The sequence below is a fragment of the Antechinus flavipes genome, chromosome 1 (genome assembly GCF_016432865.1).
Source record: "Antechinus flavipes isolate AdamAnt ecotype Samford, QLD, Australia chromosome 1, AdamAnt_v2, whole genome shotgun sequence".
NCBI classification, from domain to species: domain Eukaryota; kingdom Metazoa; phylum Chordata; class Mammalia; order Dasyuromorphia; family Dasyuridae; genus Antechinus; species Antechinus flavipes.
Genome location: NC_067398.1, coordinates 653408107 through 653477609, shown reverse-complemented (window position 1 = coordinate 653477609; position 69503 = coordinate 653408107). Strand labels below are relative to the sequence as shown.

Below are 69503 nucleotides of genomic sequence, written 5' to 3'. Positions count from 1 at the left end.
CAGGGAAGAAAGCTGCTTCACGCATCCGTCCCCACCAAGGCCCCTGGCTCACCTTTCCAGGGATTTTCCTGGCATTTTCAAAAAAGGGAAACCTCAAAGTCAGCTCAGGGAAAACCCAGCTATCTCGGCTTAGGGGAATGGAGAGTGGTGGAAGTGTAGTGTCAGTTGTGGAATGGGTAAGGGTAAGAATTCCCCCACTTGCAAGCCTTTCCCATCCTTTTACTACAGAGCTTTCAATACAGGTTTCAATACAGGCTGGTCCAGGGAGGCCAGTGGACATTGCAGTTCTCAGCAATTTTTCCTACCTCAGCTGGAGCAATAACGTGTCTCCCAAGCCAGAGAGTCGTTTCAGAACCCCAGATCTCTCATCAACATCAAGTTGTGTGTTTTTAGATTTGTGACTATGTGAAGTGTGTGATTCTGTGCATGTGTGTGACTGCTATATATCTGTCTGAGATTCTACTTTTGTGTTTAAATCTAGAGGCTGGATGGGATAGATGCTGGAGAGAGGAGGTGGAGAAATTAAATTTCAATTGAGAGTTGAATTAAATGGTCTCTAAGGTCCTTTCCAACCTTGACATTTAGTGTTTTGAAAACTGTCCTATATCTGAATCTGTAGCTATCTACATGTGTTCCAGTAGGCCTCTGTGGATTTTCCTGTCTACTTATTTGTGTATGTGTAATTGCATTATGTCTGTACATCTGTGCCTGCCTGTGCAACTCTACTTGTGTGTGTGGCTTTTGTGTCTGTGTCTGTGCGTGTGTCTAGGAGTTCTGGGACAATCTGTCTCCCCGCCCCACTGGTTTGGCCCAGCTCCGGTGCCTGCCTGGTTCCTGGCCCGGAGGTCACAACTCATCTCCTCCCAGGAACCTCCCCCGCTGTTTCTCATCCTTCTGGAGCGGCCTGCGAGGTCTTTGCCAAGGGCTAAGCCCACTCACCCCTTCAGCCCCCTCACTCCAGCCTGGCTGTAGGAACAGCTGCACCGGTTTCTGCCCCAGAGTGGGGTACAATGGCCCCAAGGGCATCTCAGACTTTTATCCCTGCCAGGCATAGGCAGTTCATTCGGTCTCTTTTCTGGGCTGGCTGGATTCCCAGAATGGGGAAAGGGGGAGAAGCTGCCTTTTGCTGCTGCTATTCCAAAGGCTTTCCGGAGGAAGTGGCCATAAACCCCCTCAGGAGTCTGAGGGGAAGGGGGGGAGGGAGAGGACCCTGGGGCGCCCGACTCTGGGAAGGGCTCCCCCACTGACTTGGTCTCCTTCCTTCTCCAGCAGGGCTAGGACCCAGACCCGGGGCTCGAGCCTGTGAGCGGTTTCTTTCCCGGTGCCCAGTATGGTGAAGTAGCCAATCATTGGTGAAGCGCCTCAAGAGGCTAAGAACCACGAGGAGGAGGAGGTGGGGAATCGGGCCGCCATGGAGCCGCCTCCGGCGCTCCAGGCTGCCTTGGTTAGTGAGGTGATCGCACTGCACTACAACTACACGGGGAAACTGAACTGGGCCCGCTACGATCCGGGCGGAGGCTTGCGCGTAGACGCCGCAGTCTTCCTGGCAATATGTGGCCTCATCATCCTGGAGAACCTGGCAGTTCTGCTAGTCCTGTGGAGCCACAAGAAGTTCCATGCGCCCATGTACCTGCTTTTAGGCAGCCTGACCCTCTCCGACTTGCTGGCCGGTGCCGCCTACACGGTCAACCTCCTATTGTCTGGGGCCCGCACCTTGCACCTGTCGCCCGCTCTCTGGTTCGCCCGCGAGGGCGGGGTCTTCGTGACGCTGGCTGCCTCGGTGCTCAGTTTGCTAGCCATAGCGCTGGAGCGACACTTAACCATGGCGAGCCGCCGGCCCGCGCCCATACACCGGCGGGGCCGCACGCTGCTGCTGGCGGGAGCCGCGTGGCTGGCGTCCCTGCTGATCGGGCTCCTTCCCGGCCTCGGCTGGAACTGCCTAGGCCGGCTGGCGCAGTGTTCCACGGTGCTTCCCCTCTATGCCAAGCCCTACGTGCTTTTCTGCGTAATTGTCTTCCTAGTCATTCTGGTGGCTATCTTCGCGCTCTATGCTCGCATCTATTGTCAGGTACGCGCCAACACGAAGAAGCTGCGCCTTCGGGCTACGTCTGCAGGGTCCCGGCGCCTGCCCAAGTCGCTGGCGCTGTTGCGCACAGTGACCGTGGTACTGCTGGCGTTCGTCGTGTGTTGGGGACCCCTCTTCTTGCTGCTGCTGCTGGATGTAGCGTGTCCGGCGAGAGCCTGCCCCATACTCCTGCAGGCGGACTATTTCCTGGGGTTAGCTATGGCCAACTCGCTGCTCAATCCCATCATCTACACGCTTACTAACCGGGACCTGCGCCGTGCGCTCCTGCGCCTCTTCTGCTGTTACCGTTCCTGCTGCTGCTGCTACTGCTGCAGGCCCCTGCGCCCAGGGCCAGGTGGTGGCGAGCCTGTAGCCAAAGCGCGCTGGCGGCTATCCTCCATCCTGGAGTGCAGCACCAGCAAGTCGGAGCGCTCCTCCAACAGACACGAAGGGTTGGACACTAGCGTCTCCACAGGCAACGCCACGCCCACGCCCGTTTAAGACTAGCGTCAGAAGATCATAGACTATTTCCCGACCCCTCTTCAGGACCCAGTCCTCTCCTCCTGCACTATTTTCAGATGACTGGCTTGTTTTGTTTTATTTTGAAAATTAAATAAAGTAATTTGTAATAGAATGTCTAAATATCGGGGAGCTGACACTGAGAGAACCTGGGCTGGAGTCCCCATTGGGAAAATTCTGAGTCGTTAATGTCAGCCAGGTCTCGTCTTTCTTCACTGTACCGGACACCGAATTGGCTGCCTACATAAGCGAGAGGGGGGAGGAGTCCTTGCCAAAAAGATCGGATCTCTGCTGGGGTCAGGATTTGTGGGAAAATCTTTGTGCAGCCCCATCCACCTATCGTTGACCTGTGCATAGCCTAACTCATGTGCAAGTGTTGCTCTTATTTTTCCCATAAAATATGATCTAAGGGCTCTACAGAGATCAGTCCCTTATCCTTCTGATATGCAGCCTTCTTGGCTTGTTTGGGGCGCTGTGAAAGGATGGGGGGGGGGGGGGCGGGGGTGGGTCGAGAGATGATTGCTGAGCTCCGAGCTTGCTATCTCAGATCCTAAAACTGATCTATACCTCGCTGCCCTAGAAGACTATGTCGACGGGCCGCCACCTCCCGGTAGTCCTTGGAATTGCAGGAGAGTTAGGGAGCTTTGTTACGGAGGCTGGAAACCCAGAGATCGGGGAGGATTCTTGTGGCAACTTGGCTTGAATTCCAAGTCTTAGTTATTCCAAATCCTGTCCCATATATGCCTCTGGCCTTGAGTTATCTGAAACTCCTTCTAATCCCATATATCCTCACTTAATACATTGGGACCCTGGTTTCTTCCTCTAACGCCTCTCAAGCTTGGGTTCTGCGCTGCCAGCTTTCAAGGCGACTGTTGGTCAAATTTTTGCATCCCGTTCCCAGTGGATTCCTAGGTCTTCAATACACTTCCTATTATCGAAGCAGAGAGAGACTTCGAAGAGGGAGAGTAGAGACAGGCGCCCAGCTCCGGGAGACTCTGACCCCTAGTCTGGGACATCCCTGCCCCGCCCGTCTGGGCAGAAGCCTGAGGCACCCGCAGGGCTGGGAGAGGAGTCGCCCTCTCTTTCCTTTTCCTCTTTCTCCCTCCCTTCCTAGGTGTGTTTCGGGGATGGGGGCGGGGTGGAAATGCCATTATTCTCGGGTCGAGTGCGGTGCCTCGGGGATAACAACCAGCACGTGCTCTGGGCTTCCCGATTTCTTTATGCCAGACCTAGGAAAGGCAAAGGCCAGACTTCAGGTGACTGTACAAGAGGGGGCTCAAGTCAAGTGCCGAGTCTAGCTGCGGCAGCCTCAAAGCAGGGGCGGGATAGGCATCAAAAGCAACGGGCTTGCCAGGCACAAGGCCTGGTTCTGGGACAGCACTGGTGAGTCACGGTCAAGCCAGGCCACTGGTGTCAGTCTTAAGAGGCAAAGTCGGACGTTCCAGAGAGCTTGTGGTGAGTCCTGGGATCAGGGGCCCACGAAGCCCCAGTCGGGGTCGCATCATGTCCAGGGCTCCGGGAGAGGCTAGCCACCGAGGGCCGTCAGAACCCCCTCCCACAACTCGAGGGGCCGGGAAATGTGGCCCAGGTTAGCCCGACTTCAAGCCTCCCTATTCCCCCGGGCTCAGCCTTCAACGCCTGGCGCACGCAGTGGCTTCGCACTTTGGTTATGTAGGGGCGCCCCTCGGAAGCGGGAGGGGAAAGAGGTGGAAGCAGGGCCCCTCCCCTCCTAGCTCGGCTTCCGTACTCTTTCTCTGGGAGGTAGGGCAAGTGTGTCCCCTTTCCCCCGCCTCCTGGAGCAGGCTTGGGGACCCCGTTGGCCGAAACCTGGGCTGCTGACCAAGGGACTCTTATTCTGACAAGGCCGGGGCGCGCGGTCTGCTTAGTCATGGTGACTTTATCCTCCCCCTCGCCCCGCCCCCGCCATCTCCCTTCCACCGCTCTCCACCCCTCCCCCCCGCCCGCCTCCCCCCCGCGCGCCGCGATGGAGGCGCCCGTGCCCGGGAGGCGGAGGCGGAGGAGGAGGAGCAGGAGCGCGGCCATGGCTGGGTGAGTAACGCGGCCACTGTCGCCGCCGCCGGCGCTTGGGCCCATGGGGCCGCGGGAGGCCGCGGCCGGCGAGAGAGCTGCCTCGAGCCGGGATTGGGGAGCAGCTGCGGCGTTTCGGGGAGCCCGAGGTCCCGCTGCCAGCTCGGGTTCGGGTTCTGGCTCCGGGCTCTGGCCGGGCCGGGGGGAAGGCCGGTGTGGAAGGTTCGGGGTGGCGGATTTGCTCTCCTCTCTGCAGCCGGGGCTCGCTTGGCTGTGCGGTCCGAGGCGGCTCCAGAAAAAGGGAAGCGCCCGCCGCTGGCAAGCCGGCCCGGCGCCCCCTGACCCGTCTCTGCTTTGTTTCCCTCCGCGATCCGGCCTTCTCCGCCCGCGCTGGTCTTTCCCTTTCAAAGGGCGGTTCTAGAGCCCGGCTTGGCGCAAAAGGAGCCCGGATCCCACCCCGGGCGGCCCCAGGACTCGCAGAGCCGGTCGCTGGCAGGCCGGGCCGGGCCGGGGCCGGGGCAGGAAGTAGACGCGCAGCCATTGTGTGGCTCCAACCCTGGGCTCGCGCCGGATCCTGCCCCGGCCCCGATAGCCTGGCACTATTGACATTTGTGTCACTTCCCAGGCTTTGTCTCCTCTGAGCCTCCCGGCGGCCCCCGAGAAGGGGAGGCTCGGGAAGGGAGGGAGCGAGAGCCCCGACGTCACGTAGATAGGAAGCTGTCCCACCCGGCTAGAATCCGGGGCTTCCTGCCTCAGAACCCAGCTCTTCCTCCCTCCAGCTAGGGCCGGCCCAGGGATGCCCTAAAGCAGGGGGGCCAAGGGAGCCTCCATGCCCTAAGGCTAGGGGCTGCCAGGCAGGGGGGGGGTGTCACATACAAATTAAGTATTTGGGGGGGACCGGGCAGTAATGTAGGTATCCATTATTTAAACAGACCGGTAACTCAAATATTAAGTCTAGTTTGTAGTCCTAGTCTGGGACCATCTGCCTTTTGCACTCGGACCACTGACCCTGAAGTTACACAGCAGGAGTTTGAATTTCAACTGTTACCACCTGTGCAAAGTCACTTCCCAGCTCCTCAGCTTCCTCATCTTTAAAATGAGCAGTTTGGACCGGGTGACCTGTAATGGCTGTGGTCCCTTCAGGGCTCACACCCAGACCAGCAAGGTCTCAACCTGGGGTCTGGCTGGGGAATATAATTACCATCATTAGTGTTTATATCGCCCTTGTTAAGTTTTGCAAAGTTTTTTACGGAGGTTATCTCATTTGAAGGCGGCTCCACCCAGGCTAGGATTGCTACTTAAGAGTGCTAGCTGAAGTTGGCAGGGCTCATTTTTAGGCTGGCAGTCTTTAGGCTGCGTGGTGGGTGGCCATCCCTTGGGATAGTGTTCTTAGCAAAGGAGAAGGCAGCCCATGGAGGAGTGGGTTCTCTCCACCAGCACTGGGATCTAGGGCCTGATCACCATCCCCTCACCCTCACTCCCAGGTGCGTGATTCCAGGCGGTGGCAGTGGTTTTCTAAAGGCTGATGCAGCCAGTGTCTGGGCATAGCAGGGGGGTTCCCTGTGCCCATTCTCTCCCCCTCCTGTCCAACCGCCCTGGGGGGGCTGGCGATGCGGTGATGTACGCCACGGAGTGCAAGGCGGAGGTGACACCCTCCCAGCATGGCAACCGGACCTTCAGCTACACCTTGGAGGACCACACCAAGCAGGCCTTTGGCATCATGAACGAGCTTCGACTCAGCCAGCAGCTCTGTGATGTGACTCTGCAGGTCAAATATGAGGATGCGCCTGCTGCCCAATTTATGGCTCACAAGGTGGTACTGGCCTCCTCCAGCCCAGTCTTCAAGGCCATGTTCACCAATGGGCTGCGGGAGCAGGGCATGGAAGTGGTCTCTATTGAGGGCATCCACCCCAAGGTGATGGAACGACTCATAGAGTTTGCCTACACTGCCTCCATCTCCATGGGGGAGAAATGTGTACTGCACGTGATGAATGGGGCTGTCATGTACCAGATTGACAGCGTAGTACGAGCTTGCAGTGACTTTTTGGTGCAGCAGCTGGACCCCAGCAATGCCATTGGCATTGCCAACTTTGCTGAACAAATTGGCTGTGTTGAACTCCATCAGCGTGCCCGGGAGTACATCTATATGCACTTTGGGGAGGTAAGTGTGTATGGGTTTAGTGGCCTGGGAGCTGGATAGTTGTGGGGGCGAATGATTCACTTTCTGGACAAAACTTGAGCTCCGTGCCTAAGCACACAGCACACCTCTGGCTGAGACGGAGAGGGTCAGAATGAGAAAGCGTAGTTTCTGGGAGTCTGGCTGCACCTTGTACTCGTTCCTTTGTTTAATGGTACTGTCTGGGCCTTAGGGAGGAGCCGGGGGCATTCTCTCTCCCTGTGACCCCACTGAAAGAAGGAAGTACACAGCTCCTGATAGAAATCCCAGGAGGATGGGAGGGCATCACTTTGGACTGTGGTGGAGAACCTCCTTGCCCCCACAACCTCTCCTCCCCTCTACCAGGTAGCAAAGCAGGAGGAATTCTTTAACCTGTCCCACTGCCAGCTGGTCACTCTCATCAGTCGGGACGAGCTCAACGTGCGCTGTGAGTCCGAGGTCTTCCACGCCTGCATCAATTGGGTCAAATATGACTGTGAGCACCGCCGATTCTACATTCAGGCCCTTCTTCGTGCTGTCCGTTGCCATTCCCTTACTCCTCACTTCCTGCAAATGCAGCTGCAGAAATGTGAGCTCCTCCAGTCAGATTCACGTTGTAAGGACTACCTGGTGAAGATCTTTCAGGACCTCACCCTGCACAAGCCCACCCAGGTGATGCCCTGCCGGGCACCCAAGGTGGGCCAGCTCATCTACACAGCAGGAGGCTACTTCCGTCAGTCCCTCAGCTACCTGGAGGCCTACAACCCTTGTGATGGCACATGGCTCCGCCTTGCTGACCTGCAGGTGCCTCGCAGTGGCCTTGCAGGCTGCGTGGTGGGTGGCCTGCTGTACGCCGTCGGGGGGAGGAACAACTCCCCAGACGGCAACACAGACTCCAATGCCCTTGACTGCTACAATCCCATGACTAATCAGTGGTCCCCCTGTGCGCCCATGAGTGTGCCCCGAAATCGGATTGGCGTTGGCGTCATTGATGGCCTCATCTACGCTGTGGGGGGCTCCCATGGCTGCATTCACCACAATAGCGTGGAGAGGTGAGTGTTGAACAATGAATAAATTCAGAGTATCTGCCACTGAGATAGAGATGAGAGATATGTGGGCCCCACAAGGCTAGTTGGCACTTAGGGACAGCAGAGAGATCTGAGAGGGCATCAGTCATCAGTATTCAAACTGGGGAATTCATTATTATTTCATAATAAGTGCTCATGAAAATAAGCCCATTCCCTGCTCATTTCTCCTAGCAGGGAAAATTTGGGTCCTGAGGGGGTTGGTTTACCTTATAACAGAGGTGGGGAACAACAGGCCATAAAGTCCAGGAAATCATTTGCTAAGGCAAACTGCAGGTGATGAGCTGAAAGCTAGGTACAACAATTTGTACCTAGACTGCTTGCAGTGTGATAATTTTGTATAGCCCTCAAATGATGTTATAAATATTCAAATAGCCCTTGGCAGGAGAAAAAAAAAAAAGGTTCCCTCCCTCTGCTTTATAACTTTGTCCATTTTGCTTTAGACCACCAGTGCTAGAATGGCCAAAGCAAGAAGAGGGCATTGCCAGCCTTCTGGTCCTTCAATAGGGTCTTTAAGGTTAAATAAGTGGCTCAATGGATAGAGCACCAGCCCTGGGATTAGAAGGACCTGACTTCAAATCCAGCCTTACTTGACACTATCTGTGCAACCCTGGACAAGTCACTTAACCACAATTGCTTGGCAAAAAAGCCCAACCCCCAAATAGAGACTTTAACCAGGCCTAGTCCTTCATTCCCTCCCTTCCTCATCTGCAAGGATAGATTTCACTGATAACCCATCCTGGGTGCTGGCTTCCCTTGCAGGTACGAGCCAGAACGTGATGAATGGCACTTAGTCGCACCAATGCTGACACAAAGAATCGGGGTGGGAGTGGCTGTCCTGAATCGCCTACTCTATGCAGTTGGTGGCTTTGATGGGACAAACCGCCTCAATTCTGCTGAGTGCTACTACCCGGAAAGGAACGAGTGGAGGATGATTGCACCTATGAACACCATCCGAAGTGGGGCAGGTGGGTAAGGATTGTGTCAGAGGAGAAACCGGAAGCCTCGACTGATGGCTCTGCTCTTCTCAGAGACCTGACCAGAATCAAAGGGTTGGGTCATTCAGTAAATGTTTATTTGTGCATCTTACCATGTACCTGGCAGGGTCATGGTCCCCCAGGGGCAAGATTTACTTCTGCAGATGTGCTGGGATGTGAGGACTGTTCAGGCCACTTCTCTGCCTCTTTCACAGGAGGGACAGTCACGTCCTTAGAAGGGTTCTTGTTTCAACCTTAACCTTCAGACAGGTAGATTAGTTCTGTCTAACCCTGTAAGGTAAGGAGAGGGCCCTGACCAGAAGTCCTGCTTGTGGATTCTGAGATTCCCTTCTGGGAGTCATTCCCTATCTGTTTATGCAGGGGTCTGTGCTCTGCACAACTGCATCTATGCTACAGGAGGATATGATGGCACCGATCAGTTGAATAGTATGGAAAGATATGATGTGGAAACAGAGACCTGGACTTTTGTGGCCCCCATGAAACATCGCCGGAGCGCGCTTGGAGTCACTGTACACCAGGGAAAGATCTATGTTCTTGGTAAAGTGACTGTTTGTTTGGATTCTTAATCCTGAAGGGAGGGAAACCTCATATCTGAAGTACTTAGTTCCATAAGAGTCAGTAGGGAATAGGCACAGCCTTTTTCCTGGGAAGACCCCCCTCCCCATGTACCCTTTTCAATTGTAGCCCAGCAGGACTGGGCAGGAGAGAGAAGGGAAGAAAGTAAGATGAGCTGTAGTGATCTAGTATGCCAGTTCCTCTGTCCTTCTTCCCTAGTTTGATGCAGATATGTACTATATTGTCCCCCTTGCAGGTGGATATGATGGACACACATTTCTGGACAGCGTGGAATGCTATGACCCAGCTACTGACACATGGAGTGAGGTGACACATATGACATCTGGCCGCAGTGGGGTGGGGGTGGCTGTGACCATGGAGCCTTGTCGAAAGCAGATTGACCAACAGAACTGCACCTGTTAAAAGATTTTTATCTCTTTGGCAATATTGTCAGGTTGAATTTTTTGTATGAAAATGAAAAACAAAGCAAAAAAATCATTTCCAAGACCAGAGGCTGGAATAACAATTCAGTGTTAAAACATCAAAGCAGAAGAAGCCATCACAGGAACCTTTGATTTTGCCATTTTGGCCCTGAGAACATTAGAAAATTGTGTTGCCAGGGACCCACTGGCTTAGGAGGAATTTGGCAAAGGGAGGATTCTCAGGAGTGGGGCACTGGCATCCAGTGCACCTCTAGGAGAGGGCCTGCCTGCCGGAGGGAGGCCAGCATCAGCTCCCACTTTTCCTTGGAGGTGGGAGTAGGACCCAGGCCACAGCCACTGAATCCAGCTCTCTTTGTTCCTGAAGCTCCTGTGCTGAGCAAGAAGAGTTTGGTACCAGGATGTTGGCAAAAACAACACTGGGGGGTGGGAGTGGGGAAGGGGGGCTGTATATAGAAATCCTGGGCTAGATTATCTCGGGGCTCTTTACAGTTATGGTAAATTCCCTTGTAACTTTCAAACTGAAATAAAGATCAGACTAACTAGTGTTTTCAAGGAAGTTCCCCTGCTCTCCATATCTGAGAAAAATAGGTGGGACCTAGATGTACCTCCAAGTTAGAAACATGCCTGTTAGAAGAAAAATCTGGGGTTCTTAAGTCATTCCTGTTTCACTCACACACATTCTCTGTCTCTCTCCCCCTCCTTCCCCATTTCTAATTACTTTGAAACTTAGCTACTTAAGATATTTAAGAAACTCCTATTTAAGATGCCATTGCTCTACGCTCATTTCAGTATCAGGGAGCAAAGAGATTCTGGTTCAACACAGAGGGAAATGATTTTAATCAAAGGTCCAAGGGTCTGACCTGTTTTCCTATAGCTTCTATTTAGGGCAGTTATCCAGGTGGTCTTGCTTTTTGTGGCCAGGATGAAGCATCTCACTGGGCCTACATTTGGGAGTAGGGTTCCTATCCCTGCCTATTAACACTTCAAAGTTTTACCGAACACCTACTCTGTCCATCCTTATACTAGGCACTCTGGAGGACACAAGAGAAGAATATGTAGTAGAGGATTCTTTGGCTGGTAAGGGAGCCAGATTGAATCCTGTTTACGGAGCTAATTCAGAGCTAACACAGTTGGTGGATTCAGTGTAGCTGAAGTTCCCTCTACCCCTGTGTTTCTTAGGAATCAGAATGCCAGAAAAGGCATTAGACAACAGTGTGTCTCCTAAAGGGATGGCACTTTCACTTCTGGGTGGAGACTCTAAAAGAGCCAGCCAGCAGCCTAGGGGATGCCTTGGCAAGGAGCAGTGCTTGCTTTAGTCAAGGAGAACAGCAGCATGGGACATGCTCCAGAAAGGGATGTCTCCCCACATGTGTAGGTGAGGCAGTGCCTATCCACAAAAGATCAAAGGGCATGGACTCCAAAACAGCCACTGGGAAGTATTTGGCCGTGGATAACACCAAAGGGGTGGAGTTAGTTACTCAGGAGTCAGGATGATATAGCACCTTCAAAACCATTTCCTCCAGGTGCCCCAGCCTAGTCCAGTACAATGGCTGCTGCTTTCCAAGAAGGCAACAGGAAGCCCTCCTCCCACTGGACTTCATTTAAACTTTACTTGAATGGAGATCCTTGGTCTAAGACCGGGGTCCTCAAACTTTTTAAATAGGGGGCCAGTTCACTGTCCCTCAGACTGTTGGAGGACCGGACTACACTAAAAACAAAAACTTGGTTTTTAAATAAAGAAACTTCATCGTCCTGGGTGAGGGAGATAATTGTCCTCAGCTGCCACATCTGGCCTGCGAGCCGTAGTTTGAGGACCCCTGTAAGACCTACCTAGCACAGTCGTAAAGCACAAGCTGTGTTATATGTAACTGTTGTGTGGCCCTTGGTTTTTAGGTATAGACCAAGCAAAAGAAACATAGTAAAAGTAAATAAATTGTGCCTGTAAGGTCTTCAAATCATCACCAACAGCTCTCATTAAACATTTATTATGTGCCTGGCACAGCTGAGCTAAGAGCAGAGATGGACAAAACCATAGTCCTTTGCTCAGACAGAGATCACATTCTGACAGGGAGACAACAGGTAAATATAAATGGATGCAAGGTACAGAGGAGACAGAAGTCATCTCAGAGGCAAAGCCCTAGCAAGTCTCTTGTACAGAGTGCAGTTTGAACCTAGGGAAACCAAAGCACAGAGGGGAAGAACATTCAAGCAAAAGGGCAAGCTGTGTCCGGGTAGGAAAAAGCAATTGTGCCAGTGGGCGTGACTTCAATGTGGAAAATGGTGTGAGAGGACTCGAAAGATGGGGTCAGTTGTGACCAACACAGCCAATGACTTTATATTGGATCCCAGAGAGAAGTACCACCCACTGAATGGCTGTGGGTGTGAGAGAGAAGAGACACAGCCCAGAGAGAGGAGAAGGGGGTGCCGTGAGAAATGTGAAGGTAGAAAGGACAAGATTTGGCAGTGGAATGATAATATGGGTGAGAAAGAGTCAAGAATGGCATCTAGCATGTAAGCCTGGATGACCAGGAAGAAGGTGAATAAGAAGCAATCAGGAAGTGGGAGAGCCAGAATATTGAGGCAGATAGGAATGAGGAATTTACTCTTGGACATGTTGAATTTAACATGGTTGGTTTGTTTTGAAGCAGTTGGAATTAGATGACTTGCCCAGGGTCACAGAGCTGATGCCCGCCTTGAACTTGGGTTTTCCTGGCTAATAGTTCTCTATCCACTGTGCTATCTAGCTGCCACTGAGTTTAAGTGTCTACAAGATATCCAGTCCAAGGTGTCTAAGAGGAAGTGGGTGATGAAAAACTGGAGGTCAGGAAGGTTAGGGCTGAATACATTTGAGAATCATCTTGTGTGGAGATACTTGAATCTATGGGAGCTGATGAGATCACAAGGAGCAGAGAGCTAAGGACAGACCCTCGGAAACAACAATGGTTAGTGGGCATGACCTGGAAGAAGATCCAGTAGAAGAAAATGAAAAGTAGATATCTGGTGGGTTGGAGGAGAATCAGGAGAGCATCACAAAAAAACAGGAGACAGTATCCAGAAGAGGGCATACAGCAGTGTCAGATCCTACAAACAGGTCAAGAAGAATAAGGATTAAAAAAGGTAATGAAGAGGTAACTTTTATGTAAAACTATTATAGTTGAATGATGAGGTTAAAACCCAGACCTCAGAGTTGAGAAGAGAATTGAAGGAGAGGAAGTACAGAGACTAGCCTATGGTATGTGGCTTTCTTCAGAAATGTAGCCCCAGCAGGAAGGAGAGACACAGAATAACTGCCAGGGATATTTAGATCAAGCACAAGTTTTTAAAGGACTGGGCAACATGTTTGTGGGCCATAGGAAGAGAGTGAGGATTGGTGAGCATGGGTTTGATGAGATGGAAAGGGATCCCAGGCTCCCTGTTCAGGAGGAGGACAGTCTCTTCATGTGAAACAGGTGAGGGAGGAGACATCAGTGATGTCATTAGATGGCCTTGATTTCTTCAGTAAAGTCTAAGGTGAGGTGCTCAGCCTAGAAGGGTGAGGGAGGATGGAAAACCCAGAACCATGGTGGCAAGGGAAACAGTGAAGTGATTGGTTTAGTGTAGAGTTTCCTCACTGCATTGAGGGCCCACATCAAATTATGAAACAAATGTGTAGTCATGATTTTCAATAGCTTCATTCAGCAAGTGAATAAAAATAACAGCAGAAGGTAGGAGTGATCCAAGGTTGGAGCTTGTCAGGGCGTGATCCATCAGTGTAGAAGACAGTGAAAAACTGATCTGATTCATTAATCAGGAGACACAGTGCAGGAGTGATGATACGGGAAAGATCTGAGGGACTGGAAGTTCTGGTGAAGAAGGTCAAGGTCAAATAACATTTGTAAAACACTCAACACAGTGCCTGGCAGGTAGCAGGCACTAAATAAATGTTTATTCCCTTTCCCCTGGTGGGTGATTAGGTAAAGGGAATGATATTAAGGAGAATAAAGAATGACAAAAGATTTATGATCACATAACAATTTTGTAGTGATGGCAAGATGAAGGAATCTATGTTTAGCTGACGTGGAGTGAAGTAGAATAGGGGAAGTGAGCTGAGGAACGGGAAGGTTAGGATATTTGAAGAAGTTATTAATATGTATGTTGAAGTCACCTACTATAATGGCAGGAGTTGTGATGGAAAGATTGAGCCAGTTTACTGAATTCATTGGGAAAGGAAGAAGAGTATCTCCTGGGGGGACTGGTAGATCTCACTACCAGAATCTTGAGCAGGTAATACTTTTGAATTAAATTAACCTCAAAAGAGTAGAGATTACTGAGTAATTATCCTATATAGAGTCTGGAAATGATAAATGAAGTGCAAGGAGTATTTGGACTGCCCTGCCACAACCACCAATCAGAGAGACATTAATAAAAGTACCACTACAGCTGGAGGGAGTGACGGGGATGCAGTATTGTCAGGAGGGAAATGAATTCTGGCCTTACTCAAATCATGTACATGAAGAAGTGGATCGAACACTCCAGGCAAGTTGGACAACAATGCAGATCACAAAGACCATCTTTTTTAAATGAAATTCAACAGACATTTATTAAGGTTTACTGAGATGGAAAATAAGATGGAATTTTCTCCTTGTTTAGGGTTACTTCTGCAGGAAGAAAGGTGGTAGAATAGATTGAATGCTAAGACTTGAAATCAGGAAGCTTTGGATTCAAATCCTGCTTCTCATAGTTATTAGTTATGTAACCCTAAGTAAATGAATTACGTTTCAGCTTCAGTCTTCCCCTCTGTAAAATGAGAATAGCGGTACCTATACCTCACAGTAAAAAGGCTAAAATGAAATATGTAAAGTGCTTTGTGAAGTGCTTCGAGTGCTACAAAAATGTTAGCGGTTGGAATTTAGAATCCAAGTGAAAGAAAGACACAGAAAAGAATTCATAGTATGCTAAGTGCAAAAGGTCCTCATCCTGTGTAAAGATCAAGTCAGTTATTCTCCAGATGCTCCTGTCTGCAGGTATAATTATGCTAACTATCCTGAAACCAGAAACACTGATGATTCCCCTTGATACATTAATCTAGCCATTTACATAGGAAAGTCAAAGAAGAAATCATAGTCTGCAAAAAAATTTTTGGTGGGGAGCAAACATTGCCCAGACTATGAATATGCAGTTGGATGTGTAGTCCATTAATGTCAGGCCCACGCTGGGCCTGGAATCAAAAAGACCCAAGTTCAAATCCATCTTCAGATACTTAATAGTTATATGACCTTCAGCAAATCACTTCACCTCACTCTGCCTCAGTTTCCTTGTCTGTAAAATGGTAAATATAATAGGATCTTTCCAGGGTAACTGAGAAGAGAATAAATTTGTAAAGCACTCTCTAAACCTTAAGGTGATACATAAATGCTAGCTGTTTTGATTGAATTTGTCAATTGGTATGTATTATCTTGGATAGGGATTACAGATGTACAACAAATACATCCAAGTAACAAATAGGTCCAAAATTAATTTCAAATGGCTCCATTTTTGCCAAAGCCCATGCTTTCACACCATATTCTGGCAATATATTATAGCTGCAAATTATGGAAAACTGCAGTCTTAGAATAGATGTTGTAGGTCACCTCAAGGGCAATGAAAAGACAAACAGTGAGAATACATCTTATTGCTAATAATGACTTATGAATCAGAAATGAGACATCAGAAAAGGTGATGGACTAAATCATTTAGTGGAGGATGGGGATAATAGATGAATATTGGTAATATAAGGGATAAAAACCAATAACGAGAGGAAAGCTTCGGTAGCATATTGAATGAGAACATGACCTGCATCCCAGGTCTGGCACTTCCTACCTCTATGACAGGTAATTAGGGCAGTCAGTTCATTTCTTGGGCTTTATTCCCATCATCCATAAGGTGCAAAGGTTGGGGTAGACCTCCAAGATACCAATGGTTTGTAAAGACTGTGGACAACAACTTCTTTAGAAAGGGAATTAACGCTGAAGTATATTTTCTGTGTTAAGTACCATAAGGGCTGCTTCTTCCCCTTCCCCCGCAGAAGCATTGGTTTGCCATTTTTTTCTGGAGTGAATTAAGACAAATAGCTAAATGGTTTGCTTAGGGTCGCATCACCAATACAAGTGTGGGGCGGAATTTGAGCTCGGTCTTTCTGATTCCAGCCTCAGCACTTTTGTGAACCATTTAGGTGCCCCTTTACTCTTCTCCCTCATCCTGATTCCAGTCAAATCTACCCACCTTTGTAACGCCCCCTTCTCAAGGTCCTTGCCCCCTTTTTCTCAGCCCTGTATTACTTCCACTACTACCTATTTTCAAACTTTTGTCTTACACGGGGCTGAACAAAGCTAGAAAAAATCATGAAATGGTGCTGACTGGATCCATTATAAATTCATGTTAAGTAATCTCAGCTGGCACTTCAAAGCAATAATGCAAACCATTTCACATCTCCCTGACTCATTATCCCACTTTTCCACTTATTTTCATTTCTCCTCAAATCTCCCATAGTCCCCCACTTATGCCCTCTCAGCTAAAAACCTTGTTTCATTTCTTTGAAAGAACAAAGGTCATGGGAGCAGCTAGATAGCAAAATGGATAGAGCACCAGCCCTGAAATCAAATTTGAACTCAGGTCAAATATAGCCTTGGTCATTTAACACTTACTGGATATGTGACCCTGGGCAATACCTTAACCTCAGTAATTGCCTCAGCAAAAACAAAAAACCACCAACTAAGGTTATTTGATGAAATCTTCCTCTTTTCACATCACCCACAAGCCTTCTGCCACTATCTTTCCCTTTATCTCATCTCATATGAAGAGGTAGCCCCTTTTCTGGCCAAGGCTTCTACATGCACAGATGATCCCAATTCCATCATCTCTATTCTCTCCCTACACACTGACTACTTTCCTATCACCTACTAATACTCTCATGTCTCCCCCCAAGGCTCAAAACCCCTCTTATTTGATCCATGTGTCCTCAATAGCTATCATCCCACATCTCTCCTTTTGTGTGTGTGTGGCTAAACTCCTTGAAAAGACGATTAAAAATTAACTTATATTTCCTTTTCCCTCTTTCAATTTTTTATAGTCTTGACTTCTGACTAATTGAAACTGCTCTCTTCAAAATTACTTTTGGTCTTTTTAGCAAAATCTAATAGCTTTTTCCTTAAACTTCATTCTTTTTAACCTTTGTGACACTGTCGATCATCACCTCTTTAATGTCCTCTTTTTTCTAGATTTTTGTAAAATTTCTCTCTTCTGTTTCTTCTCCTACCAGTCTGACTGTGGCTTCTAAGTTTCTTTTGCTGGATCTTCCTCCAACTCAAAGATATTCCTCAAAGGTGTATCCTCAGTTATTTTCTCTTTTTCTTCTATACCAATAGTTCTCAAAGTGTGGTCCAGAAAATCCTGGGGGGTCTCTGAAACCCTTTAAGAAGATCTATAAATTTAAAATTTGTTTTTATTTCTAATATGATAAATATACAGAAATATAATTCACATAAACAAAAACTTTTGGATAGCCCCTCAATAATTTTTAATAGCATAAAGATACTGAGAACAAAAGTTTGAGGACCACTGCAGTCTATGCAGTTTCACTTGCTTATTTTAATCAGATAATTATTTGGGCTATTGAAAAAAGACTGCTGGAAGGATATAAACAGACAATTTTCAGATGAAAATTTCAGATGAAGAAATTAAAGCCATCCACAGTCATATGAAAAAATGCTCTAACTCACTATTGACTAGAGAAGTGTAAATTAAAACAACTCTGAGATACTATTTCATACCCATCACATTGGCTATTATGATAGAAAAAAATTACAGATATTGGAGAGACTATGGGAAAACTGGGACACAAATATACTATTGGTGGAGTTGTGAACTGATCCAAACATTCTAGAGCAATTTAGAACAATACCCAAAGAGCTATAAAATTGTGCATACTCTTTTATCTAGCAGTGCCATTACTGGGTCTGTCTCCCAAAGAGATCATAAAAAAGAGAAAAATGACCTTACGCATGCAAAAAAAAAAAAAAAAAAAAAAAAAAAAGGAAATTAAAGGGATGCCCATAAATTAGGGAATGGATGAGTAAGTTGTGGTATGTGAAAGTAATGGAATATTATTGTTCTGTAAGAAATGATGAATTATCTGATTTTAGAAAACCCTGGAAAGGCTTACATGAATTGATGCTGAGTGAGATAAGCAGAACCAGGAAAATATATATGGTAACAGCAAGAATGTGTGATGATCAACCATGATAGATTTAGTTCTTCTCAGCAATTCAGACAATTCCAATAAACTTTGGAAAATGCCATCCACATCCAGAGAAAGAGCTAGGGGAGACTGGATGTGGATCAAAACATAGCTTTCACCTTTTTTTTTTCTTTTTTCTTTCTCATGGCTTTTCCTTTTTGTTCTGATTTTTCTCTCCTAACATGACGCATGAAAATGTGTAAAAAATGAATGTAGAACCCTAAAATTTTTTTAAATAAGAGACTGCTGATTGGTCCCTCTGTCAGAAATCTTTCCTAACTACAATCCATCTTCCATTGAGCTGTCAAAAAGCTTCCCAAAGCACTGGTCTATGTCATGTTCCTATTCTATTAACTCCATTGGTACCTTATTGCCCTCAGGAGCAATCATAAAGTCCTCTGAAGGGCATCCAAAGCCCTTCATAATGTGGCTGCCTCCATCCTTCCAGTCTTCTCTGATCCAATGACACTGACCTTCCTGATGGCCCTACAACTTGATTCTCCCTTCATCTCCAGACTCAGGGCACCTTCACCGACTTTCCCCTGTGCCTGGAATTCTCTTCTTCCCATCTTCACTTCCTGGCTTTCTTCAAGCCCCAACTAAAGCCTCACCTTTTCCAATCCCCCTTAACCTGTATACAACTTGTTCATACAAAGTTGGTTTCATGTTGTCTCCCCTATTAGACTGTGAGCTCCCTTAGAGTAGGGACTGGCTTTTGCCTTTCTTTTTATCCCATTGCTTAGCATATAGCAAGCACTTAATATAGATTTATTGACTAAATGACAATTAGGTGTTAATGTGATTAAATGTCTTTCCCAGTCCCCTCTCCTTCCCTCTGGGTAGAATGCAAAGTCTGACATGTAGAATACAGGTGCACCAGGAAAATACGTGGCGTTAAGTACATGGACAATGACAGAGCAATCTCAGATTTCCAGTGAGGATGGGGGCCCGGGGCAAGGAAATATGGCAAAAATGAGAAAGAGAGAGAGAAGGCTGATAGGAAAAAAGCCATGTTAGAGAGAAATGGCCAATTAAAAAGTATATAAGAAAGTACCAGAATCTGCATAAAAGCTGATAGGTATTCACATTCCCTCCCCAATTCCTTTAATCGTCCGTGGAAAATAGGTTCCTTCATTTTATTCAGGTAGATACGGGTTTTGTACGTGGAGAAAGGTGCCTTGAAGGCAGGATCCTGGACTAAGGACCCCAGACGAAAGCTCTTAAAAGTTTGAAGCATAAACCAGAGCCCCTTTCTATAGAAAGGGGAAGCGCCCCCTCTAGTGGCCCTCTGGAAAGTAACAAGAACCTCAGTTTCTCAGAGCGTAACCTCAAGGTATCAAAATAAGGTAAAACGCGGTGTTCCAACTTTTTGAAAACTAGTGTCCTTCAACGGCTGTGCTTCAATGCTATAAATCAAATGGGACAGTAGTGGTAGTGAGGAAGTTCACCATTTGAAGGAGCCCTGACAGCACAGCCTTTGGTCCTGGCAATAATTTCTCCATTTGGTGACCCCCGCCCCCACCCCAATTTATTGGCTTTGTAAATCTGAATTTTCAAAAATGGGAGTTTACTTCAAGGACTCTTTGTGTTGACACACGATGCTTTATTGCAGCACATCAGCCAACTCCCGGACCAAGTGAGACCTGCAGGAAGTTAAATGGCGTGACCCCAAGGATACTCGCGGTTTTCAGTGGCCAGAAGAGGTCCTGCGCCCAGAAGCAATCTAACTGAAAGCCCTTACATTTAAGAGACAGCCTTACCTGGACCGTTTCCTTCTGGCCGCTCCCTTCCCTCTGAAATGGTTCCTTTTTGTTAGGTATTAAGGGTCTTTGCCAGGCTCCTTTGTTTATCAATTCAATCCAAACATTTATTAAGCATCTACAAAATGCAGGTCCTCTTGCAAGAGAGAGCAGCCGGGAAGAATCTTCTGAACAGCGCCAGGAACGGAGGGGCTCCCCATTCTGGGGGCGAGAATGCACCTGGCAAGGGAGTCAAAGAGGGACGAGCAGGCTGGAGAAGGGTCAAGCAAGGCGAGGGTGGGCTAGTCGCAGAGGAAGGAGGGAGGGACGGGCTGAGGAAAGGGAGAAGGTGCAAGGGCTGAAGGAAGAGGGGGCGGCAAGCGCCGGGCCGGTCTGGGGAAGCAGGGGACGAGCAGGCCGTGTCTAGAGGACAGGCAGGCCGGGGGCCCGGGGGAGATGGGGAGGAGGGAGGCGACCAGGGGAGCCCGGGGGGGAGGGGAGAGAAGCGGGGCAGAGCCCGGAGAAGCGGGCGGGAAGAGGGGACCACCCAGCAGTCTGGGAGACAGGGAGAAGCAGGGGCGGGTGGGGGGGACATGAGGGGCCCAAGGTGGAGGAGGAGGAGACCAGCAGGCCGTATCGAGCTGACAAGCAGGAGCGGCTGAGGAGGCAGCAAAGCAAAAAGCAAAGTTCAGGGGGGAGGCGACGGTCGGGGCAGGCGCGCGGGAGAGGAAGAGGCGACAAGCGGGCACTGAAGGGACAAAGAGGGCCCTGGCTGAGCGGGGCCGGCGGAAACAATAAAGAGGCAACAAGCAGGGGGTGGGGCAACGACTACGAGGCGATGACAAGCTGGGGCAGGTTTCCCCTCGGCCAGACCCGGGGTCCACGGGAGTCAAGGAGGACCTCGGGGCTCCGGCAGCTCTTCAGCCAATCAGCCGAAAAGTCTGAGCAGCTTTCCAGGCGAAGGGGCGGCCGTTCCTCTCCATTGGCGACACTCCTGGCTCGATCGACAGCCGCTCCAACCAATAGTAGCGTCCTAGGTTTTCCCCTTTAATCTAGCCGCTTTGCCTCTCATACTGCGCATGTCCGCCTCGATTCAACGCAGAGGTTCCTTCCCACCCCCCACACTCGGGTGCGTCATTCTCCGCTAAGGAGCTGCGGTTCCGAAGTGGATTTCTAGAAAGGCGGCGACTATTTTGGAGATCTTGTGTGTGTCTCGTGGGTCCCCTTGAGAGAAAAAAAGGTTTAGTTGTCGGGTTAGCAAGCTTTGGGTGCAGACAGGACACTGCCCAGGACCGAGGACTCTTGTGACCTTGGATGCGTCCCCTCCTGTATCCCCAGATCCAAACTCAGTAAATCCCGGAGCGCGGTCGCGGCTGGAGATGCTCGGGGATCCCCGAATTCCACGCCCTCCTTTTTACGGAGGAAACACCCAAGAGGGCGAGTGGCGTATGCAAAGTTGCCCCGGCCGTCATCGTGGCGAGCGAAGGGAACTAAATCCCAGCCCGGCTGTTCCCGGGCTCCTTCACCCCAGGTCTGGCACCCTTTCCCGCCCCTCCGCGCTCCTCCTTTGAAGCCTGGTTGACGTTTTTTGCTTTTCATTTATTAACTTCTAGATATCCTCCCCATTTCTCCCCCCAGGGAACCTTTCCTTGCGTAAACCCCGCTCAACTCGTTAAACCCCCGTAAACAAGAACAGTTGGTGAAAATCAAGCATGGGCCTGTGGGGGTGACAGAGGCGTCTCTGTACCCGCAGGGCCCCATCTTGGTCCTGAAAGCAGGGACCCCACTCTATCGGTCATTACACTTTATGCTGCCTTGGGTTCCAGCCTAGTGCTCCCTTTAACTCGCGGGGATCATAAGACCTTTTCAGGTAGTCATCAGGGTAGAGGGTGGGGTTTTTGTTTTTTTTTGTGGATTGTGTTCCCCCTTTGTCCTTCCTCCCCACCCCCCAATCTAAACCCTTTCCACTTTTCTCTCTCAGAAGGTTGGTTGCATAAAAAGGCCGGCCTTAAGGGAAATAAGCCTGTTAAGACCATTGTCTTCTCATTCCCTGAAAGTGAATGGGCTACTAGTCACCTCAGAGCAATCTCCTTTGCTCTTCCTCTAAATCATTTGACTTTGGCCCTTTGTCATTTAGAAAGGGTTAAAATACAGATGGAAAGAAGAAGGTCCCTTTGCTTACTCCAGGATCTAGGAGTGATCCACAAAGGAATGGCCTGATGATTTTGGTGTTTCATTTGTAATGTTGGCACACCTATTTTATTTCCAGATTCCTATAACTGTCATCTCAATTAACCTTGTGGTGGAGAGAAAAGTGGGGAGAACATAGGGGAACTATGCTAGTTTGGGCATATCTTTAAGCCAGAAATGGCTTGGATATTAATGTTAAGTTGCTTTTGGCAGGCTTGTATCTAAAACACAGAATACAATATTAATGTTTTCTTTGGTACATGAAGCCTCTGGACTCCTCAGAATAATATTTTTAAATGTATAAAATGTATAAATTATGTATAAAATATATAAATGTAAATGTATAAAATATGTAGGACTATGAAGGAAACCAATTATATGAAAATGACATTATCAGAATATTAAAGAGAGTTCACAACTTCCAAATCAAGAACATTTTATAGACATTTCCCTATTTCACTCTGTAGGGCAGTCCCCCAAAGCACATTGCTTCTTCAGTTTGACAAAATAAGTACCTACTATGTGCAAGATATCGTGTTTCTCCTTTGTGATGATTCATATCTACCCTTTCCACTTCAGGGGCTGCTGCTCTGGCTCAGGCCTTCATGGTGTCACCCCTGGAACAACAACAGCCTCCTGCCCTATTTCTAGTCCACTAGGTTCCTGGCTACCTCCTCTTTCTTAGTCCCAGCTTTCATCAATATCCATCTAACCATAGCTCCTAAGTGATCTGGTGCACTAATTTTATTTTTTTAATTTTTATTTATTTATTTGCTGAGGCAATTGGGGTTAAGTGACTTGCCCAGGGTCACACAGCTAGGAAGTGTTAAGGGTCTGAGATCAAATTTGAACTCATCCTTCTGACTTCAGGGTTGGTGCTCTATCCACTGTGCGCCCTAGCTGCCCCTGGTGCATTAATTTTTAAAATGCTTTTCTCACAACCCTTTAAAGGAGTCAGTGGAGGTATTGTACTTGGACTCATGAAGACTTCAATGCAAAGCTTCCTCAGACTTTTGATTAGCTCTGTGACTGAGCAAATCACTTCTCTTACCCTCAATTTTCTCATCCCTAAAATAGATAATAGCTCTATGACTAAGACACTTAACTTTTCTTACTCTCAGTTTCCTCATCTTTAAGTGTAGTAGTAGTAGTAGTAATAATAATGGATTGTTGTGATCAAATGAGATCATGTTAAAGATTTTTACAGATTTTAAAGCTTCATATGAATGCTTGTGATATCTATACCATCATTTTTAACATGAGGAAAAATCTCTCAAGAGATTAACAATCACAATAAGTATCAGAGCAGAATCTTGAACCTAGGTTTTTTTGGCTCCAAGTATGGATGCTGATTTATGGTTTTTCTTTGTATCTCTTGTGTGTATCCTAGGTGCACAGTGTCTTGTTGACAGTTGACTCTTTCCAATCTACCTGGCCCCTCATCATATCACTTCGTTGCTTAGAAACCACCCTGGAGTCCTAGTTACTTCTCCAGAATTCAGTTTGCAGCCTGACTCACATCCAAAGTCTGTCCCCAAGATCCTTTCTCTCTCTTTGGTCTTGCCTTCCCTCCTTGACACACAAACTCTGTCCTCCAGCCCGGTTATCTCTTCCTTTCTCCAGTAGATACCTTTGGCCCACCTTATCTCAAAATCCGACCCATACTCCATCCCCCAGGCTTAAGTGTCTTTACTGAATCTCTCCCTGACCCCCCCAAGGTTTACCCTGGATACCATTGTACCTTTGTTCTTTGAATCCCTACTGAATACGGAGTGAGAACCTCAGATTTTCCTCTATTTCACTGTTAAATTCCTGGAGAGAAAAGACATCAGTGGGGTCTCCTATAGACCTAATTCAGTGATTTGCCTGAGGAATAGGGAAGGGAAGGAGGCAATCATTAAGCATGGGCTAAAAACCAGGGCCAGAGTGTATGTAGACCATAGGATTTAGTGCAGGATTCTGATGTGGTCCAACTACCCTCCCCATGCACTCCCCTATTTTACAGATAAGGAGCCTGAGGCCCAGAGAGTTGGAGTAACTTGCCCAGAGTCACACAGCTAGCGAATGCAGAGCCATCACTCAAGCTCACATCTTCTGACCCCATCCAGATCTAGGGTGGGGCCACCTCTAGGTCCCACCAGACCACGCTGTTGATGGACAGAACTCAGAAGGAGAATTCTACACCTAGATGAGGAAATAAGAGATTGTCAAAGCAAGCAAAGGCCTAGAGCAGAGGAAATAAAGTCACACCAGCCAGAGAGTCTGTTAAGGCCTCACTTTAATTGGAGACACCACTGACAGCCCAGTGGACAAAACGCCAGAGAATTGCAGAGCCCTCACCCGGCCACCACAACCCCCCTTCCATCATCCCTCTGCGGCCGGGGGGTGCTGGGGTTCCCCCTTCTCTACCCCCGCCTAGCTTTTCCAGGGCCTTGGGGAGAGTGGGCTGGGCGGCAGGACAATGGCCCAAAGCCACTTTCCTTTTCTCCATTACCAGCCATACCCCCCATCCTCTAAGGAAGAAGGGGTGAGCAATTTCTGCCTCCTCTCTTCCCCTGACACAACGCATGAGAATCATCATAATTGCGCTCTCCCACTTGTCTATATTACACAATATAAATACACCGGAGGCCGCCTCACCAGGAGGCTCCCCTGCCCCCTCCCCAACCCCTCTCCCTCCCGGCGGCCGGAGGGGAGGACGGACGGAATGGGACAGCATTAGAGGCTCGGGAGGGGATGACTTGGGGGGAGGCCATTTTCCCTTTATTCTACTGGAGAATAATTTACAATCCATCCTTACAGTATGTACAGACGGCGGCGGCACAGCCTCCACCCTGACCAGCTGGACAGAAACCACTTTCTTTACAAAAATAAACCCTGTACAGGAGCCCAGGGGCGGGGGAGGAAGGGGAGGCAAGGAGGTGTGAGGAAGGGCCTGGGATCCACTGAGGCCGAAGGACCAGCAGACAGGAGGAGGGAGGGAGGAGGAGGGCGATAATAACTCACATTTATTTAGAGGGCTTCAAGGTTTACAAAGCACTTTCCTCACAACCACCTTGTGAGGTAGGAAGTGTAAGTGATTATTATCTCCATATTAAAAAGGAGGAAACCGAGGCTTGCCCAAGGCCGTACAGCTAGTGCCAGAACCAGGATTGGAAGCCAGGTCTTTCTGCTCTTTCATCAAACAGAAACGACTAATGATGGGCAAGGGGGAGATGGAAAGCCAGAGAAGGGAGCCAAGGACAGAAATGGATCACAGATGAAGGAACAAAAGAAAGGGCTGATTGCTGCTACAGTACTGTGTGTGATCAGAATTGGCAAGGAAAGGAGAGGTGCAGCAAAGGAAAAGAAATACCACTGCCCCCTTTCTACCTCCACAGCCTCCGTTGAGGGCGGTTCCGTCCAGAGCGGACCCCAGCTCCTTCCCTGCCTGGGCACTTCTAGATGGAAAGGGGGAGTCCTGTCTTTCTGACCTGTGACCCAAGAGCCTCTCAGCCCCCAGTGGTTGGGGCACCTGGCAGAGGCCAGAGGGAAAATCAGGGCAGGGGTTACCAGGAGAAGAGAGGCAGCTTTGGTTCCCAAAGGAGCAGGAGTGGGGGCTGCCAGGGGAGGGGGGAAAGGGAGGAGTGGGATTGGGTTTGGGGTCGGGTGGAATTTATTGCTTGGAGCTCCCCCCCATGGGGGACCAGCTGGGGAGGGGAAGGAGGGGGGTTGAGGGGGAACTGCAGTCTCCTGAGCACGGACCCTCTGCTCCCCAGCTCCCCTCACTGTCCCCCCAAGGCCACAGGGAGGGGTTAAGGCAGAAACCAGGAGAGCAAACAGCAGCTAGGTGGGAGGGAGGCAGAGCTTCCCCCTCCAGCCCATTACAGAGGCCAGAAAAACTCATCACACCCTCCAAAGGCAAACCTGAGGCCCAAGGAGAGGTCAGGGCCAGGGAGGGGGAGAGGCAGCCCTTCCTGCCCTTCCGTCCCCCCCAGCCCGCCCCCCCAGACACACACGCCCGAGTTTTTGGCAAAATTAAAAGAGCAAAGAAAGCGGCTCAGGGTGCTGACCACACTGCCCAGCCCCCCACCACACACGCCCTTCACCCAGCCCTGCTCCCCACTGTATTGCCAATCACTGTGCAAAATAGAGGAAGACTTCCTGAAGGTGGTAGCCCGGGGTGGGCGTTGGCTAGGAGATGGGGTCCCCATGCACAGAGACCCCTTGCTCCCCCTAGGATGGCTATGCCCAGCAGGGGGCACCCCGAGGCCTACTCACAGCAGGACAAGAGAGAAGTTAGTAGTTGGGCACAGACTATGCCGAGGAAGACTGAGCCCTAGAGGCTGGGGTAGGGAAGGGCATCTACAGTTGCTGTGTTTCATTCCCTTTTTTTTTTTCTTTTTTCTTTTTTTTTTCTAAAAACTTCATAGTTAAAAACAGAAAAAATCTCCCCCCTTTACCCTCCCCCCCGCCCCTTCCCATCCATCCCCTACCCCTATCCCTAATCCCACCACCAAAAAACCCCGCAGGGAAAAAAAAGAAAAAGGGGGAAAAATAGTTTTCTTTTTTCTTTTTTTTCGAAACTGCAAGTTTTTGCTGCTGCTGCTTCCGGAAACAGGTTGAGGTGGTTGGTGGACGTGGAGGAGTCCAGGGCTGGGGAAGACGTAGGGAGGGGGAGATGGAGCTCAGGCTGGACATCCTAGGTCCCCTGGACTGGCTCAAGCCTCCCTGGGGGGTTCTTCCTCTGCTTGGGAGGAGGTCTCGGCCTCGGTCTCGGTCTCGGCCTCGGCCTCTGTTACTTCTGCTTCTGCTTTCAGCTCCTGAGGCGGCACTATGGCTGGCTGCTGCTCCTCTTTGGCTGGTGTGGACTCCCTCGGCCGCCCTTCTTCCTCCCCCATGGTGTCTGGTGTGGGACAGCTTTGTGGAATTATCCAAGCTCCGGTTGGACTTAAGGGCCTTGTGGAGGGTGGGGCGGGCAGGCTGCCCTTTGCGGGGCCATGGCCTGGGCCTGCCCGCCCCTTCTCGGGGGCTGGCTCGTCCTCTCCCTCCAGCGGGGCCTTGGGGGCTGCTGTGTCCTCCTCACAGATCAGTTCGAATTGGAACCTGTCCTGGGGCTGGCCAGGCGGCTCCTCGGGGGGCGGCGAGGGGCTCTGTGGGATCGCGCTGTGATACCAGTCCCGGTTATCCTCCAGCGTGTCCAGAATCTCCTGGGCATCGGGGTGAACCAGGTCCGCCCACGTCTCCCACAGGGGATGCACAATGTAGTCGATGAAGCCCACCTGGGGCAGGGAGAGAAGAGGAGGATCCCCCTGTGACCCTTATCACCACGTGATGTGGCGTGGGACCCCCAAGTTTGCTTGTAGCAGGGAAGGGCTACCCAGGAATATTGGAGGGGAACCAGCATCCCATTCCGAGACCCTGTGGGGCAATGTCCTGTGGCAGGAAGGGGGAGGGCGAGTGACGTCCCGCGGGGAACAGGGAGAGTCCTTTAGGAATAATGGTATCCCGGGCATCCCTGGAAGGGTCGGGGAGCCCCCCCACCAAGGAGGGCAGTGCCAGAGATTTTCAGATGTAGGGAGGGGGCTGATACCTGGGATTTCTCCACAGATGCCGTGTGCTTGTCACACATGGGGCTGATCTCCATGCCCCTCTCCCGCTCCTTGTCTCCCTGGTGGAAGAACTCCTCCATGATGCGGTCAGTCCATTGCCTGTACAGTGCCAGGGGCTTTGTCGGGTTGCTGAGGTCAGCGCAGTGCACCATGTTCCGAAGGACCTGAGGGATGCGGAAGGTTCCTTAGCTTTTCCCCGTGGGACGCGAGTATCCCTTGCAATCCCAGGTTGGACAGGCTTTTGAATCCCACCCCAGACAAGAATGATAGTCGGCTTCCAATCCCCTTAGTGGCAGGGGTCACTCCCACATAAGGCAGCTTTTTCCATTTGGGGACAGATCTCTAATTAAGAGTTTCTTCCCTTGCCCGGACCTCAATTTCTCCATCTACAAAATGGGAAGAAAATGGAATTGCCTCAGCTCAGTTCCCGTTAGCACCCAGAGCTGATATATGGAAAAGTTACGTGAGACAGGGAAGGATGTTCTGGAGAATTGTTTCAGGAAAAGGACTTAGCGTAGGAATTCAAGAAGTTTCTCAGCCAAGGGTCTTGTCATCTGTGGTCGTCACTGAGTGGGCGAGAGCTGAGGTCTGCAAGCAAGCCCCTCACCTGTATTCGATCCGTATAATTGTCCAACAGCAGGACCCCTGAGCTTGTCACTTTTTTAGTTTCCACCATGGTCTTGAGGTCAGCCAGAAGGCTCATGTGTTTGGACATATCTGTGGCCAGCACCTGTGCGGGGCGGAGAGCGTCTCATTGACAGGGTCAGGGCACTCTGTTTCCTCACTATTGTTCAATCCTGGCCCTTGGACGTCTAGTTGCTCCCCGCGTCCAGCTTCCGCCTCCTCCCGCTCCTGGCTCCCCATCTCCCCTTGATCCCAATTCCCGGCCCTCACCTCCCCCTCACAACTGTTCCCGGGGTAAATCTGCGGGTGCTAAGGAGTGGAAGGATGCACACAGCACTTGGGGCATCCCCAGACAGCTTGGGACGCTGTGTCACTGAGCTTGGGCCTCCTGCCCGAGGTGGGTCCTCGTGCTGAGCAGCCAGTAGGAGCCTGGCCAGGCAGGACTGGGGAGGCAGGAGACAGGCCGGGAGAGGGCTTCAGGAAGGTGGTCACAGTCAGCCTGGGACTGGACCAGCAAAGGCCCCTTCTCTCCTTCTCCCCCAGCGAACACCGGGGGGCAAGGGGCATGTACCCTTCTGTAGTAATCAAGGGGTGCAATCGATAACAGGTATATAAAATCCCTGATCCTGACTCTGCTCACACTGCCCACCCAATCAACACCTTCCCTACCTTCCACGTTAACGACCTCCCATGAAACTTCTCCCTACTCCTTCCTGAAGCATAACAGTGCCAGTCATCCTCAGCTCCCTTTTCCCACAGACAATGACCACCCCTCTAGCCATTCTTCACCATATCAATGACCATCCTGCGAAGACTTTGCCTCTGCCTCTTGTTCAAGTTCTGGAAGATGTCACAGTTCTCCTCCTGCAGCAGCTTGAAGCCCACAGCCAGGTGATGATTCTCCAACACAGACTCATCATTGTACATCAGGGCTAGTTCTGAGTCTGCAGAAAGGGCACTTCAAGTTGGACATAGGGTAGAGTGCCTCAGCTCCCCACACTAAGGACTTCACTCTACTCCTCTTCTCTAGGAATCCCTCATTTTCCTCTCCCAGGACTCCCCTGTAAATCCTCCCCACCTTTCCTCCAGATTCTCCCTCCAAGGACTCTTCAATACTCCAGAGACTCCTCCTCACGTCATCCCACTGTCCCAAGCTCTAATTACTTTTAGCAGTAGGGATAAGGGGAATAGGGGCTTAAAGTCTCAAAATTAGAAGGAACCTTCCTGAGTCCAAACCCTTCATTGCAAAGGAAGAAAATTAAAGGCAAAAAGGGTAAAAAGCCTTGCTGAAGATAGGAGAGAGGATCTTACTTGTATTGATGAGGAACTGGTTGGAGACCCCGGGGTGGTCAACATCATGGATGGCAGCGGCAAACAAAGCAGCTAGGATTTCCAGGTCTGTGAACACAGCCTAGGGGCACAGGGTACAAAGGGGCAAAGGGATAAAGAACCATTTCCTCAGCAGAGTAAATGAGAAACAGGGGTCCAGAGACACTGAGGGGCAGGTTCCAGCAAGAAGGATGGGGGTTAGGCAGCAAGCAACATGCAGAAGGGTAGAGCTTGTGATCATGGAATTTCTCTCCTCAACAGCCTTTGGTGACTCCTGATGGCCCGCTGACTACAGTTCAGTGGAGAGGTTCTTAGCTTCCATTGTTTTCAGTCGTGTCTGCCTCTTGGTGAATCCATTTGGAGTTTTCTTGGCAGAGACACTGGGATGGTTTGCCATTTCATTCTCTTCTCTTTTTACAGATGAGGAAACTGAGGCAAACCAGAGTCACATAGCTACTAAGTGTGAGACCTGATTTGAACTAAGGAAGATGAGTTTTCCTGACTCCAAGCTAGGCACTATGTCTAGTGCCATCTTGCCTGCCCTAAGTGGAGAGATTACTCCTACATGCAGAGGAGCCTTTGATGCTTATTATAAGTGACCTTCCATAAGCCACTTAGGATCAATCACCAGACACTTATTATGTACTGGCTATGTACTAGGCAGTGTGCTAAATGAGGAGTCTCACTGGGCCTCAGATTTTTTCCTATATAAAATGAGTGGCTTGACCCACATAGCCTCTAAGGACCTTTCTAGCACTAGACAGATGATCCTCTAAATTCTTGATATTCAAAGCCTCCCATCATTTTATCTGGCTGCTCCCCTTAATGTATACCTTCCATTTTAGATAAACTTCTCTTTCCTCCATAATCCTTTATTGCCCTTCTCTCCCCATCTGTGCTCCTTTGCTTACACTTTCCCTCAGCCTTAACCTCCTTTCCCTGAAACCCAGTTCAGATGCCACCTTGTCCAAGGGTACCACAGTTCAGTAGCAGTCAGGAAAACCTGGGTTCAAATTCTGCCTCAGTCAGTTATTAGCTAAATGTGACTCCACATACTCTCTTTATTCTGCCAAATGAGGGCACTGGGTGGTCCTGAGATCCTTTCCATCTCTAAAGCCTGGTTTTTTAAAGTCTTGTATTCTCTGATCTCTTTTCCTGTTTTCCTAGAATATTTTGTATCTGCCTCTGTCACAGCCTACCTGGTGTTTCATTTATTTCTGTATGATTAGACTACGAGGGCCTAAGAGCAGACCCTATGGCCTAGCTGGCTTTGAATCTCCAGCACTGAAGGGAAGAGCTTTGAATGGAATAACTAATAAGTATTTCTTGAATGGAATTGGACTCGAAGGGTTCAGGGATCCCAAGAGGCTTAGGAGGACACCGTGGGGCGGTGGGCTTACATCAAGCGCTGGTGTGGCCAGAAGCACGTGTGTGGACTGCAGGACATCAGCGGCATGCAGGCTGTTGTGATAGGCCACGTCAGCGTGGTAGTGGTCCTCCAGAGTCAGCATGTAGGTCACCAGTGTATCCGCCGGGATCTTGAAGGTCTTCAGCAGGTCCCTCTCCTAGGAAAGAACGAGGGGGATAGTTATGTCTTCCCCAAAGCCTTCCTCCATCCCCTCAGGAGAAAGGGATCTTGGCCTTGTCAAGTTTCTCAGAGCCTTATATCTGGATGCTTCATTTGTCCCTCTCCATTCCCATCCCCCAATTGGGCCCCCAGAGAACCCAGCCCCATACCTGGAATATGGTATACATGATACATCCTAGCGAACGGCCATTGGAGAACTCAGCTACTTGGAAGATATTAAGGCCCCACTTGTTCAGGTTTTCCAGTTCCTGATAAGAGGGTAGAAGGAAGCTCAGACCTCGGGTCAGAGGCCTGCAGCTTCCCTCCAATATCAATATGATCACAGAATCATATTGATTGCAAAAGTCCATGAGAAACCTCAAGTCATTCTTTGAGGTATAGATTATCTAAATCAAACTAGCTACGTACACATCATCTCACCTATGGGATGATAAGTGCTGGGAAGCCTCTCTTTCTACCCCAAACTATCTCCTAGTCAGCCTGTCCCAGGGTCTGAAATTTCACTTTTAAATCTTCCTCTGGATTAAGCTTTTGACTAACTACAAAAATAAGACACTTCTAGCAAAGGCAAAACACTGTGTGTGATCTTGAGTAAATCATTGCATTTCCCTGCCTCGGTTTCTATAACATAAGGAGATTGCACTAGCTGGATTTTGAAGGGTCCTTTTAGCTCCAGATATATGATCTTAGGACCCTAAGTCCCTTCCTCCCTTCCTGGGTTTCAGTTTCCTTCTCTGAAAAGGAAGGTGGTTAGATGGAAAGCAAAGACCCTTGCCCTTGTCCCCTCTGGAAATCTGGTGACCCCTTCTCAGGAAAATGTGTGTTGCTTAGGTGCACAATTGAAAGAAATGCTAAATGCCAGTTAACCTCTATCACTTTTTTCCACCCAAGCACATGGACCCCTTGAAATGACTCAGGATCCATGGATTCTAGGTTAAGAATCTCTTGATGATCTTGAAGCCCCTTTCTGCTCTTAAAATACCCACAAGGCCTCTGATTGAAACTAATACCTCTCCTCGAATCACTCGATCCTGCTCTCCCTGAGGGACTCGAAGGCTGGAGAGGGTCTCATTTGGCTCAAAGAACCTGGTAGATGAATCCCCAAACATAGGAGGGCACACAAACACGCACCTGGCCCAATAGCTCCTCCTGGTCAGTCTTGACCCCAAATCGAGGGATGCCCGAGTTGCTGAGACTGGAACTGTGGGTGAGCTTTTTGACTCCACTGATCTGGGACATGGGTTGCCTCTGTGGCCGTTGCTGAAGCTGCTTCTCCTGCTCCTTGGGGGTAGGGGATGGAATCTCTACATCAGCCTGCTTGTCTATAGAGGAGGGGAAAAGAGAGACAGACCCATAGGACATAAGCCCCCCTACCTCTGGCCCCTGTTTTCCACCTGCTCCTCAGGGCATGGGGAGAACCATTTAGGGACCGCCCCCAGGGTCTGCCCAGGAGGCGCAGAGGGCTTTGGTAAGCTCACACAGGAGACAGCTGGCCCCGAGCTGTTCATCTTGATTCAATGGCTGGAAGCCACAGAAGACACAGGGAGCCTTTCCTGAAGAAATGGGCCTGGGTAAGGCCAGATGACCGGGGGTGGGGTCGGTGTTTGGGTTGGGGTCTTGGACAGAGGTTGGGTCAGGGGGGATGGAGGTTGGATATCCATCAGTCAGAGAGGGCAGGGGCCCGGAGGGGGACAACAGAGTGAGGCTCTGAAGGCCACGGCTAGATATGGAAGTTTCATGGCCTGGCAGGAAGTTGATGTAGTGGCCTGAGTTAATCCGGGTGCTGGAAGGGGGAGGCAGCAGAGAAGGGAGGGGGATGGGGGATGGGGCCTGGGGCTCCATGGCCCCCCCAGGCACCATCGAGGGGGGCGAGGAGGGGGCCCAGGGCACCCTCTCCAGGGGCTTCCTGCATCCCCCCCACTACCCCAAGACCTGCATTATGATCTCAGGTGGCTCAGTAGCCAATAGCTCGGGGTTACCTGGAATATATTTGTATACCAGTCTGCCATTGGCAAGAACCCTCAGAGCTAATCCCTGAGTCCTGAGAAGGATCTCCTCAAAGTTCCAGGGGGTTCTTTATTGCCAACTCCTTTTCTTGGGGGACCCCTCTGTCCCGATCATGATCACAGTGAAAGGTCCTTCTTCCTCAGCAGCCCTGAGGTTGAGAGTCAGGGCTGGAGCCCAGCGGGCTTCCCCCTCACTCACCCAGGAAGGTGGTGGAGATGTATTCCGAGACCTGGTTCCCCGATCGGCTCATTTCTGATAGGTGGGTCAGCTCACGGTTCAGCATCCTCTTGAACTATCCAGCCCAGTGTGGTGGGGAGTAAGGAGAAATGGGAGACACGGTGAGGAGGAGGAGGGGGCTGGGGGCTAATCCAGACATGGGGGAATGAATGGTAGATGTATCTGAAGAGATGTGTTTGCATGTTGGAATGGGGGGAGGCCCACTGGGTTAGTATTCCCAAGCCTCAGGGCTGGAAGGAAGCTTAACAAAACCCCCTCATTTTAAGTAGTAAAGCTCAAGGAAGTGAAGTAGTATCAATTCTTAAATCAGCCAGGAAACATTAGGTGCCTATTATGTACCAGCTACTGTTCAATCCCCTCATCTTAAAGACGGCCTTCCTTCTAAACTCTTCCCTAGCATCCCTGCTTCTTTTGTATAATCTTTGGGGGCTGCCAAGGCTAGAAAGACACCGGAAGAGCCTTCCTCCCCATGCCATGGCACTGAGTTCTGGCCAGGGGGATGTGTGGGGGAGTATACTCTCTTTTACCCTCCCCCTTCTTTGTAAGAGAGAGGGGTCCGGGCTTGGAGGTAGGACTCTAGGGTCCAAAGACCCTAAGGAAGGGGACACCCTGCCAGTGTCAGGGAGGGAACTGGAAGAAGGGGAGGGGCTCCTGCCTCCCTGGTGGAGCCAATCAAGTGGAAAGAGAACTCAAGTCTCCATGGTGATGGGAGTCTCCTCAGCAACTGCCCCTCCAACCAGCGGCTCTGGCTGCCGGAGATGGGGGGGTGTGCAACCAAGGGCACCTTAACCCCCAGCTTTTCAAGACCCCAAGCCAGAGGCTCCTGGGAGCTGTGAGGGCACTGGGCTCCTGGGTATTCTGGAAAGTGGAAGCAGCCGGGATGCTGCTCCCACGTCATTGTGGGCTCGTCCCCGGGGAGCTCCGGGCATCCTGGCACTGGGCCAGCCCAAAATCTGAAACGTCCTTGGGCGGTGTGAGGGTCCGGGCTTACCCGGCTCTCGGGAGGAAGCATGGGCTGTGAATGTGGGAACTCCCTAATGGAGGGGATCGAGAGTAAGCCTTTTCTCCCTGCAGCTCAGGTCACAGCTCTCTCCTTCCTGCCTCTCTGTGTCTCACACACACACACACAGCAGGGGGACAACAGCGGTAGCAGCCTGGGATCAGAGAGTCTGGCTGGGCGCTGCCTGTGCCTGCTTGTCCCATCTCCAGAACCCACACAAGACACACACGGGCACAAGCGTGCCAGGCCTGTGACATTGTAACTCAAGGAGGAAGGACACGGGCATCTGGGGCTCTCCCGGCAGCCCCACAGTCACAGCTCCGACTCGGAGGCCGGAGATGGCCCCTCTCCCAACCTCAGGGAGCCCCCCGCCCTGCACCCCTACGTGGGGTCCGGAGTAGGAAGCAGAGGCCGAGGCCGCAGTCCGGCCCCTCGTCCAGGAGCGTCTGCCCCGTGAGATTGGTGGGAAGTGAGAGAAGGAAGTGGGATCGTGGCACCCGGGGCTTCTCGCCTGCCCCAGGGCCCCGAGGAGAGCCACCCACTGCACGCTCGGCCACATGCGGGCGCTCGGAGGGTCCCGGGGAGGGAGACAAGCACCCACGGGGACAGACGGAGCCACCCCAGGCGGGCAGAATTCACTCAGTGAGTCCCACACGGCCGAGTCCCAGGCAGAGCCACAGAGAGAGACCCGAGGGCAGACCCCCAGACCCCCACCGAGTCTTCCCGGAACAGGAAGGCACGGAGAGTCCCAGTTACACAGAGTTGTAGGGAGTCGGAGAAGCACACGTAACCATGGGCACACACAGGGTCAGACGGCGCGGGCCCCGAGTGGCACAGGGAGCAGAACGTGACAGAAACCACAGCCCCGAAGGTCTCAGATGCAGGAAGAAACAGGCCCAGACAGACGGGGTTACCAGTTACACAATCCACCCGCCAGTGACAGACGTTCAGAGCACTACCACAGACAGACAGACGGACGAGCCCGGGATCACAGATGCAGTCTCTCTCTCTCTCACACACACACACACCCCCCTAGACAGACAGACTTAGCATCACAGATTCCCACAGCCCCCTCCCCCTGGGTCACAGGTACACAGGTCTCCCTCCCACCCACAGACACTCAGGTCACCGTCACAGACAGACAGACATTGAGGCCGTCAGGGTCACAGACACCCACAGTCCCCCACAAGGGCACAGCCACATCCTGACCCCCAGGGGCACACACAGGGCTCCGGGTCCCAGACAGACAGGCAGGGACCAGGCTCGCAGACTCCCCGGCACACACCGAGCCACACGCACTCCGGGTCGCGGAGCTGGCGGCAGCATTATCCGGGAGCGCTGAAGCTAGAGGGTCCCCTCCCCGCTCCCCAGCCCTGGCCCTCTCGGGCCCCCTACCTGGTCCCACCAGCCCACCAGCCATGGTTTGGAGCAGGTCTCACAGAAGAAATCCACCAGTGGCATCTTCTATCCTCAGCCCCCAGCCCGGGGCAGGGGGGAGGCCAGATGCAGGTGGCGGAGCAGGACAGGGTGGTGTCCCCGGGTGGGGGCAGGGGGCCGCTGGGTTGGGGAGGGGGTCCTCTCCCCCTCTGGTGGGGGGCCAGGGACACAGGCAAACAGAAATTAAGGGTTCCCTGTTGTTTGGGCCCCAGCCTGGGGACAGAGATGGCTTCTGGGATCCTGGGGGGAGGCTCGGGCCGCTCGGCTTGGGTAGGGGGGGGGCCGGGGGCTCTCTCTCCCAAGGCCGCAGCCCCCTCCCTGCTCCCGGCTCCCCGGCCCAGCCTGGCCGAGCCTATCACATCCTCCGGGCGCCCCGAGGCCAGCCCTGGCAGGGCCCCCAAGCTCGCTCTGGCACTGGCAGTCCAGAGGTCCCCCTGACAGCGGCGGCGGGGTCAGAGGGAGGGGAGGGACATCTTCCCATGGAGATGGAGGCGGCGGCGGAGGCAGCGGGGGAGGGGGAGCAAGAGGCCGGGCTTCCCGGGGGGGGGGGGGGGGGTCGGCCGGCCGTGGGGCTGCTCCCCGCCGGGCCTCAGCCCCGGAGCCGCAGGCAGGATCCCGGGTGTTTGCGCGCGCGTGTGCGTGTGTGCATGTCTCAGCCCCTCACTGCAGCACTGGCGGAGCAGACGGGCTGTGATGTCAGGTGATGGGGGGGGGGGGGCGGGGGGGGGAGGAGCTGTTAAAGGGGCACCGGAGCAGGAGGAGCCTCGGCGCAGGGATGCGGCCGGACAGGCGGACGGCAGCTGGGGTGGGCGCCCGGCGCCAGTGATAACGGGAGCGGCCCGGCGCACAAGCACCCCCCCTCCCCACAGCCCCGGGGCAGCAGTGCCGGCGGGCGGGGCTCTGGGCGCTCCCTCCCTCCCTCTGCTCTCCATCTCTCCCTTTTGCCTGTCTCTCCCTCCCTCTTCTCTCCCCTCTCCCTCGTCTGGAGCATAAGTTTGACACACACACACACACACACACACTCACACTTACACACACAATCATACACACAAACTCACAAAGACAGGCACATACTCTCACATGCTCACACCCACACATTCACACACTCACATCCACACTCACACTCACATACACTTAAACACTCACATTCACACACACTCTCACACGCTCACACCCACACTCACACTCACATCCACACTCACACTCACATACACTTAAACACACTCCCACTCACATTCACACACACTCTCACATGCTCACACCCACAATTCACACACTCACACCCACACTCACACTCACATCCACACTCACACTCACATACACTTAAACACTCACATTCACACACACTCTCACACGCTCACACCCACAATTCACACACTCACACCCACACTCACACTCACATACACTTAAACACACTCACACATTCACACACTTGCACACTCATACACAACTCACACATTCACACACTTATACACACAATCATACATTCACAGAAACTCACAGACAGGCACACACTCTCACACGCTCACACCCACACATTCACACACCCACACTCACACTCACATACACTTAAACACACTCTCACACTCACATTCACACACTTGCACACTCACACACAACTCAACATTCACACACTCACACTCTCACATGTACTCATACACTCACACATTCACACACTCACTCATACACTCACATTCACACACTCATACTTTCACACTCACACTCATACACACAGTCACTCACACACTCATACACACACAAAACTCACATTCACACACTCACACTTTCACACTCACACACTCATACACTCACTCACACACAACTCACACATAAACACACTCACTCATACTCACACACTCATACACACACTCATACATTCACACACATTCACACACACTCATACACATTCACACTCTCACACACTCACTCATACACACTCTCTCACAAAACTCATTCACACACTTTCACACTCATTCATACACTCACACACTCACACTCATACACGCACATACACACTCTCTCTCTCACACACACACACACACACACACACACACACACACACACACTGGGCCCCCCTAAGGAAGACGTGTTGACCTTAGGAGATGTTTTGCATCTGTAAACTTTCTCCCTCTCACTTCCTCTGCGTGCTTGCCTGCCCACCGGCCCCCTCCAGAAACTGGGGCCCTTCTGGGCCTGGGTCCCTCCCGACTGGCACTGGGATATTGGATCCTGGCTTTGAGGGGTACCTTAGGACCAGGTAGGACCCCAGACTCCCAGAGCTAGCACCCCCGCCCCCAGGTTGCTGAGCTTAAGGGTGTAGAGGGTCTTTCTCAGAACCCTAGAAATCATCTCTTCTCTGGCTGAGGCGAGGTTCAGGAGGCCCAGGATCCTGGCGAGCCCCTGGCAGTGCCGAGGAGCCATCTGACTCATCCATTTCAGGGGGGCCGAGGACCCCCGGGCTTACCTTGTGGGAGGCCATCTCGCTCACTGAGCGGTAGGTCTGCATTGTCTCTAACTGGTCCAGGCACCAGTCCAGCTCCTCCAGGGTCTCCCGGGCCAGCTGCTGGTACGTCTCCTCTGGGGAGGGGAAGGACACGGAATGGCAAAGGGGCCAAAGGCCCAGGTGGCGAGATCAGCTCTGTTCCTGGGGGGGACCGTGGGGCCCCACTCTCGCCTTGTCAGGATGAGAGGGCGGGACCTGGCCTGAGCCCCTGCAGGCTCCCAACTCGGGCCAACGGGCCTTCTTTCATTCAACATTTAAGTGTTTGTGAACTGGGAGCTGCCGTGCTGGGAAGCACGTTCAGGAAAATGCAGCTCCTGCCCTCACGGAGCTCCCTGTCTTATAGGGGATGGTAGGAGGCGACAGCGACAACGGGCAAGGTTGGGGTAACGTGCTACAGCAGGAAGAGCTCACCCTCATCTCTCCTTCCTCTTGCCATGGCTCTTACCTGAGAGCGTGGCCTTGTGCACTGCTGGCTGATTGCCCATTGGGGACTTCCTGGGGAAGAACAGACAGAGCATGAGCACTCCAGGGAGGGTCCCTGGACACCAGAGCCCCCCGGGTGGGCACTCACTTGTTGCCAACAGCGGCCGGCACATTGGCCAGGAGGGAGAAGTTGCTTCGGACACTTCTTAGACTTGCTAGCACCTGGGGTGACATAAGAAGGGCAGTCAGTGAAACCTCTGGCCACTGCGGCAGATGGGGCATTCAGGAAGAGTCCCGAGGCTGAAGGACTGGGCATACAATCCTAAGTCATTTTCTTGAGTAGCTCAACCCATACTACCCCCCACCACACACACAACCCCTGACCTCGCCCCACCCCCCACAACCATCAGTACCAGCCCCACCACCACGCCAAGGTTTTCCTCTTCAAACTGACCTGGGCAAAGGGCGTCACAATCAAGTCTTCATGTCTACAACAAACGGCAGTTTGGAGAGGGGGGTCAGAAACCAAAGAGCAGGCTTAGAGACTCGGGGAGCTCACTCTCACCCCCCAACTGGGCCGGGGGGTCGTCTGGGAGGGAAAGGGGAGCAGGGGGGCAGAGTGGGTGCGCAATCTTGGAGGGATAGACCGGGAGGTTTTGGCATGCTGGGGGACAGGGGGAGAAGTCGCTGAGCCTGGATGATCTTAAGGAGGGTAAGGAGGGATGCTCACACTTCACTGGCAATGGAAGAGTTTCGGGACATGGTCTTGGGTGACATGTCATAGTCACTGTCGGAGCGGTACAGGAAGGACTCACGGCGCTGGCTCTGGGGGGCGCTGGGGGGCAGCACCAGCCCCGGGCTCGCCTGCGAGTCCAAGGGGCTGCGTCCTGGGGAGGGAGAAGGTCCATTCTCCACCTCAAAGCTGCAACAGGGAGAGAAGGAAAAGGCAGAGAGGATGGGGAGAAGAACTATGAAACAGAGATGGGGAGGAATACAGATGGAGAAAAGGAGGAAAGAAAAAGGGAAAGAAAGGAAGAGATAAGGGAGGGAGGAAGGGAGGAAGGGAAGAAGGAAGGAAGGAAGGAAGAGATAAGGGAGGGAGGAAGGGAGGAAGGAAGAGATAAGGGAGGGAGGAAGGGAGGAAGGAAGGAGGAAGGAAGGAAGGAAGAGATAAGGGAGGAGGAAGGGAGGAAGGGAAGAAGGAAGGAAGAGATAAGGGAGGGAGGAAGGAGGAAGGGAAGAAGAAGGAAGAGATAAGGGAGGAAGGGAAGAAGAAGGAAGAGATAAGGGAGGAAGGAGGAAGGGAGGAAGGAAGGAGGAAGGAAGAAGGAAGAGATAAGGAGGGAGGAAGGGAGGAAGGGAAGAAGAAGGAAGAGATAAGGGAGGAAGGAAGGAGGAAGGGAAGAAGGAAGGAAGAGATAGGGAGGGAGGAAGGGAGGAAGGAAGGAGGAAGGAAGGAAGGAAGAGATAAGGGAGGGAGGAAGGGAGGAAGGGAAGAAGGAAGGAAGAGATAAGGGAGGGAGGAAGGGAGGAAGGGAAGAAGGAAGGAAGAGATAAGGGAGGGAGGAAGGGAGGAAGGGAAGAAGGAAGGAAGAGATAAGGGAGGAAGGAAGGGAGGAAGGAAGGAGGAAGGAAGGAAGGAAGAGATAAGGAGGGAGGAAGGGAGGAAGGAAGAAGGAAGGAAGAGATAAGGGAGGGAGGAAGGGAGGAAGGGAAGAAGGAAGGAAGAGATAAGGGAGGGAGGAAGGGAGGAAGGAAGGAGGAAGGAAGGAAGAGATAAGGGAGGGAGGAAGGGAGGAAGGGAAGGGGGAAGGAAGGAAGGAAGAGATAAGGGAGGGAGGAAGGGAGGGAGGAAGGGAGGGAGGAAGTGAAGGAGGAAGCAGGCAGAGGTGCGGACAATGGTATACACAGAAACTAAAGGAGAGACAATGGGAAATGTCAGAACACAGAGTCCGAGAGAGATGAGGATGGGAACAGAGATTGGGAAAGAGACAACTAGCAGGAGAAATGGACAGAAAATAAGAGGAAAACCAACCACAGAGCCTACCACCCTTTTGCCTGAGCTGAGCTCTCCTTGAACCCGGAGGTGGTGCAGTGGCACCATGGAAAGGGCTGGACTTGAAGTCAAGAAATCAAATCCAGCCTCAGCTGTTGGCCAGCACTTACCTGGGCAAGTCAACTTAACCTCTGCCTGCCTCAGTTTCGATGTCTGTAAAATGGGAATAATAGCACCTACCTCCTAGAATGGTTGTGAGGATAAAGTGAGATTTTTTTAAAAGCATTTTATAAACTTTAAAGTGTTATATAAATAGTAGCTATTATTATAGAGAGAGCAGGGAAGTTGTAGCTTCAGGTCTCTGAGAGTAAATCAATGAGTGGGAAAGTTTAGAAGAAGGAAATAGTGGGAACATTCCAGAGACAAGGGTTTGAGTCCTAGTCCTGGCACCAGAATTTGCTTGATCTTTCCTTTTCCCTCTCCCTCTCTGTTTCTTCGTTTCTTTGTGTCTCTCCCATTTCTGTGTCTCTTCATTTCTCCTCCTCTATTCCTCCCTCCCTCTCCCTCCCTCTCTCTTCCTCTCTGTTCCCTTCCCTCTTTCTCCCTCCCCTCTCTCTTCCCTCTCTCTCCTTCCCTTCCCTCTCTTCTCCTCTCCCTTCCTCTCTTCTCTCTCTCCCTCCCTCTCTTCTCTCTCTCCCTCCCTCTCTCTTCCTCTTTCTCCCTTCCTCTCCCTCCCTCTCTCCCTCTTCCTTCCTCTCTTCCTCTCCTTTTCCCCCTCCCTCTTCCTCCCTCTCCTTTTCCCTCTTCCTCTTCCTCCCTCTTCCTCTCTCCCTCCCTCTCTCTTCCTCTCTGTTCCCTTCCCTCTTTCTCCCTCCCTCTCCCCCTCCCTCCCTTCCCTCTCCCTCCCTCCCTTCCCTCTCCCTCTCTCTCTCCCTGCCTCTCCCTCTCTCTCTCACATGCACATTTGCACAGAGGGAAACTGACAGACTAGACAGAAACTGACAGATCAAGAAGCCACAAAACTACAAAACTAGGAGACAATTTCTGCCTTAGGAGAGGCAAAAGCCGATTCAAAAAGAGACATTCAGACCGATTTCTAGAAGAAGGGGGGAGGGCTGGCCCCTGACTGACAGAGAAGGAAAAAAAACACGACAGCTCCGCTTAGCTGGCACCTAGCCCAGCTCAGTCCTGGCATGGCGCCTGCCCCACCCTCCCCTGGGGGCCCATGTCTGTGCACTCCAGAGCCCTGGGACTGGGTACAGGTGTGGGGAGGGGGAGGTCTCAGGAGCCCCCTGTTTGTGCTTCCAGGAGCTCAACCTCCTCTTAACCCTGTCCTTGCCACATAAGGAGCCAGCCCAGCCTGGGGGAGGGAAAGGTAAACTCTGATCAGGTTGGATTTGAGAGGGAAAGCTCTGATCCCAGGAAAAGGATGGATGTTTAGAATCTGTGGCCTTGCCCCACGGCTGCAGCAGGGGGAGCACAGACACTCCAAGATGGGTGGATAGAGATGTTCATCACCCAGTCTCTCCCTTCACAACCTGAGATTCCAATGTGTCCTTGCAGGGCTCCCCTAAATCCAGCAAACACCCTCCAATGGAGCCCCCATTGGAGAGAGCCACACAGATAGGAGCCATTGTTGGAGGTCTTGATTCGGGCTTTTGTGTCTTCCTGCTCTGGTAGCTCTCCCGCTTCATTCAGCCTCCCTAGCTTCCTAGTAATGTTATCCCAGCAGAGAGCTGGGGAAGGTAAAGAAGCCGCTGCGTTCATTCTAAATGCAGATGTGGGGCATTATGTGGTATTTGGGTCCAAAGGTTCTGCTCCTACATCTTTGTTTTTTTCCTCACCACTCTCTTCTGTCAATGTCACTTCTCTTAGAGCTTCTACTATTACCTTCCCGAAGCTTCCTGACACCTAAATCTTTAGCTCCAGCCTTGCCCAGTGTTCTGAGCTCTCAACATGCTTCCCTGCCTTGTATAGCTCTGCCTTGTGTCTCGAGTACCTAGGACTCAGAGTGTCCAAAAACAAGCTCATTATCTTTGCCCCCAAAACTGCTTCTCCTGCTGATTTCACTCTTTCTGGCTATGGCACCACCATCTACTATTCGGTCTTCTATGTTTTAACCTGGAATTACCTTTTTTTTTTTTCCTCTCCTACATCACTTGACAAAACTTTCAATTCCACCTCATCTCATACACAAACTCCTTTCTTTTTCCAATGCCGTTACCTTAATATGAGTCAAGCTGTCACTGGCTTGGATTATTACAATAAACTCAAAACTTCTTACTGATTACATTACCTCCCCTTCCCAATAGGTTGTTCATACTGTTGTCAGATTCATCTTTGTTTCTCAAGTAAAACTCAAGATGCATCTGACTGGTGTTCAAGGCCTTTCATTGTAAAGCTTAAATCTACTTGCATCTGTGCTGTGCATTTTGCTCCATGTCCTGTATTCTCCTACCTCCATGCCTTTGCTCATGCTGTTCATCATACCTAGATTGTCCTCCCCTTCTTTTCATACATGAACATGTATGCTTGCCCAACTTAAATGCTATCTCCCAAATGGCTTGCCTAATCTCACTTTCTCACTTATAACTCACATAGTGCCTAGTTGCTCCTAGAGCAACTGGTGGTATTGTGGGTAGAGTATTGGGAATGGAATCAGGAATATGAGTTAAAATCTAGTCTCAGACACTTAAGAGCTAAGTGACTCAGGACAAGTCCATTAACCTCTGTTTTCTCAAATATAAACTATGAATATTAATAGTACCTAATTTTGCAAGGTTATTGTGAGAATCAAATAAAATATCAGCACAGTGGCTGGTACTTAGTAGATTCTATATAAATGTTTAATCTCTTTATTTTATAGTTGTACACTGTACATTTATAAATGGAATATATAATATTCCAATTACCTGCATTTGTGCTGTATCACTTAGTGTTTTTTTGTTTTTTGTTTTTTCTAAGCTAAATGAATTCAGGGAGTATGTTTTATTTAAATTTTGTATTTTCCCCTAGAACTAAAGACAGAGCACAAGTGATAAATATCTGATCAACTCAATTGAATTTAGTCAGCAAATGATCCCATCTTCTTCCTCTCCCCACCCTGAGCACCAATAACTCAGTTATTTGTGGTTTCTGACATATCTCCATCCTCCCAAACTTCCTGAATTCCTTATTCCTTCTTCATCTGACATACAGGTTCCATGGGACCTCCTCCCTCCACCCACCCTAGTAGGTCAAATTTTGCTAGGGTGGGGGTAGGAATGAGTGGGTACCTGGTACACTGTTTCCACTGTCCGAACTCCCTTCTTCCCTTCCCCCACCCACTGCAATGGCCCCACCTCCCTCAGGCTCCTGGGTCTGACATGGCCCCAAGGAAGTTCCCGGTCTAGTGACTACAAAACAAGTATATGAGGGGCTGGGGTGGGGGTGGGGAGGGAGGAATGATTTCAGTGGCTGAATGCATGTATGTGTCCCCGAGACTGTTGTGTGGCTGTAAGCTGCTGTGTGTCTTCGAGACTGCAGTGTGAGTGTGTAGCCCACCTGTTCTGAGTATGTACGACTTTCTGTCACTGCTCTGAATTTGTATTCAATGTGTCTGTGTGTGACAAAGTCTGTTTTTGAGACTACTGTTGTGTCTAGGTCTGCCCTCATGTGTACTGAGATTGCTGTGTGACTGCAATGTGCTGAAATTCTGAGCCTCTGGGTTTGAGTGCTGTGTCCTATGACATGCTATCTGTCATTTGTATAGTTCTAAAAACGACTGGATTGTTGATTCTGGGTTGGGGAAAATTTAAAGCTAGAGTGGTGGATCTAGAGAGAGCCAGACCTAGAATTGTGTAGGCAGCTTCCCTCCAGTGTGGTTCTGCTGAAAGCCTCTTTCCATTAGAAAAGTGAACAAGGCAAAAGAAATAGACTTAAAATTGCATAGAACTGTTGGACTGCTCTGGTCCAAATCTCCACTTTGCAGATAAGGAAACTGAGGTCCAGTTCAGTTACTTGCTCAAGGTCACATTTCTAAAAGCCAAAGATGGGATTTGATCCCACCTCCTCTAATTCCAGTGATTTCACTGTCCTTTTCATAAACTGAAGCCTCCTGAATTTTAATATCCTTACTCTAGTCCCCAGTCCCTGTTCCTCTTCTCCTACCCCCAACCCTTAGGTTCTGCCTTGGTCTCTTAATATTCTTAACTCTTCCATTCCCTCAGCTCTTCTCCCCTCAACTAAGCCCTCTCAGGCCCCTCAGGCCCCTACATTAGCAGGACCTTTCTCCTCCTCCATTCCCCCAAGTTTCCCTTCCTTGGACTCTAAATATACTCAGAGCGAGACACAGGAATCTTCCCCTCTCTGGTTTCCCCAGAGCCTCAGCCCGGACAAGCTAGGGTTTCAAGGCCAGGGCTTCAACTTGGGGACTGTGGGAAGAGGGTGAGGGGAGCTTGAGAAGTCTAGGGTGTGAGGCCCCTGGACCTGAGGTTTCTCGGCTGGCTGAGAAAGAGCTCAGGCCTTCCCTCCCCCAAGCACAGCAGGAAAAGTCCGGGTCTGGGAGGGCCCGGGTCTGGGTCCAGGCCAGGAGGCTGGACACCCACCTGACGGACTTGGTGAGCCGGTGCTGGCGAATGTCCTCTTCGCTGAAGGAGAAGTGTGTAGCGGGCTCAGAGCCGGCACCCAGGAAAGCCAGGGGGCGGATTGGGGGCAGCGTCAGGGCCAGGGCCGGGGGCCGAGGCTGGGGTCGGGGCTGAGCCGGGGGCGCCCCCGCCTCCCCCGGGGAGCCGGGCGGGCAGGAGCCAGAGAACATGGGAGCGGCGCATGGAGAGGTTGAGTGCTACCGCGGGAGCACGCCGGGGCTGGGCTTGGCGCCGGGACTCAAGCACGGGTCCGGCTCCTCGCAGCCCCAAAACAGAAGGTGGCAGTGGAGCCGCAAGGCTGAGAACTGGAGCGGCTCTGAGGCCGGAGGGGACGCGCCAGAGTCTGGGGCCTGTGGCCCCGCCCTTGGCAGGAGGGGCCAGGAGAACAGCCCAGGGTCACCCCCAAGGGACGGGACGAGACCCAGGAGTCCTGGAACCCGGAGCACAGCGCAACTCTTGGAGGGAGGCGGGGCCGGCAGGAGCCAGAGCCTCAGGAAGCTTCTCTCAAAGGCGCAAACTTTCCACTGAGTGACCGCACTCCCCTCCCCAATGACCCACCCAGAGCGGATTTAGGGGCGGGGAAGGGGGCTGCTCCTGCTGGGGGAATTTGCTTCGATTGGGTGTCCCTCGGGCGAGAAGTGGTATGAACTCCTTCCCCGGAGCTCCGGTGCCCCGCTCCCCTTCCTGTCCTAACTCCCCGCAGACACCCTCAGCTCCCCCAACTCCTGGCCCCGGAGGGCCATCAGCACAGGTTATTACAACCCTTCCCCCAAGCGGCGGCCTGAATCTCCGCCCTCTACCTCCCGGTGACGCCCGAGCTCCGCTGTGCCCGAGGGCAATGAATGCCAGGGGACTTGGGCTAGGTCCCCACCTCATCGCCTCTTGCTGCTCAGCAGGGAGAGGGAAGGATCCCAGACCAACCGCAGAGCTAGGGGACTGTCTCCACTAGAACGTGCCCTCCCTCCCTTCCCCTTTTCCGCCACCACCCCTCCCCGTAAACCCTAGCAAGAAATTCAACTCCAAGATTAGACAGGTGACAAACCCCCAGATACAGACTCCGGAAAGACAAGGACCCAGAGACAGAGAACTTCGGGACGCTCCCCACGCAGCTTTCGATTCTCCCGCAGTTTCGGTCCCTTCTCTAGGGGAGGAAAGGGAATCATCTTGATCCAACTCAGTCGCCACAGACCCCACCTGCGGGTCTTGTCCCTGCATCCCCCGCAGCTCCGGTGCAGCAATTCGGGCCAGCAGTGCTTACTACTAGGGCAGGTGCACTAAGAAGGAGGGGCTACAAGTGACCCCGGGTTCTGAGATTGGGGAAAAGAAAGCGTCTGGGTTTCCAGCTCCAGATGATGTCCACTCGCGGAGAGATGGAAAGTAGCGCGACCGAAACACTTTCATCACAATTAAGGTCAGATCCCTCTCTATTCTGGTCTCACTGTAGAACCAGGGCTGGTCTCTTCCCACCCGACTCCCCAACTCTATCCCAGGCAGCAGAAAGAGAGGCGGGCAATAAATAGTTTTCCCGCCGCTTCCGAGAAGAGCTTTCCTCAGCCAGACACCCCACCCGAGGCCAAACTGGGCTGTGGGCAAGGCTTGGGATGGGTCGAGGGGGCGCGGGCCGGCCGCACTTACCGAACCCGGACCTGACGGTGGGAGTCCCAGAGCCTGCGACTGGGCTGCAGCCGCTTTCGGAAGGTCGGGGAGTGAGTCGAGAAGAAGACAGGCGAATAGGGCGGCGTGAGCTGGAGGCTCGGGGGCCTGCCCGGGGATGACTCCGGCAGGAAAGCCTCGTCCTCTGCCTCCGACTCTCGCTTGAGTACCGGGCCGGACAGCAGCAGCTTCGGGATGCTGCCCACTCTGGGCCCGCGGGCCATGACTGCACACGGGTCCGGGGCCCCGTGTCCTCGGAAAAGCCACGTGGGGTTCAGGAGAGACGGCTGGAGGCCTGGCTGTGGGCCCGCGCCACCTCCCTGACTCCGCTGGGGCCTCTCCTCCAGAGCCAGCGGCTTGGTGAGCGGGGGGCGGGGGGAGTGGGAAGGTCTGATCCTGCGGCCCCGCCTAGCCCAGGCCGGGGCCCTGCATCTGTGTTGTTCCGCCCCATCCTCTGCCCAGTGCCCGGCGCCCAGTCCCGGGCTCCAGTCCTTCCGGCTTTTCTGGAGGGGCAGATTTGGAGAGAGTCGAGGAAAAGAGCTGTTTAAAGCAGGAAGCCCCCAGAACGCCAGCCCTCAGGTCTGAAGTACTGTCTCGAGACTAGTAACCTTAGACGCAGCCTCAGGACTTCCAAGACCTCTGGACTCAGTCAAAGTTCCGCGTGCCCCTTGGATCCTTTCCGGCAGCTTTAGGGGCAGCCTGCACCCAGACGGTCTCCTTCCTCCTCAGACCATATATTTGGAAAAGCGGAAGGCCAGTCTGCTAGTCCTTAATTGGAAGGAGGGGCCACAGCCCCTGGACAGAGAGAAAGGACCCGTCGGAGGAATTCTTATTACAGGGGCGCGCCCGTCTCATTCTGGACTTTGCAAAGCCGCAGTTACAGTGAAGCGCTGTCAGGACCGGTTCCACGATGGCTTCGGATTCAGAAGCGGTACTTCAGGCCCTGAGATCAGCCAGAGTAGCTCCCGAGAACGATTCGCTGCTTGTGCCCCAGACTCCCCCTTCAGGCCAGGGGCTCCAAGCTCCACATAACTCTGCTCAGACCAGGGTCTTCCTGGCTGTATCTGCGTGCAGCCCGTATCGCAATGCGTGGAGGATTGCAATTTTTGTTGATGTGGGTATTCCCTCCATCATCACAGATCGCAATCCCTCCATAATTTAATCTTTGCAGGATCCATTACCCGCAGACATCCTGGAGATCTGTTTCTCCGAATTCACCTAGGCTATCTCAGAGGTTAGACAAACAGTCTTTTGCTTCTGCCTTTCCTGCTCAAAGCCTTTCCAGCTTGGTAGAACCCGTTGGGTTTTATCCATGTCTGACACAGACTCAGAAACCCCAGAATCATCTCCCCACAGGCAGGAGGCATCAAGGAGACCTTTAGTGCAGTCAGAGGAGGTGGGGATCATTCCCGAGTCTTAGACCGAACCCTTAACCCAATTTTAGTCTGATCCTAACTACACTCACAGCCCAACCACAGAATGACCTCCATAAATCTCATTGATCCAGACAGCCACATACTGAACTCTTGACTTCAAACTCAAGCTTATGATAATATAATAGCATTTTACATTGGATGTTAAGATTTGCAAAGTATTTTACATGTTATCTCAGTTGATCCTCACAACAACCCTGGGAAAGAGGAGAGATTATCCCCATTCTATAGATAAGAAAACTCAGATATTAAGTGACTTGTCCAGGAAGACAGATCAAGTAAGTATCTCAGGAAGTCTTTAGAATTCCAGTCTTGCTGATCTCTAAGCCCAAAGCAAAATTCATAAAACTACCTTTTGAATTATTGGTCCTGTAACTCATAATTCCCCACCCCACCCCCTGCATGATCCAGATTTAGACCCAAGCACTAGGATCTATACCTCACCCTCATTCAGGTTTATCCTTACCATAGGGTAACTATGTCTTCTCACTATCAAATTTCATCTGTGAGTGTAGGACTTTCTTTTTGTTCTGACATTTTAGTTGTGTCCTACTCTTCATGTTCCCATTTGGGCTTTTCTTGGCAAAGATACTGGAGTAGTTTGCTATTTCTTTTTCCAGCTCATTTTACATGAGGAACTGAGACAAAAAGAATTAAGTGACTTGCTCAGAATCAGACAATAAGTGTCTGAAGCTAGATTTGAAATCAGAAAGATGTCTTCCTGAGCCCCAGCCCAGTACTCTCTATTCATTGTGCCACCTAGTTGCGCTGGGCTTCTCTAGAGGTACACATAACCCCTCTTAGGGACAGATGCATTGTGATACCCCTTGTTAGGCTAAACCCCAGAGAGGAAGGGATCTGACATAATGACATCTCTATCTCATTTTACCATTCTGCTGTGATTTGCATGAAGTTCTCCCACAGAGGCTAACAAGAAAATAACATTTCTATTATTTCAAGGTTTGTAAAGCTGTGAGACACTGTACATGTTTACCCTTATCTCATAAATCAGGAAATTGAGGTACATAGGGGGTCATCTATCTTCACACAATCAAGTGAAGACTCAGGCCAGATGTGAGTCTAATTCTTTCCTGCCTAGGATCTTCCCACACACATGCTTTGATTGAATCTTGAATGGTAGATTTTCAGGCTCAGGGACAAAAGAGTGGGAGGAGAGACTTGGGGTACCCATCTTTCTGTGGCCCAGAGCCTAGGAATTGGCTGGCACAAGAAGCTGTTTGGGGCCCTGCTAAGATTAAACATCTCCAATGTGGATGGCTATTTATAACCCAGGATGGGGGGCACCTTCTCCCACAGACTGCCTCCCTGCTCTCAGAGCTGGAGAGAAAAGGAAGCTCTCCTTTTAACTAGGGGGGAGAAGGGTTTCTGTGAAATGACTAGGGACCCAGGATAGAATTTGACCTTGTCCCTTAGAATTTGATCCCAGGTAAGTTATTCTCCATCTAGACCTCAGTGCTTTCCTTTGTAATCATTATCATCACAATTATGTTTTGGGCTACATAAGCCTAAGCTCCTTCAAATTCTGATTTTCAGAATTTCGGCCATTCGGGAGTTAAGCTTCCTTCCTCCAACATACACTCCACTGGTCCCCACACAAGCCTTAACTGTTTCTCAAATAATGCTTTTCCTATCTTCAAACCTAACCAAGAGTATCCTACAGTCTAATGGGGGGGAGGAGGATGATAAAGGGTGAGGCTCCAGGATCCCTTGTTCCTGATTTCCCACCATCACTGGTTATTCATTCCTGCTATAGAGTAGACATTTCTCGAGGGCTAAGTGGGGGTCTGCTGGACTTAATCAGGAATGAGGGGAAAGAGTGGGGAGCCAAAGGGATTCGCCAAATCGATCAGACAGTGGCCACCAGAGGGCGCCAGGAATCTAGGGACCGCGGGCCGAATAAAGGATAGAAAAGGAGGGTTCTCTGGACACAGTTCGAAGTTCTGAGAGTTGGGAGAAAGATACTTGCAGGGGTGGAGGAGTAGAGCAGCAGAAACAGAAAATGACACAGCAAGGCACCGTCAGGACTCAAGGTCTCAAACTTAATGCTCTCCAAAGTACGGGCAAAGTTAAAGTCTAGCATCCCAAAGAGCTTCCCTTACTCCTCCAGAGGCAGCTCCTCCCCTTTCCCTGTGAAAAAGGGATAGAGACTTGTCTACTTGTTTCAGCGCCTATTGCTCCCAGGCCCCAGGCCCTGATTTAGAACTCTTCCTGTTCCTGAGGTTACAGTTGTCTTGTGCTAAGGCGGGGCTTCCCAAATCTGTCCTTTCGAGTTCCAAGTTCCATCTGTGTCCTTCTCGCTATCTTTGTATCTTTGTCTTTCTCTGACAGGTTCCGCGCAGGGGTCACGTTCCCCAACCTTTCCTGTGCAGTTCTCTCGGGCTCCATCTGCCTCCTGACTGGAATGTCAGCCCGTGACTCAGCCCCGCTAGGGGGCGGGCGGGGGTGGGAACTCGGAGTCTCAATCTCGCATCCCCGATAGTGTGCCAGTGTGTATGGGGACTGGGGGCTCGATGGCGGGTGGCACAAGATGCCTCCCTGTCTCCAGAGGAAGTCTCAGTCCCCCTCATCTTCCTGATGCTATTAGCAAGAAGCCCTTGGCTCGCTGTCACCCCTAGAGCACACTGGTCCTTTGCTCCCGCCCTCACCAAAACAAACAAACAAACAAACAAACAAATCAGAGCAAGCTTAAGTTTAGTGGAAGAGGGGATTGATTTCCCCTTCCTCCGTGCAATTCCTTGAGACCAGGACCAATTTGCCTGCCACCAACTGTGAGCACAAACGTCCTGGACAGAGAGGGAGGAGACAAAACACATTTGGGCAAGGCGAGGAAGACAGAATTGTTAAGATACAGAAGAAACAAAAATAAAAAGGAAAATGGAGATAGATATAGAGATGCACAGAGACAGGAAGAGAAACAACAGACCGAGAAACTCCCAACTACCACAGTCCCTGGCCCGGCAAGGGATGTCCTTATTTTCCTCATCTCCACTTTTAGCCCAATGACGGACAATTTTGCCCATTACTCCCTCCCTTTGCTGTGTTTCCCCCCTCCCTTTGCTGTATTCCCCGTCCCAACTATAGAGAACTCTACACGGAAGCCCTAGGTTTAGGTTACGTATCTCCAGTGTCTACAGGATCCGTCAGATCTAGCCACCCACTCACCCCCCCCCCCCCAACGACGGAAGGAGGCTCAGCGCCTCCTGGTTGAAACAATCTCCACAGGAACTCCGAGTTCACTGCAGCGACAATAACACAGCGGGCATGAAATTCCCGAACCCCTGCAGGGGAGGTGGCTCTGTTATAATAGCCCTCAACGGAGCCTGGAACCCCCTCAGTTCTGCCCTCCTTTCTTACTGTCCAGTCCGAGTTCTCCTTCCACCGCCACCACACATCCCATAGGCAGCCTGAGCAAAACTGAGACTTAAAGCTCTGCCCACGAATAGGTCCAGGGGTAGGACCCGGGGACTCAAGCACCCAGCCCTAAGAAGCACCTATACTGGACACAAACGCCTTAGGAAAAGCGCCCCCCAAAGAACCTATCTCTCTTCATTAAGTTCCATGTCTCCTTGCCAGCTTGTTTTCTTTTGCCACCGATCACTGCCTAGACGACGAGAGAGCGACTGCTTCTTCAGTCGGCCCAATTACAGTATATCTATCCTTAAAAGCTGCTTCTCCTTGCAGCCAGGATACAGATATCTTTCGGCCAGCACATCCCGAATCCCTGAAACTTAGCGACCCTCCCTCCAAGCCAGAAACTTGATCTCAAATCCTATCCTAGAGCCCCCTGAGACTCCAAAATAACACCTACAGTCTACAACACAGGACCTTGAAAAATTACATCACGGCGACCCAATACCCCAATAGACACCCCTCTCCCCCGGGGGCAGCGGGGGGGCTCAGAGCACTGACCCCGGAGCCCAAATTAGCGCCCTCTAGGGCCCCCAAACAGTGACTACAGAAGCTAACATAGTTTGACGAGATTCTGAGTTGTGGACCAGATCATGATATAACATCTCAGATTGCCCATCACCATGATCTGGAATTCCAGATTGGAGTTAGCATAGTGAACTGGTCCTAATTTCAATTAAGCGGTTTTTTTTTTGAGACCCCAATAGATCGCTGAAACCTTGAGACAGCTTCCTTGATGCCAGGCGTCTAGCGCCTCCTAGCGTCCTGCTCGAGTTCCCCCCCTCACCAGCACAGGGGCGCCTCTGTTCTAGCCGCTTCCCTTACCGTTTGCCGCCGCTGCCACTGGCCGAGGTCCCATGGAAAGAAGAGGGCCAGGACATGCGGGACTTGCGTAGGCCAGGCCGGTCACTCGTGTCCACAGCATCAGCACGCTCTATGGGCCGGTGCGGAGCTCGTTCCCGCTCAGAGTCCCCCCGCTCTGCCCCCTGCGCTCCGCGCTCCCGGTCTGTGTTGTCAGAATAGCCACGCTGCTGGATCCGGATCGGGGTCCGTGGCTGGCGCCACAGGTGCTGGGGTGGCCTCAGCGTGGCCTGGCCATCCCGAGCCCCAGGCAGCGACAGGGACAGGCTCTTCTTTGAGCAGGGTGGCGGCTCCATTCTGGCTATCCAGCCCGCCCCGGTTCCCTCTCGGACCCCGGCTTTCAGTGGTACGCAGCCCCGTGCGCCCAGGCCAGAGTCCTTGCGCTCTGCTTTGCCCGAGCCATCTTGCCCCAGAACCAAAAAGGGCGGATGAGGGCTAGCCCAGGGGCTCCGGACACAGAGTCTAGGGGTAGCGGGAAGAGCAGAGTGGGGGACAGAAACACAGGTCGCTGCGGGGGCTGACAGCAGGCACGGCTCCTGGGCGCTGAGAGGTATTGGGTTTGGATGAGATTCGCTGGAGCCCCAGAGCTTTCGGCAACGAAGCCCTGAACCAAAGAGCTTGGAACCGGTAGGGGCTAGCGGGGAAAGGCACTCTTCTCCCTGGGGCTCGGGGGTCCCAAGGGGCGCCCCGCGCCCCACAGCCGGTGTCAACCCAGCTGCTGCCGCGGCGCCGCCGCCTCACTGAGTCCGCGGCTCCGCGCTCTGCTCCGCGCCCGCCCCGCGCTCCCGCCCCGCCCCCGCTGCCGCCATAGCAGCTACAGCCTGCTGTCAGCGCCGCCCCCAGCCCCTAAGCCCTAACTTGACGGGGGGAGGGGGAGAAGTCTAACCTGGGGAGGGGGGTAGTTAGACCAAAGCGGATTTCTCCCTTCGTCTAATAGGTCTCAATTACACGCACGCGATTTTCCCTACCCAGCCAAGTACCACCCCACCCGTTTGAGTGGGAGGGGACCCAGTGCCCTCCCTTTCTGCAACATCGCCCAGGAAAGTACAGGCACTAAGGAGTTAACTCGGTAAACCGACGCGGGGAAAGCTCAACTTCCGTCTATCAGTCCTCTGTCTGTCAGTCAAAGGGGGCGGAGTCAACAGCCGAAGGTCTTAACGGGACCGTGTGTGACCATCTGTGAGTATGTGACAGTCTTTGAATGTATGAACGTGTGTGTGGATGGGAATGTGACCGTGAATGAGTGTGTCCGTGTGTGTACCTGTGCATGTGTGTGCACCTTGTATGTTTTCATGATCTATGTGACTGTAAGTAGTATGTATGTGTGCGATTGAATGTGTGTGTATGAGCCCATGCGTGGGTCTGGGTGTGTGTCTGAGCGTGCATGTTGTCTAGAGTGGGTAGAGGAAGGAGCCGACTGGAGGAAATACTTCAGCTAGTTGAACACTAATTTATCGGCGTCTGCGGGGAATCCCTGACTTGCAAAGGGGAAACTGAGGCATTCTCTCTGATGCTCCGGGGGGAAAAAAACAAATACCATTTTCAAGGGGCTGTCGGGATCCGGGGATCATTTCTTAGCTCCCAATGTGGGTAGACTGGACTCTATTGGTGGTCTGGGGAGAGAAGGAACCTTCAGGCTACAAAGGAATATACGGCCTTTCCCGAGAAGTAAACGGGGAGCGCACCGTCCCCTATCCTTCCGAGGCCACCGAGTCTCCCCACCCCCCACCCTACCCCCTGCAGCGCCTAATTCTGGAGGCCGTGACTCACTCCCCGCCGCCCCCTGCGCCCTGCGGAGCCGAGCCAAGTCAACCGCAGCCGAGCAGGGTTGCAGCCATAGTCTGCGGGTCCTCAGCCCCCAGCCCGGGATCCCCCCCACCATCCCTACAGCCGGTTGCTGACCTATGATATCCCCACTACCGCATCACCCATCCCCCTCCCCAGTCCAGTGTATACTGCGCGTCCCTCCATCCTTCCCTCTGAAAGCAGTGGAATAGTCTATACCATCCCCCCCTCCCTTCCGTACTCCCGCCCCTCTCCCTCCAGCGCTTTTATAAAAAGAGCTGCCAATCTTGCTGCTGCCGGAGACCAATTTCATCCCCCACAAAGCTCTTCTAGTTCCCACCCCTTCCCTTCCTATCTTCTCCCCCCTCCCCCCTCCCAATCAGGCCTGTGCTCCTTAACAATAAGGGATGGAGGTGGTGGACTCCCAAGCCTGTGAAGAAAGGACCAAGGTTTGGGGAAACTGTTCCCAGTCGGGATTCCCAATCCGGACTCCTCCCATAATCTAAAAAGGGCAGAATTCCCACACAGGGACCCTCCTCCCCAAAAAGGTCAGAACCATATGTGATGAGTCCTCAGAAAGAATAGTGTGTCCACCCACCAGAGGATAAAAAAAGGGGTGACCAGAGGTCCTGAAGCTGATGCTTCATAACTCATCTGTGCCCCATAGAGTTGTCTGGATTTTAGGGTCTGGGGTTAAGAAAGGCATTGGTAGTGTCAGTAAAGGAGGCATAGTGTAAAAAAAAGAGTGCCCAGCTTGGGGACCTATAGGTGGCAGGGAAGAAGGAAAAAATGGATCCTGGAGTTGGCAGAAGGACTGGGAGGTCCTTACAGGTTGGAAATAGCTAGAGATCAATAGGGAGATTATATACCCAAGTACGTGGTGCTGGAGATTTGAGGCTCCTAGGTTGAGGTGGCGTGGGTAGAGAGAGGCACTCAAAGCCATATAAAAGGCTAGAAAGCCATCTTCCCTGTAAATATCTCTCCTCCTCCCTCCCCCCACCCCCCAGCTCCAATTACATCAGAAAGATTACAGGATCAGCAAAGAGGGACAGGTCTGTGGAGAGCAGGAAGTGAACGATGAAAGAACACCTCTTTTGCCTGGCTGATGGATTCTCCCTCTTTGGAACCTACAGCCTAGGAGCTTAGGCCAGTTCACCAGGCATTGTTCCCATTTTCAACCTCAGTCACTCTTAGTACATGAGAAATTCTGTATGATGCAAAAATGGCCATGATGTTCCATCTTTGTACTATGATCTTTTCCCTTTCTTCACATATCCCTTAGTTGCATTTGTCTAATGTTCTCAGAATACATATAAGACTGTGGCTTACCTGAACTATATTGGTTTCAGCAATCTGGAGGCATTTAGGGTTTATTGAATGTATGACTGACATATCTCCCTACTAGTCTGAGGACCATAAAAGTAGAGTAAAGCTTTATCCCAATTTGTATCTGCCCCTAAATAGTATAATATTTGGCACAATATGTTTTTTGACAACTCCTGTAACATATACTTTCTAATCTATAAAAATAGGAAGAATATTCAGACATTAGACTTGTACTATCTCAGAATAAGATGAGGAAAGCACTAAAGTGGAAAAAAAATGCTTAGAAATGTAAGACAAATTGTCCTTTTCATCCAAAGGAAGGGGCAGAAGAAAAATACTGAATTAGGAACCAGAAGATCTGGACTCTTGAGTCTGTTCTGATATTAACTTGCATTGTGGCCTTGAGCTATTCCTTCCCTAATCTGGGCCTCCGTTTCCCCATCTATAATAGGAAGTGATTTGACAAGATGATTTCTAAAGTTCCTTTGACTTTATGAGTCTGGTTCCCCTAATATGTCAGATCCTGAGAGGGCCCATCCTAGATCTGAGCCCTTCGGCTCCCAGGTATGCCAGGATTGCTTTGGCCTTGGTTTCAAAGGAAAGCCAGTGGATTGAAAAATAGGGGGAATCAGAATATGAGCAGTCCTGCTTTCCGGAAGCAGAACTGGTCTGGTTCTTAATGGGATAGCTAGACTGGGTTCACATACACCCCTTGGTTTCTCTTACCCTCCACTATGACCATGGATGCCCTTATGCCAGGGAAGGAGACAAAAACCAGACGTTAGTTGTGTGGTGAGGGGAAAAGCAGTGTTGTATGGAATTAAAGAGTTGGAGGGCTGGCTTTTCTAACTTACTACCTGTGTGACTTTGAGCTAGTTCCCTCGCTTCTCTAGAACTCAGTTTCCTTCTCTGTAAGTCGGTGCTCCATTAAATTTCTGAAGTGGCTTCTACCTTGGACTCTCCCAGGAGAGTGTCCCTCCCTCCCTTTGCCCATTGCCCACCCTCCTCCCTACCTGTTAGGCTCTGCCCCGGTGACTGAGATGAGGGGCGGTATCAGCAGCGCCAGCGTGTTGGGCCGAGGCCGTGGGGCTACATCAGCGGGTTCCTGGTCCACCCAGCCCGAGCCGTAGGGACCGGAAGAAAGGCGGCGGAGGTGGAGACGAGGACGCAGCTCAGCGCCCAGAGTGTTGCCCCCTGAATGGGAGAGCCTACAGCGGCTTGACTCCCCAGCCTCCCTGGGCCTCTGCAGAGGGCAGGATGGGAAGTGGGTTTTGGGCCGTGTTCCAGTCCATATTTTCCCCTCGTCCTCCCCCTCAAACCCCCCAAGGAACGCCCGTGTTTCTCTCTGAATCCAAACTTGTGAAATGGCACATTTCAGAAGGATATGAATCCCATTTAAATCAGTACACTCCTTAACTGAGAGATTGTCACTGATCGTACTTCAGGTCCCTAGCTGCTTCGTGCTCCGCCCCTAGACTGGCCTTAAAAAGTAGGGGAATAGTTCGTTTCCAATGCCCCACTCCCTCTCTTGTCAGATCAGAAAGATCAGCAGGAACAGGATTGGGGGCTACATACAGAGGCTTGGGGAGGGGGTGCTAATTCCTGCAGGGAGCAGGCCGTGATCTGAGCCCCTTCAGTCTGGGGAAGGCTATCCAGGCACCCCAAACCAGACAGCGCAGGATGGGACCTCAGATTCCAAAACAGGGGTGATGGACACCGGGCGTCTTAAAGAGAGCGGCCAACAGAGGGCGCACTAACAGACCCTCTGTAAACTTGCGCCCAAGCTCCTACCTGCCCGGCCCCGGGACCCCAAACCCCGTCTCACGCGGGCCGGGTAGCGCACCTCGTCTCCACTCACAGCCACGGCCAAGAAACTGCGACTTCTCCTCATCCTGCGGTCCCTAAGAAGCAGGGGCCATGGAGCCCCCAGGACAAAAGCCTGGAGGGGGCGTGGAAGCTCCTGGGAAAGAAAGAAGATGGAGAAAAAGAAAAAAAGACAGCAAGAAACAAGGAAAGGAAGAGTGGGACTCTGGTTAGAATACCTTGCTCTCTTCTAGTCAAGTACCCCTTCCACGGATAAGAGGTTGAGAGCCCTCCCTCAATATCCTGTTTCCTCACCACCAGGCCTTGTGCTCACTTCAAATTGCCTCCCACGCAGGTAAGCTTGTCCTGCTCCCCCAGCCCCAAATAGACTATGTCCCCTCCAACGTGGGAGCCTCACGTGCTCCAAGTTTCGTCCCCCTCCTACTAGCCTCTTACCATTCTCAGGCCATGTCTCCCTCCCGAGTGGGATGCTCTTGGCTCGGGCCATGTCGTGACTCTCCCCCTCCCCCAGGCTCAGGCTGCTCCCTGTTTCTCGGGCGCCCCCTACCAGCCAGTTCCCTCCCGTCCCAAGGCGAGATGTCAAAGGAATCCCTCTGTCCTCCAGCCCTGATGTCATTTCCCCAAAGCGTGACGCCCCCCCTGCCCGGAGTGGATGAGGCCCTTACAGGGGGAGGGGAAGGAGCATGCTGTGACGTTGCCTCTGGTTGCCGCGGAAACGGATGACGCAGAATGTGCTGGGTGGCGTCAATGCTGCGTCCCTTCCCCGCGGGGTTCTCCTAATCGAGGAGATCCCAAGTAATGACTGGCAGACTCCCCCTCCCCATCAACCCGCCTCTCGGAAGGTCCCCAGAGCCAAGGCTACAGAGTTGGCCGGGCTGGGCAAGAGCCTGGATGGTTCTATTGCCAATCTAGCGATGGTTCGGGCAGTGGATCGGGCAAGCCAGGTTGGGGGCAGAGGGGAAGAGGGGAAGATGGAGGAGGAGAGAGAGTGGTGGACGAGGTACAGTGAGAGGGTGACAGAGAAACAGAAAGAGACAAAAAGAGATAAATTCCAAGAAAGAGAGCAAGATGCAAAGGGAGAAAGAGATGCGCAGGGGAAAAAAAAATGTTTGAAGGGAGAGATGGGAACTGAGAAAGAGTAAGGGACGGAGAACGAGAAAAATAAAAAAAGCAAAACCAGAAAGAGGCTTGACTCAAGAAAGAGCAAGTATAATGATGGTACAATGATACAAGGATAAACAGATGTACACAGAGATCCAACACTCACTGAAATGTATGGGCCGAAATCCCCATCTCACCCCCTCTCTCCAGGGTGCTCAGGGACAGAACGAAGGGAGATGGAAAGGGAAGGAGAGAGGCAGTTACTGTCCCAGCACCTGCCAGAGTGGGAGGCTCCCCAAAGCGACAAGAAGGGAGGACAGAGCCGGAGAGTTCCGGCACCGCACCTCCTAGCCCAACTGCTCCAGCCTCCCTCCCAAGCCGGATGTCACCGCTGGGGTCCGGGGATGACGCGGGGCAGGCCACTGGAGGGCACAGATGGCTGGGCAAAACGGAGGCGGGGTTGAGGGGGGTTGGCACCAGGGTGGACTCGGGTATGAGAGCCTGTCAGAACTTAACTCCTTCCCAGCTGGACTTGCTGATCTAAGCTTTTAAGGTTGGGTAGGATTGACTAAAGGGAATGAGCAGGTCTAAAGGGGCTGCAGTAAGGACTATTGGGGGATACTTTACAATTGGGAAGATGAATAAAGGAACTGGAAGGACGTAGGGTGTTGAAGGCATGCAGGAGTTAAAGTGATGAGTTTGATCTTTAAGGGTAAGAACCTGAACGATCTTTGTAGTCTTTGGGAGGGGCAGCCTCCTTCCTTCCTCTGGGTGCTCTCCAGACTTTATAAAGTCAAGACACTTGGTATAAGAAGAGAAAAGGCTGGCTAGAAGTGGGGGAGGTACTTTAAGAGAAGGAACAGGTGCAGGGAGCACTTCTCTATGCTCAGAGGAGTTGGGATCAAGCGAAGAAAGTCTTGGTTAAGAATACTGATCCCCATCCCCAGCAGCCTGTGTCTGAGAACATATATATGTTTGTATTTGTCAAATGTTGGAGAGTATGCCCGATTGTGTCCAGTAGTGGAATATGCATGTTCAAGAGTAAATGTTGAAGTCTGTATCTGTTGGACAGTGAGGCAAACAGGTGAGGATTAGGATAATGCAGTCTTCCCAGACCCTCTAGGAAGAAGAATACCTGGAACTAGGAATGGAGCCACTGAGAGGAAGGATCCCCAAGGGATGACTTTAAGGAAAGCCTATAACTTGGAGTTGGGTGGGGGTCTCCAGTTCTCAGACATATTATCCTGTTTCCAAGCCCCTTTAGCTTCAGATGGGTGCAGATCCGAAGGCCAAGGGACTGCGAGAGAGTTCACCATCCCCCTCAATGCCTCTCCTTCCGGATGATGACTTTATATGTGCCTCAGAACCTCCCTTCTAATTACCTCAAAGTCTCCCCTTCCAGATTTCCCCAGCGTCATCTTTTTCAGAAGCTCTTTCCCTTAGTCTACCAGAGCCATTGCGGTTCTGTCCCCAAAGAGCCTCCTCTTCCAGGTCCACTCAGTCTCCCCACCCTACGCCCTGTTTCCCTCCCATTCCTCCCGCTCCAGCCCTTCTTGCAAGCCCTCTCAGTGCTTACCCACCCCCAGCCCCACCAAGTTCACTCCGAGTTTACCCCCCCCTCCCATTCCCTTTTGCCTTTCTTCCAACTCCCCTCTCCCTTTCTCCCCCCTTCACACACTCAGACGGGAGGGAGACTGGCTGGTAAAGAGTCTGGGCTCCCTGCCCGGCACAAGCAGACTGGATCCTGACATCGTAGCAGGTTTGGGGGACAGGTCGGGGCATCCCGCAGCGGCTTCTTACCTCGGGCTGGGCCCAGTGGCTCTGTTCCCCCCACGGCCCCAGGGCCCGCCCCGCGTCTGTCCCTGCGGAGCGTGAGCGTGAGTGTAAAATGTGTATGTTTTAGTGTGTGTGTGTGTGTGTGTGTGTCCGCACCGCGCTGCCTCTGGCTGGGACTGACAGCTAGCTGGGGAGGGGGGAAGGAGATTCTTGCTCTCGCTTCCCACCTCCCAGCACTCCGCCCCCACAAACCCCCCGAGTATGAATGGAGCCCGCCAGAGCCGCCGCCGGGGGCGGGGTGGGGGAGGGGCGGCAACAGCTTTTGTCTGGACCTGGAATCTCCCTCCGCCCCCTCCTTCCCTTCTCCGCTCAGTTCGCTCTCGGTCTCCCTCCCCCTCCTTTCCGCAACCCCTCCCCCCTGGCCTCCGAGGGCTTCCCTCGGGAATCCTTCCCCACTTCTTCGCCACTCTAAGGATGCGGAATGTGCACCCAGAGGAGTGGGGTTTTCCAGACTGGAAGCCGCAATCACTGGACTCTCGACCCTCTGGCAGTCCTCTTATTTCGGGTCCCGGAACTCCCTATAATCCAGGATAATCCCCGCGCCGGCCTGGACAGATCTCTCTGTATAGTTGGGGATAAAAGGGGTCGAGGCGGCAATCAAGGCTTTGGGAACGTGGCGGCTGAGGGGGCTGTCCTGGAGGACAAGAGAACAGAACCCCTGCGAACTCTCCTAGCGGCCTGAATATAACCCAGCATCCTCATCTCTGGGCACCTATCCTGGCCTTGGGCTCCATTGCGGAGGCCCAGCCTCCGCACCCAGTCCTCGGGACCCCATCCCTCCAATCACTTCCCGCTCCAGCCCGGACTTCCGAGCTCTGGTCCCTCACTCAAAACCTTCTGCCCTACTTGGCAAAAGCAGATTTTAATCATTAATCCCCTCTCCTCCAAATCTCCTCCGCAATAATCCTGCCCCTCTCCTTGTATCCGAGCGCCCCTAGGCGGATGCTGGGGGGAAAGGAGCTCAACCGGCAGCGCTTCCTTCGGACCCCTACATCCAGACGCCTGCTTAGGGTCTCGCCCCTTCCAGCCGTAAAGGTTGAAAACCTTGGACGCTAGCTGCGGATCTGAGTTGATCCCCACACATTCACACACACACACACGTCTGCATTCGAGAACTGAAGAATAGGGGACTCAAGTGTCCCAAGACCCTCCTGATGATTCCTGACCCCCCTCAACCTTCATCCTCTGCCTAAGGGTTCTTTACCTTTTCTATTCAAATTCTGAATCTTCAGGGGGCCCTCGAGATGGATGGAAAGCAGCCCCATCCCTGGCCGAGCCCCTCCCTCCTGACCTCGTTAAATTCATTCAACTGTAATTAGTGCTTACTTGATGTAGAGACCTGCTTCCAGCCCCGCAATGCTGGCGATGCAGAGAGAAATAAAAGACACAGCTTTCTTTCAATGATCTTATACCATTCTACTGTGGTGCTTGTAAGGAAATAAATGCTCCATCAACAGTAACTTCAGCATCAGGCCCCTTCTGTTGGCTCTCTCCGCCACCACCTAATTCTTGCATGTATTTTCCGTCATCTGGACACCCCTTTTTGTATCCCTTCTCTTACTCCTTCATACTTCACAAAACTGCCAATATAAATTTTCCTAATGCATAAATGTGCTCATGTCATAGGCAGTTAGATTGTGCAGTGGTTAGAGTGCTGGGGCTGGAGTCAGAATAGTCCTGAATTCAAATCTAAGCGCAGATACTAATGGCTGATGATCCTAAGCAAGTCACTTAATTTCTGATTGCCTTACTTTTCTCAACTGGGAACTCAGAGATAATCGGACCTATTTCCCAAGATGGCTATGAAGGTCAAATAAGATAATATTTGTAAGAGCTATATAAACACTAGCTATTATTATTACTCTATAACTTTGAATAACTCCTCATTATCTATAGAATAAAATTTAAACTCCTGAGCCTGTCATTCGGGCCCCTTTACAACATATTCCAATACTATATCATCAACCACCATATCATCTTTCAAAAATTGAATTACAACTAAACTGGACCTTCTCTTATCCTTGCTTATCCTGTTCTCTGTAGTATCCATGACCTTGATTGAAATGTCACCCCTCTCCCCCATTCAATTAGCCCTCTTCCTATCTCCATTTGTGGAAGTCTTTCATTTCCTTTAAGGCCTCAGCTTAATTGTTACCCTTCTCCATGAAACCTTTCCTAAACTTCCTTCGGTTGAAAGTGATCTTTCCTGCCTCTAATTTCTCATCCTATTTGGTCCCTCTACACTGGCAGGAATCATCTTTATCTGAGTGCTTACTGCCTAAATTAGACTATGAGCTTATTAACAGGGACTATAAAACTATTTTCTTAGCCCCATAGTGAGCACAGGGGTTTGCATGTAGTAGGCACTTAACAATGTTAAGTTGAATGGAAAACATGCACACATCAGTACCAGATGAAGCAGAATGGGCTAGGGATAAAGGAGAACTCTAGGCACAAATTCTGGAAGACATTTGAAGAAAAAAAAAAGATTACTTTTACATGGTGGGGTTCAAAGAAGTAGCATAGAGAAAATGGCTTGGCCCTGAAAGAAAAGGAGTTTGATATGCCCTTTTCCACAAATTTTTTGATGGATTTTTGCAATAGGTAAAAGGAAAAATCTATTTTAAAGTAAAAACCATCTTTTTGTTACAATATAAGAATAATTAAAAAAAACAAAAACCTGGCAATCCAGTACCTAAAGAGAGACTCTCTCTTGAGAGAGTGTTCTTCCATACATAGAACAGTTTTCTCTAAGGATCTTTGAATTCTTCTTTACAATAGGCTCCATCTCATACCTGGATATCCCATAGCCATTTCAAACTATACTCAACCTGTCCAAAGTGGAACTTTATGCTTTCTTTTCTGAAACCCACTCCTCTTCTAAACTTCCTGATTTCTGTGGAGTGCAACATAATTCTGCAAGTCACCAAATTCATACCATTTTGGAATCTTCTATTTCCCTAAACCCATTGTGATAGCTATATATCTACTAAGTTCTCTACCATGGAAATCTAAAAGGCAAGGAAGCAATCCCCATGACTGTGTTGATCCAGAACAGAGGTATCCACATGAGGCTCACAACACTCATCATTGTAGCAGACAAGATCAAAATATAGTTGGAAAATATTTAACAAAATAAGTAAAAATACAATGCAACATTTAATAATATCTGGTGTTCCAAATCAATATGTGATCCACAGTGATCTTCATGAGTGATTTAGTGACCCCTGTTTCTATTTGAGTTTGAAAGTAGATCCTAAGTTTGGTTGCCCTTGCCCATGACCATGCAATATAGAAAATCTCAAGTTAAAAAAGGGTCCCCCATCCCCGACTGATTTGTTCAGGTTAGTTTAAGTGCCAAAGAAGATTGACTTAGAAGTTGAGATAGCACTAGTTTGAGCATTTCCTGTCTGTTTTTAATGGTCTTGGAAGAGCTGGATCAACAGTGTAAGGAAAATAAAAAAACAAAAAACAAAAAACAAAACTCTATGCATTCAGTCACTAGAGAAAGCGTTTTTGTTTTTTATAGTTTCTACCTTGAAGGCAGACTTACTCATAGATTTAGTAATAAGTGAAAGGAATGGTGCTAAAGGGGATGTGCAAAGATTTAGTAATAAGTGAAAGGGATGATGCTAAAGGGGATGTGGACTGGCAGGCTGCTGGAGGGAAGTATGGTCCCAGACCCAGAATTCCCTTTGAAAAAAAAGTGTTGCAAACTACTGAGATCAGGGAAGAGAAAACCCCTCTTATAAGGGAAGTGAAAGACAATGAAAATGAGAAGTAGGACGCAGTAGTAAAAGAGAATCTAGCTCATCCTATTTTTACCCCTTGGAAATTGATTTCCTCTATAAGGGGATTAGAAGTCGATAAGCTTTTTTTAAAGACTGTAAGAAAAATTTAAATAACAATGGTGATAAGTCACCGATGCTAAGGCTTAGTCCAATGCTTCACTCTCCCTGGCCTGAGTTCCATCTGTTAGGAAACTCACAGAAGCATACTTGAATTAGTTAGAAACTTGGGGTGGGGACCAACCATTGTCCTTTTTCAGAAGTTTAAGATGGTAAGTTGTTTACACAGTAAGTTGAATTTTCTCTGCAGCCATTTCTTGACTGGAGGACTGCAATGAAAAGGATGAAATTCCTGAGAGGGGTTTTGTAGATTGGATTTATTGTAATCACACCAGAATTCCCTTAAATCTTAGGACCAGTCAGATTGAGCAGCGATTAGATTCAGATTTCTGGAAACATCACTTTAGTATTATCAGCTGTTAGCTATGGTCTTTCCTGCCACATCTATACCTGTGTAAGAGGATCATTGATGAAATCTACTAGCATTGTGGAGGGTATACTTTCCCAAAAAGAACCTTAGGAGTCATTCTTGCTAATAAGGACAGTACTCATGGCAATTTGTGGAGAAATGTTAAATTTATCATTGCCATTATTTATTGGAAGTAATAAGGAACCTTCAGTCAAACCAAAGCCTAAAGTATCCTCCTTGAAGCCTCTACTCACTTAAACAAAAGGAATGGATGAACACCAGCTTTCAGATTACTATCATGGTAGGGGAACCCAACAGTACTCTCCACCTAAAGGCCTTTATTTTTACATTTCAATGTAAATGTAAATTTTAACTTTACTGAAATCTCAATCTCTAAATTCCATAAATAGAAAAATTTGCAAATTTTAGGGAGGTAGTATTAGTTATTATGAAGGTGAGAAAGAATCCTCATCTAGCTCCTGACAGAAGGGGTCTCCAAAGGAGCAAAAATTTGGTGTCATTTCCTCTCTATAAATATCTCGAGGAGGGGGAAGCTCTTGTATCCCTCAAAATATGGGTAACTTTACACATACGATTAAACATGGAAAACTTCCACATTGATCTTGTCTCTGAGTTGGGCTGTATGCATGGGGAAAGTGACCTCTTCTCTACTCAACTACAGAGAAGAAGCCTGTCCGTGATAAAAATTGCAGGTGATCCCAGAAACACCAATATTTGCACTGGGAAGGTTATATTGCTGGTGCTGATCCTGTTCTTTACATTAGAAAATGCATTGTGAATCGTCAACAACATGAAAGATGTAAGATTCAGTCCTTCTTAAGGTGAATCCTGGAATTCCTAAACTTTGTTCTCCTACCTGTTAGGTAACCATTGCACTATACTTTTGCCAGAGATTATCATTGTTCTTTTGGGTTTTGTTCTGCTTTATTGTCTGTTTTTGTTTGTTTTTCTTCCTCTAGTACTGTCTATGACAGACTCTTTGCATACCAAGGTCAAAATTCTGTAGCAATGGTTTTTCCCATTTTCCATGAGCAGCTCAGCTTCCTTTCAGCTCCAAGGAACATCCTGCCTTTCCCCAGATAAACCGATCATCTGAAATCTCAATTGACACAGTTTTTGATACTCAACATCTTCTTAACTAATTTTCCTTTCCTTTCTGATTGGAGGACTAGAGGGTGGAGAAATACTTTCCAAAGCCTTCCTTTATAGAAGGCTTAGAACTTTCCAGGTAACTTCATTTTCCATCAACAAGTTCTGCTGGGTTTCAACTCCATGGAACATCAAATCCCTCCTGCATTTAAGTTTCCTTTTCGGTGTTTTCTTCCTCCGTTAAAGTATAAACTCCTTCAGGGCAGGAACTATATTTTCTTTATTTATATCCTCAGCACTTAGTATTGTGTCTGGTACAAAGTAGGTACTTAATAAAAGCTTATTGAATTAAATTGATTCTAAATTCAAGTAAATCATGGAAGGTCCTCTAGAACAGTCTTAAACTTTTTTCTACTCATGACCTCTTTTTGCCTGAGAAATGTTGATGTAACTGCAGATACAAAGATATATAAAAGAGGAATACAAATCAAACATTTACTGATAATAAAGCATCATTTCACAACTTCCACTTTCAGTTATAAGATTCCATATGGGGTTGAGAAGCACAGTTTAAGAAGCTGGGCTCTAGACGACTTTTAGGAACTTGCCAAGTAGTAGTGAGATATAGTAGAAACACCATCTTCTAGTATCCCTGCTTCTTAGGTGCTCATAGTTTTCCCTCAAAAGGCAAGGGAAGCAATCCCCGACACTTGACTGCTACATCAGATTAAGATTTAAACTTTTTTTTTAACAGTTATTTTGTTTTTTTATTGTATTTAGTTTTCAACATCTGTTTTTATAAGATTTTGATTTACTTTTTTTCTCCCTCTTTTCCCTCCCTCTCTCCTTCCTTCCTCCCCAAGACAGCAAGCAATCTGATATAGGTTATATTCAATCATATTAAACATATTTCCATGTCAGTCATGTTATGAAAATAAAAATCAAAACAAAAGGGGAAAACCATGAGAAAGAAAAAAAGCAATAATAAAAAAGTAAAAATAGTGTACTTCAATCTGCATTCAGACTCCATAGTTCCTTACTCTGAATGTGTATGGCATTTTCCATCATGAGTTTTTGGGAATTGTGAGACTCAAACTGTGGAGATAACTTACCAGAGCATAAAACAAGCTGCACCTCAGATTTTATGGATATTCCACTGAAGTTCATGTCAATGCATCTTTTAATGCAATGAACTTCTATATAGAGACGAAGAAAGCTGTAGCAGCTATTTCTTTTTATTAAGTGTTGAATATGCTTCGGTTGTCTCCTTTCGTTCTAATCCAAAGTCAGAAAAGCTTTACCAGCTTGAGTCAGTTCTGGTTCATAACACTCCTATATCCAATGTGTTACTAAGTCTTATTGACTCTAAATCCATAATATTGATCATATCCACCACTTTGTGTCTACTCACATTGCCACAACTCTAGTCAAGGCCTTTTATCAACTGCAGACTTCACTACTATAATAGAGCTCTAATTGGTCTCCGTTTTCGCCCTCTCCATTCCATTTTCCATATGGTTGTCAAAATGGCTAAAGCTTATGATCTGACCATGTCACTACCCTGCTCAAAAAATTGCAGTGAACTTCTATTGCTTCTAAAATAAAATAGGAACGCTTTAGTCTAACCTTAGCCTGTGGGTGGCCTTCACAATCTGGTTCCATCCTCCCTTTCCAGGATGCTCTACAATCCAGCCAAACTGCTTACTGTCTGTTCCTCATAAGTAACACTCCATCTCCTCTCTGTACTTTTTCATTAGCTGTGTCCCACACTTTGGATGTGTTCCTTCCTTGGCGCCACCTCTTAGAATCCCCAATTAACTTCAAAGCTCAGCACTTTCTGTTAAACAGTAGCTGAACCCTCCAGCTACTAATGTCTTCCCTCACAAAATTATCTCCTGTTTATCTGAGATATACTTATATAGGATAGGCTCTATCATTATTCCCTTAACACCCCCATACACACATACACACACATACACACACACACACACACACACACACACACACACACCATTCACATTGGCAGGCTGGTTCCCCAGAGTAAAGGGGGCTACTTCTCTCTACAGAGTTCTCTCCTCCATAATGAACTGACAGGTGTCTTTCTTTTTCTTTCTTTGTTTTTTTGTTTCTCTCCTTTCTCTTCCTCTTCCTCCCCTTTCCTTCCTCTTTTCTCTTTTTCTTTCTTCCTTTCCTTCTTTTCTTTTCTTCCTTCTTTTCTTTTTCTTTCTTTCCTTTCTTCCTTCTTTTCTTTGTTTTTTTATTTCTTTCTTTCTTTTCTTCCTTTCCTTCTTTCTCTTCCTTCCTTCCTTCATTTCCTTCTTTTCTTCCTTCCTTTCTTCTTTTCCTCTTTCTTTCTCTTTCTTTCCTTTTCTTTCTTCCTTTCCTTCTTTTTCTCTTTCCTTCCTTCCTTCCTTCCTTCCTTCCTTCCTTCCTTCCTCCCTTCCTTCCTCTTCTTCCTTCCCTTCTTCCTTTCTTGCCCAGAGTCACACAACTAGTAAGTGTCGGAGACCAGATTTAAATTTGAGTTCTCTTGATTTCAGGGATGGTACTCTATCCACTCTTATCACCTAGCTGCCCCAAAAGGTATCTTTCCAATGCTACAGCTGATAAGTTCTCACCAGGGTACTTCCCCCTTCATTGTTTTCAATTAATATCAATTAATCAACCAAGCGTAATTAGATTTTAGAAAAGTGTTATTTACCAAAGTGAAGTAAGAATATTTAATATGAAAATTTCCCTGCAAAAAAGTATTTGATATACCCTCTTAAAGGTACATACAAAATTCAGGGGTAAGTGGGCTCAAGCTTAGAATATGGCTAATAAAGTGTGAGGGCAGGCAGAATTTAGCTACTGGAATTCTTTTTGCTAAAATCCTCAAGATAGTCCCTTAAGAAATGGTATTAGATATTGCATATATTTTCTGCTGGATTCCTTGTGGAGTCCTTGAAGTAGCCTTTCATAAGAGTGTCAAATTTGTCCTCAATTCTGTTACTCTTGTTTTTGTTTTTGTTTTTGCTGAGGTTAAGCGACTTGCCTAGGGTCACATAGACAGGACATGTTAAGTGTTTGAGGCCAGATTTGAACTCAGATTCTCCTGATTTCAGGGCTGGTGCTGTATCCACTGAGCCACCCAGCTGCCCCTTGTCCTCAATTCTTAATGCAGATGCTGCCACAAGCCACTGCTATTTCAGAGACTCTGCTAGGATACCAAATCTTCTCTTTGAAATTTATAACATTCCTCTTCTGATCAAGTGTAAGGGAGAGGGCGACAAAGGTTTCATTCTTCTCCCTGTCAGAAATTACCTCTTTGGTCCTGGATTGGAACTGTCCTAACCCTAGGGTGGTACTAGAATTCTCTGGGGTCCAAATTGGTCCACTTTTTTATGCAAAGCCCAGAGGATATGGCTGAGTTTCTTCAGTTGCTCTAACACAGCTCATGTTGAACACTGCTGAAATAACTTTGATTGTTTAACTAGTTCAATAAAGGTATCTGCAAG

At 50.3% G+C, this 69503-nt stretch overlaps 3 protein-coding genes across 10 annotated transcripts in view; 2 read left to right on the top strand and 1 right to left on the bottom strand.

Moving 5' to 3' along the window:
* S1PR5 (sphingosine-1-phosphate receptor 5) overlaps window positions 1-2707 on the top strand; it is a 4825-nt gene extending 2118 nt beyond the window's left edge. For 2 of the 3 annotated variants that reach the window (XM_051971514.1, XM_051971513.1), the window contains exon 2: window positions 1270-2707. In XM_051971514.1, coding sequence (XP_051827474.1) covers window positions 1412-2566 — 1155 coding nt within the window. In that variant the 5' untranslated portion in view covers window positions 1270-1411 and the 3' untranslated portion in view covers window positions 2567-2707. The remainder of the gene's footprint in view (window positions 1-1269) is intronic. The other variant, XM_051971512.1, reaches the window with a different exon arrangement.
* Window positions 2708-4528: 1821 nt separating this feature from the next.
* KEAP1 (kelch like ECH associated protein 1) lies at window positions 4529-10404 on the top strand. 2 transcript variants are annotated; one of them, XM_051971510.1, is made up of 6 exons: window positions 4529-4633; window positions 6097-6773; window positions 7134-7819; window positions 8615-8820; window positions 9211-9387; window positions 9662-10404. In XM_051971510.1, the coding sequence occupies exons 2-6, from the start codon at window positions 6138-6140 to the stop codon at window positions 9826-9828; spliced, it is 1872 nt and encodes a 623-aa protein (XP_051827470.1). In that variant the 5' UTR covers window positions 4529-4633; window positions 6097-6137; the 3' UTR covers window positions 9829-10404. The 2 variants fall into 2 exon arrangements, with proteins under 2 accessions (XP_051827470.1, XP_051827471.1); XM_051971511.1 differs by lacking the exon at window positions 4529-4633 and having other exon boundaries at window positions 5509-6773.
* Window positions 10405-24292: 13888 nt separating this feature from the next.
* PDE4A (phosphodiesterase 4A) lies at window positions 24293-57074 on the bottom strand. Of its 5 annotated transcripts, none has more exons than XM_051971508.1 (15): window positions 56892-57074; window positions 39501-39692; window positions 39225-39258; window positions 38919-38992; window positions 38793-38842; window positions 38309-38421; window positions 33369-33462; window positions 32295-32485; window positions 31313-31411; window positions 30976-31140; window positions 29558-29657; window positions 29036-29190; window positions 28230-28352; window positions 27604-27786; window positions 24293-27292 (listed from the first exon to the last, which is right to left on the bottom strand). In XM_051971508.1, exons 2-15 carry the CDS (start codon window positions 39545-39547, stop codon window positions 26732-26734), a joined length of 1989 nt encoding a protein of 662 aa, XP_051827468.1. In that variant the 5' UTR covers window positions 39548-39692; window positions 56892-57074; the 3' UTR covers window positions 24293-26731. The 5 variants fall into 5 exon arrangements, with proteins under 5 accessions (XP_051827468.1, XP_051827465.1, XP_051827466.1 ...); XM_051971505.1 differs by lacking the exon at window positions 56892-57074 and adding an exon at window positions 52732-53503; XM_051971506.1 differs by lacking the exon at window positions 56892-57074 and adding an exon at window positions 47027-47317.
* Window positions 57075-69503: the final 12429 nt, after the last annotated feature.

Coding starts and splice junctions, on each gene's coding strand:
- KEAP1 (XM_051971510.1), top strand. CDS start 6,138: ATGCAGCCAGTGTCTGGGCATAGCAGGGGGGTTCCCTGTGCCCATTCT. Junction 7,820..8,614: donor CACCACAATAGCGTGGAGAG/GTGAGTGTTGAA, acceptor CTTCCCTTGCAG/GTACGAGCCAGAACGTGATG. Junction 8,821..9,210: donor CACCATCCGAAGTGGGGCAG/GTGGGTAAGGAT, acceptor CTGTTTATGCAG/GGGTCTGTGCTCTGCACAAC.
- PDE4A (XM_051971505.1), bottom strand. CDS start 53,063: ATGGAGCCGCCACCCTGCTCAAAGAAGAGCCTGTCCCTGTCGCTGCCT. Junction 39,693..52,731: donor AGTGGCAGCGGCGGCAAACG/GTAAGGGAAGCG, acceptor TCCCTGTTGCAG/CTTTGAGGTGGAGAATGGAC. Junction 31,412..32,294: donor AGGAGGAGCTATTGGGCCAG/GTGCGTGTTTGT, acceptor CCCTCTTATCAG/GAACTGGAAAACCTGAACAA.